At 36.9% G+C, this 72,089-nt stretch overlaps 3 protein-coding genes across 3 annotated transcripts; 1 reads left to right on the top strand and 2 right to left on the bottom strand.

Annotated features, from left to right (window-relative positions):
• Positions 1 to 37,308: 37,308 nt before the first annotated feature.
• LOC121383167 (U6 snRNA-associated Sm-like protein LSm2) lies at positions 37,309 to 44,175 on the bottom strand. Its single transcript, XM_041512998.1, has 4 exons — positions 44,110 to 44,175; positions 40,957 to 41,024; positions 40,272 to 40,362; positions 37,309 to 37,886 (listed from the first exon to the last, which is right to left on the bottom strand). Exons 1-4 carry the CDS (start codon positions 44,110 to 44,112, stop codon positions 37,758 to 37,760), a joined length of 291 nt encoding a protein of 96 aa, XP_041368932.1. The 5' UTR covers positions 44,113 to 44,175; the 3' UTR covers positions 37,309 to 37,757.
• Positions 44,176 to 45,904: 1,729 nt separating this feature from the next.
• Positions 45,905 to 55,189, top strand: LOC121382600 (proteasome subunit beta type-1-B-like). The gene is made up of 6 exons (XM_041512117.1): positions 45,905 to 46,126; positions 49,990 to 50,097; positions 51,264 to 51,345; positions 51,781 to 51,910; positions 52,804 to 52,910; positions 54,813 to 55,189. Exons 1-6 carry the CDS (start codon positions 46,038 to 46,040, stop codon positions 54,996 to 54,998), a joined length of 702 nt encoding a protein of 233 aa, XP_041368051.1. The 5' UTR covers positions 45,905 to 46,037; the 3' UTR covers positions 54,999 to 55,189.
• A 2,392-nt stretch (positions 55,190 to 57,581) lies between these two features.
• On the bottom strand, positions 57,582 to 71,566 carry LOC121382601 (endothelial differentiation-related factor 1-like). The gene is made up of 5 exons (XM_041512118.1): positions 71,399 to 71,566; positions 62,780 to 62,831; positions 59,899 to 60,059; positions 59,020 to 59,113; positions 57,582 to 57,945 (listed from the first exon to the last, which is right to left on the bottom strand). Exons 1-5 carry the CDS (start codon positions 71,474 to 71,476, stop codon positions 57,893 to 57,895), a joined length of 438 nt encoding a protein of 145 aa, XP_041368052.1. The 5' UTR covers positions 71,477 to 71,566; the 3' UTR covers positions 57,582 to 57,892.
• Positions 71,567 to 72,089: the final 523 nt, after the last annotated feature.

The raw sequence follows: 72,089 nt of genomic DNA, 5'->3' as shown, positions 1-72,089 counted from the left end.
CATTGGGCTATGTCCCGCCCCTCGCTCGTTAGATACATTTTAAAATAACTCGTTGTGAGATAAATGGTATCTAACGGCCACTCGTGTATTATTCTCTGTTTAATAAATCTGGTCTCATTATACAGAGGACAGGTTATTTAGTGCAGTTCATCATCAATCTTAGGGTTATTTATATTTTTACAGAACAAGCAACGATGTCTTTCATTTCTGGAAGTCATAGGTCGTGTGTGTCTACCAGTTTCAATGTGTAACTGATAAGTGCTGGGCCCAATTTCACTAAACATCGTAAGCCTAGTTTTGCACGTAAACGTAAATCTACGACTAAACCACAATTCTTGTTACTATTATAGTTCAACAAAAATAGCTAGAAATACACAATTTTCATTTTCTTTTGTCCTTAAAATACTCCAGCTTCCGTAATGATGTAATGTTTTGTGTGAAATAGACGCCAAACACGTGTAAACGTACGATCGTATAACTGCTAGCAGCAGACGTAAACTTATCTTATCATTCCAACTTATCTTCGTGCTTATATCCAAGATTTAAGCCCGCTGTCCTGGGCACACCTCAGCTATCTGGGCCGTCTGTCCAGCACAGTGGGTTAGTTGTCAGTGGTTAGTAGTTAGTGAAAAAGAAGAGTGTGTAGTGGTCTTACACCTACCAATTGAGTCGTTAAAACTCGCTTGGGTGGGAGCCGGTGCCGGGCTGCGAACCCAGTACCTACCAGCCTTATGTCTGATAGTGTAACCACGACACCACCGAGGCCGGTTTTAATATATACATAACTGTCAGGTTCGCCGGGATAGATTCTACAAACTTCGACAAATTTAATTTTAAAACCTAATCAGTGTTTGTTTTCCATAACAATGGATTGTATATGTCATAATCAGCCCTCACACCGTTAGATTCAAACTGATACATTTTCCATTATAATCGATGGTAGGAACACCATCACCTGGTAAATTTAAATATTAATTTCGGTGTCAGTTATTTGTCAGCGTATCTGCTACAGTTCTTACAAGAAGAATATCCCGCTGTGTACTATAAAGCAATCCAATAACAAAACAGCCAAGACAACACGAGATATTAAGCTTCTGACTTATTGATTTTCAAATCTGTCGTCATAATACATAATGTCAAACATGACAATAATCGTACAGCTCCACATCTCCGGGTTAAAAAGACTAAACATTTACAATTATTATTGTGACATCTTGACGAGAAGGTCAAACTGAGATGCTGACAACAGTTCCACATCTCCGGGTTAAAAAGACTAAACATTTACAATTATTATTGTGACATCTTGGTGAGAAGGTCAAACTGAGATCCTGACAACAGTTCCACATCTCCGGGTTATAAAGACTAAACATTTACAGTTATTATTGTGACATCTTGGCGAGAAGGTCAAACTGAGATCCTGACAACAGTTCCACATCTCCGGGTTATAAAGACTAACCATTTACAGCTATTATTGTGACATCTTGGTGAGAAGGTCAAACTGAGATCCTGACAACAGTTCCACATCTCCGGGTTATAAAGACTAAACATTTACAGTTATTATTGTGACATCTTGGCGAGAAGGTCAAACTGAGATCTTGACAACAGTTCCACATCTCCGGGTTATAAAGACTAAACATTTACAGTCATTATTGTGACATCTTGGCGAGAAGGTTAAACTGAGATCCTGACAACAGTTCCACATATCCGGGTTAAAAAGACTAAACAGTTAGAGTTATTATTGTGACATCTTGGCGAGAAAGTCAAACAGATGCTGACAACAACTTCACATCTCCGGGTTAAAAAGACTAAACATTTACAGTTATTATTGTGACATCTTGGCGAGGAGAAGGTCAAACTGAGATCCTGACAACAGTTCCATATCTCCGGGTTAAAATGACTAAACAGTTAGAGTTATTATGTGACATCTTGGCATAAGCGTACGAGACAGGGATGGGGCGTAATTAACGGCGCAAAACCTCAAATTCGGGCAAAAATTATACAGATATTTGGCCAAAATGTGCTAACCTGAGACCTTTTTTACTATATATTTCCATCATTCTACCCTCAAAATGAGTTGTAATCCATGTAAAAATGCGTAGTGATTCGTATACAACCCTAAATAACTGTTTGGCAGTAATGCTAATATAAATGATGCTATCCTGATTCGGGCATTTTAATTTGATTCGGGCAAAAATCAGCCTGCCCCCGTACAAAAAAAATGGGAACCCGTACACTTCAGCATCTTGGCAAGAAGGTCAAAATGAAATGTGACAACAGCTCCACATTTTCGGGTTACAAAGACTAAATATTTAGTTATTGTTGTGACATCTTGGCAAGAAGGTCAAACTGAGATGCTGACAACAGTTTGGTTTATGTGAACAGTTATCGTGTCATATTCAATATATACTACTCAAAAGAATTTAAGGGTCAGACGATATTTTCGACATTATTTTCTGAATGTCAATTATATTAGCTAGACCATAATGTCACGCATGGTATTGTTCCATTTTGACGAAAGTGGGTCTATGCAACCCATAAATGAATTAAAATCCACTGTCATTGACACTGTCGACTAGTTCTAATGGCGAAAACATGCTTACATTTGCACGTAAATTAGGGCGAAAACGAAAGGTCTGCTAAGTGCCCATAACTTGCTTTTTCACAAAGCGCTTCATTTGCACGCTTTGCATGTGTATTCCATGTTCCCAATGCTGAATTTCCGTATAATTGGAGCTCGCGTTCGTGTACGGTGCACACTCCAAATTCGACAATGGTACGACTTCAACTGACTATCGAAGATCGAGGAAGGGCTATTGCTTGGCTTCAGGATGGCAGTACGCAAAGAAATGTTGCTCTGAGACTTGGTGTCAGTCAGAGTGTCGTTGGCCGACTGTGGCAACGGTACCAAGCAACGAATTCTGTTCGAAATCGTCCACGTTCGGGAAGACCCCGAAGCACTACAAATAGATAGGACCGCTACATCACCAATATGGCTCTACGTCAACGCACAACCACTGCACGCCGATTACGTGACAATCTGCGGACTGCGGCTGGAACTCGAGTGTCTGATCAAACCATACGCAATCGTCTGAGAGCCAATAATCTACGCTGCCGTCGCCAGGCTGTTCGACCACCACTCCTACCACGTCACAGAACGGCCAGACGTCACTGGTGCACGCTTCATCTGCGGTGGCAACGTGTTCAGTGGGGTCGAGTGATGTTCACTGATGAGTCCAGGTTTAGTCTCCAGTTCAACGACGGTCGGGTTCGTGTCTACAGATGTCCTGGGGAGCGCTTCGCTGACGTTAACGTTAGACAACGTCACCGGTTCGATGGTGGCAGCGTCATGGTGTGGGGCGGCATCTCTATCCACCACAGGACCCCCCTCTATGTGGTGGATGACAATCTGAATGGAATCCGCTATCTCAATGAGATTATCCGGCCGTTGGTTCTCCCAGGCCTTCAGCAGATGGGCGGCGGGGCAGTTCTGCAGGATGACAATGCCAGACCCCACCGCGCCAGGGTGGTAACGGACTTTCTCAGACAACAAGGTATCGCCAGGATGGATTGGCCAGCATATTCGCCTGACTTGGCCCCAATAGAGCATGCCTGGGACGAATTAGGCAGAAGAGTTCGGGATAACCATGCCCCTCCGTCCAACCTTCATGATCTGGGTCAACTTCTTATGGCAGAGTGGCAGGCCATTCCCCAAGAGTTCTTCAGACGTCTGATCAACAGCATGAGGCAACGATGTGTCGAGTGTATTCGCGCCAGGGGTGGATTCACACACTATTAAACGAATGTTCTAATGTGTAAAATCCATGTTTGACAACCTTCAACTTTGACAGCATGTCATGTGACTTTCTTGTATACAGTGACGTTTATTTGTGGTTTTTTGTAAATATGGAACAATAAATAAAAAAATTGGTGTAGTTTACATGATCAATCTAATACACTCTGAAACTTATTTGGTTATAAATTTTTGACCCTTAAATTCTTTTGAGTAGTATATATATATATAGATAGCTAGATAAACAGACATATATGTACCACTGTCAATGTACAATGTCCTGAGACACGTTACTTACTCTTTTAAGATCTTCGTGTATGGACCCCTAAGCACCATTTAACGACCTGACAGTCACACATTTCATTTTGTATTGAATTTGATGTCATTGCAACATGTTTTCGACAGGAGAGCATTTTTAGCAACTGAAAATACGTATTAAACACATGTTCTTGTTTAAAATATCAGTATCTGTATATACAATGTGTTTCTTGTTATCCCAATGGTTGTAGTAGCCCGAGCGATGTTTTATTTTCAAATAATTTTGTACGGTCGAAAAAATTGTATTAGGAAGTAAAATGAAATCTGGGTTAGCTACTGCAAACATTAGGACGACTGGAAATAAATTCGATATACAGAAAGTGTTATTGTAAACAATAAACTGTGTTTCAAGATGTAATTTTGGTTGTTAAAAAGGATTTCTGTTTTGGAAATATGTTACAATGATTGCAAACTCAGGAGCCGTATTTGGTACTTCGATGTGTTGTGAAATGGCTCCAGATAATTAGTCTAACTTTCAAAAACAACAAAACAACATAATGGACCAACAAAGATTATTTATTTGTTAGGTCTTCTTCTCAAACTTTTGACATGTATCTTTTCTGACAAGTTACAAGGTACGAAATGACTTGGGTACGAAAACACGTTTTACAAAGGTACGAAATGGCCAGGGTACGAAATGACCAAGGTACGAAATGACTTTTTGCAATGGTACGAAATGACCAAAGTACGAAACGACCAAATTAAGTACAAAATGACTATGGTACGAAGTGACCATGGTACGAGGTGACTAGCAATCATAGATAGATAGAGAGATAGATAAATAGACAGATATATAGATAGATAGACAGATAGATAGCTAGCTAGATATGGATGGATGGATGGATATGGATGGATGGATGGAGGGGTAGTTAGATAGATGGCACCATTTAACGACGTGGCAGTCACACACTTCATCTTGTATTGACAAATGATGCCTCAATTAAATCCAGCGTCTGATTTTATTTTGTAAGTCACGAGGGGACTACCTCAGGAATTTGATGTCATTGCAATATGTTCTCGACAAGGAGAGCATTTTTAGCAGCTGAAAGTACATGTTAAACTCATTTTCTTGTTTAATATGTCAGTGTCTGTATATACAATATGTTTCTTGTTATCCCAATGTTTGTAGGTAGCCCAGATGATATTTTACTTCCAAATCATTTTGTACGGTCAAAACGAATATATATTAGCAAGTAAAATGAAACCTGAGCTACTACAAACAATCGGACGACCAGAAACACATTCGATATACAGAAACTGTTATTGTAAACAATAAACTGTGTTCAAGGTGTAATTATTATTTTTTTTTTGGGGGGGGGGGGATATGTTACAATGGTTGCAAATTCGGGATAGTCGATTTATGTACCTACGCAAATAGGCTTAACAAGTAAAAGGAAAATCTACAAAATTGAAACAACTTATATCTCGTGTCTGAAGTAAATAAAGGTTAAAAGGCACGAGGTTTTTTTTGTGGGGGGTTTGTGTGTGGGGGTTTTCTTGTGATTTTTTGTGTGGTTTATTATTATTATTATTTTTTTTTTTTATTTTTTTTTTTTAGGCACTAGTATTATAATGATCGTCACTACAACGAGACAATGTAATGCAGCGCAGATATGCCAACTAAGATCATTTTCACCGTGAAGGCAGAAAGCTGTATTGATTTACATCAATTACAAACCGTTGATTTATCATTAACTTCTACCGATGGTCCTCTTTGTAAACATGACGAGTACCTTTAATTCTCCCTACGTTGGCTTATAGTTAATTTCCATACAACAGCATTGTGCTGTCACTTTGTAACATGCGTTGCTAGGCAACCAGCGCATCATGCAAATAATGTTTCTGATGTCTCCGATTACGTCATCATTCTTTGAAACCCATCTCCGTGAAGCTAAATTAAGTTCTCTTATTGTATTTGTCAAGTTTTATTGAATTTTCTTCGTTTTCTGAATTTCAGAGATAAAAGATATGTAATGACTTTGGACAGAGACTGTTTACAATAATGACAAAATTAGGTAGTCGAGAACTAGAAACAAATTGCTTTGCTTCTCGCGACGTATTTGGAAAATGTTGAGTGACGTCTGCAACAGGCATGCAAACAAAATGTCCTCAAGGATTACACCCCACCCCCCACCCCCATTTTAAGGACACATATATATATATATATAGAGAGAGAGAGAGAGAGAGAGAGAGAGAGAGAGGGTGAGCGAGAGAGAGAGAGAGAGAGAGAGAGAGAGAGAGAGAGAGAGAGAGAGAGAGAGAGAGATCATGTTCAAAAATATGCACAGTTTCTAAAGAAATCTATGATGGCTTTAAGCCTTCATCTACGTAGCAAGTTTCCAAATTATTGTTTTCTTCTTTCTCGTATTTGTATTATGAGGGTTTTCTTAAACTAACTATAGAGAATTATGGATAAACACTTTTATCCTACAAAGGTATTGTTATAAAATTATGGGGGGTTGGGGTCGGGGAGAGAGGGTCACCAGTAAATGAAATTATTTGGCTGTGATTTTTATGGGCAATACATGTAGTTGAAGGTAAAAATGGAAGCTACCAATGTGCATTTTTTATGGAGTCCCTTTAAGAAACAAAAAACCGGCCTCGGTGGTGTCGTGGTTAAGCCATCGGGCATAAGGCTGGTAGGTACTGGGTTTGCAGCCAGGTACCAGCTCCCACCCAGAGGGACTTTTAACGACTCAATGTGTAAGTGTAAGACCACTACATCTTCGATATAATAATACACCAATGGAAGAAAGGACATGTTTCAGCTGTCTTAACCACATTGAAAACGAGTGTCACGTACTGCTTAACTACCCATTATATGCTGACATAATGTTTGAGCTACTCACACAATGTAGAACTTTACTTTTTAATTATGATGACTGCACTGACATGCAGAAATTGTGTTTTATCTTGTCCTGTCCCGATATTTGTATCTTAGCTGCTATTCTATGAAATAATTTGTGTATAATATTTTAACTGTATATATTTTATTGTTTTATTTGTGCCGCCATTGTTTTAATTGTACTATATTGGGTTGTTTACTTTATTTGCCTTTTAGATATTTTTAGCGAATAATCTCTCATGGCTCAGTATAGAGTGGCTCATTACAATTTTACAATTTGTATTGCTTGTATTTATATGCTAAACTTTATTCTGTTGTAATGAGGTGAGACTTTAATAATATATATATCTATAGCTGAGGTGTCTGCCCAGGACAGCGTGCTTGAACCTTAATTGGATATAAGCACGAAAATAAGTTGAAATAAAAAAGAAGAAACGAACTTTTTTTTTCTTCATTTTATGTGATACAGTTTAAAGACATATTGTCACAGACCACTGACCTATTTAATGGTCTAACAAAGTATTACCTGAACAAAAATAATTTGATTTGTCCCTAAATGTACTTTATTCAACGATCTTCATAACCACCATACTCCATTTATTAATGACATTTTGTAAAAATAATTGAATTATGGCAATGGTCCATAATTAAAAAACTAAAACTGCCGAGAGGGATGACATGGATTTCACACCATCATGGTTCAGTTAAGGTGATGCGATAGCTATATTTGGTTTCCAACAATTAATGTAATTTTTATTTATTATCCATTTTTAGAGAAATAAGGTCCTTAAAGCCGTGACAGTATGCTTTTAACGTAGCTTGTTAGCAGTAGTAAATAAGGACCATTGTAGAAAACAAAAACGTAAATAATAAGGAAAATACCGATTCCGATGAAGTATAAATATACTGAACCATTTAGAAACAATCACGTGAGGTCACCACTTCAAATCATAAACATCCTTCTCTCCCCCATGTAAAAACTATGAGATCGTCTAAGGTATATATAGAGAATAAAGGGGCGGGACGTAGCCCAGTGATAAAAAAAATATATATATAAAAAATATAAAAAAAATTTTATTTAACGACGCACTCAACACATTTCATGTACGGTTATATGGCGTCAGACATATGGTTAAGGACCACACAGATTTTCAGAGGAAACCCGCTGTTGCCACTACATTGGCCACTCTTTCCGATTAGCAGCAAGGGATCTTTTATTTGCGCTTCCCACAGGCAGGATAGCACAAACCATGGCCTTTATTGAACCAATTATGGATCACTTGTCGGTGCAAGTGGTTTACACCTACACATTGAGCCTTGCGGAGCACTCACTCAGGGTTTGGAGTCGGTATCTGGATTAAAAATCCCATGCCTCGACTGGGATCCGAACCCAGTACCTACCAGCCTGTAGACCGATGGCCTAACCACGACGCCACCGAGGCCGGTCCCAGTGATAAAGCGCTCGCTTGATGCGCGGTCGGTTTAGGATCGAGCCCCGTCGGTGGGCCCATCGGGCTATTTCTTGTTCCAGCCAGTACATTACGACTTGTATATCAAAGGCCGTTGTATGTGCTATTCTGTCAATGGGATAGTGCATATAAAAGATCCCTTGCTACTAATGGAAAAATGTGGCGAGTTTCCTCTCTAAGACTATATGTCAAAATTATCAAATGTTTGACATCCAATAGACGATGATTAATAAATCAATGTGCTCCAGTGGTGTCGTTAAACAAAACAATATTTATATAGAGAATAACTGGTTACTGTTTTAAGATATCGACTGCATCCTGGCAACTCCAGCGAGCCTCTGCCTAGTGGCACTCTCCAATTCAATATGAACAGGATAAAGCCGTTATCTTAAGACTGTAATCAGTTATTTATTTATCCTGCAATACACATAAAACGAAAAACTAATGAAACAAACTTTTTTTTATTTTACAACTTTACCGTTTTCCGGAGTAGTATGTCCACTGGTTTTGAACGCCTTATCGCCTACTATATCTGTATACTAAAACAAAATACATGCAGTGTTACGCTGTATAGATCTCCTGGCGCAGGGAACGTTATGCATTAGGCCACAACGCATAGAGCTACCGCGAGCTCTATGCGTCGAAGGCACACATCAACTTTAAAATGGGTCTTTCACCTTGACGCATAGAGCTCCCCACTTCTGATAATGACTCACTGTAATCAGTACAACACTTAACATCATCATAATACGCGGTGTCTAAATAATCATCATGGCTATTCTTGCATTGTGTGCAGAAGTATCTCAACGATATAAAATTCTTGATGAATAGCTTCTTCCAGAAGCCTCTTGATCAATGTCAGGTGGGAAGGAAGGAAATGTTTTATTTAACGACGCACTCAACACATTTTATTTACAGTTGTATGGCGTCGGACATATGGTTAAGGACCACACAGATATTGAGAGAGGAAACCCGCTCTCGCTACTTCATGGGCTACTCTTTTTCGATTAGCAGCAAGGGATATTTATATGCATCATCCCACAGACAGGATAACACATACCATGGCCTTTGATATACCAGTCGTGTTGCACTGGCTGGAGCGAGAAATAACCCAATGGGCCCACTGACGGTGATCGATCCCAGACCGACCACGCATCGAGCGAGCGCTTTACCACTCGGCTACGTCCCGCCCCGTGTCACGTGGGACCAACTAGGTAAAACGAAAGGTCGTTTCGCTACGAAGTCCAGTATAGGTGGCGCTACGACCAAAGTGTACACTGCATGATCAATATCTTACAGTACGTAACATTTAGACTTCGTTGAGAATCTACTACGTATGGAAACATAGATAATTCAAATATCTATGATACTCTACGAATTCTAATAGCTTTTTAAAAATATTGATCATGCGGAGTACCATTTTGTCGAAGCGCCTGAACGTATTTTGGTTTTCCATAGTTTGCCCCTAGTGAATGTGTTCCATTATTATATCACACAGTAGACCCCTGCATTTGTAAGAGCTGTAATTCACCATGCCAGTAATCTCATATGCATTTGTCATCTCACAGAGAAAATCCTTTTTAATCGGGACACAAATCTCTCGGGCCATAATTTAATCGAGATGTTAAGCCAAAGGTAACATTTAACCTACATTGATGAAAGGCAAATGATCGCAGACGAAAGTTTTAGAACATAGCTGCTGCTGCTGTTGCTGCTGCTGATGATGATGATGATGACGTTGATGACGTCCACAACGATGGTGATTTGTTGTTTTTGATGATGTTGATTGAGGAATAAAGGAGTTAAAGTAAAAAAAAAACCTAGTAGTTTATGTGTAGTAGTTGATATTTGATAACAGGGGAGCTGAATGCGGGACGGTCGGGCATATTGACGCATTAAGCTACTCGGAAGCTCTATGGGATAGGAGCTCTATGCGGTTTTTTAACGACGCATAGAGCTCCCCAGAGAGCATTAGGAGCTCTATGTGGCGTTACAATGCAGTTCTTCAATGAAAACAATTTAATTCCTATTTTTAAATTAAAAATTGTCTTCATAATGATTTCTAAAAATGAAAACAATTAACTGGAAATAAAAGAATTAGTAACTTTGAACAATAATTGTATTATTAGAGTATTCCTTTGATGATCATAACTAGTGCAAAAGTAGAATGACTGAAAATTAAAAAAAAAATTAAATTATCTGGTCATCATATCTTGACAATACATATGGTGATTGCAGGATACACTATATAAATATCTTCATTAAAAAATTGTATGAAAATCAGTTCTACAAAACAGTTTTACAAATCAGTTTTATAAATCAGTTTCAGGGTCGTGTAATTGGCGTAAAAGTGATGTTCAAGCAAAGCTAACTTAATTAATATGTATAATATCAGACGTAATTTTGTATACCCCAGAGGCGGATTTAAGGGGGCCAGGGACCCGCCCCCACCCCTAAATTTTGCGACAGATATACTTTTCTTATATATTAATTTTAATTTTTTTACGATTCCCTCCCAACCTCCCCAAAAGTTCCATTAGCATTCCGCCTCGTGTCATTGGACCCGCCACTGTACCCCTCCCCCAAAAAACCCCCAAACAATAATAATAATAATAAAATAAATAAATAAATAACAGCAACAACAAAAACAAACAAACTTAACGCGATTTACAATAAAATTATACTGACATGTCAACTGTTACACAAAAAACAAAATCTAAGAAAAAGATGCTGAAGAAATCGATGTTATAATGTGTTTTGACCACATGTGACCTTGCAAAGATACTGATCGATTAATGAGATGCTCGCACAAAAACAGAAACTCTTAGTGTCAGGTGAGGGGGTGTACGTTCGGCTCAGGTGATTGTTAATTAATCAAACTTTTGATCAGTAATCAGAACGTTCCCGTCTTCTGAGACTTGTCTACCTTTTCGAGCAGAATATTACTTTTATCATTAGCATGGGCGGATGTTATTTACGACAGTGGCCAACTCATTTGTCCCTTGCCTTATACGCCCGCGTAATACGAAAGGAAAACATAATAACAGAAAGGAGAATTTCCCCAAAGGCTATCTAGAAAATGTATCAATAATTATACGTTGTTGGGGTCGGTAATTTTTATTAGAAGATAATGATGTATTTTTGAAATGCTGTTGCGTGGTATTATCTTTTCTCGCTTTGCTTTGAAGTGCTCTTATTATTTCACAATACAGATGTTCTTAAAAAAAAGATGGCGGTAACTTCCGGAGAAAGCTTTCATCGGCACTTCGTCACCTCGGAAACCATTTACGGAATGATCCAAACGCACAGAAAAAAATCCCTAAACAAAAATGCCCCCCCCAAAAACCCCAAACCAAACCAAACAAACAAACAAACAAACAAAAACAAAAAAACAATACAAAAAACAAAGCAAAAAAAGCAAAACAACAACAACAATAAAACCACCCACATCCAAACAAAAAACAAAGAAACCCACACACAAAAACACAATCTCTGCTAAATTAACTATATTCCCAGCATCTTAGTCTTAAGATAAAGGGAGGAGGGCAGCTGCCCCCATAAATACAATACAAAAACATACCTTTTAGTTTAGAAGTGCTATTTTCGTCTAACTGACGCATCAAAAGACAGTGAATTCAAAAAAAAGTAGGGGAACCTGAAATATTAATGTTAATACCAACTATTAGATCAAACATACGTTTTGACCACAGACATCCTAGTAAAGAACGTTCTGGGGCCTAATTCACAAAGGTCTCTTAGGCTCTGCTAAACAACACAGCATCCCCTTTGCGAGTCATTTAGCATTGCACTGCGAGATCGCAAAATTGCGAGAGTTTAGTGAATTCGGTGCCAGGTCTGTTTATCAACACACCGAAACACATTCCATAGTTTGCACGTGCGTGGGGTGTCATTCTCGATTTTGATTTTTTTTTAGGAAGGTCGATTAATCACTGTGGAACATTATTTTTGTCAATCTTTTTCATTCTGTTGATCATACAGTTGTTATTGTTTTGTTTTTAGTAAATGTTATTGTTTGATTTGCGATGCCGCGTGTGCAAGGCGATGAGCGTCTACGGGCTATTGGCATGCTGCAAACGGGCAAAAGTCAGCGTGAAGTGGCTAACACCTTCAATGTTTCGAAATCAGTGATTAGCAGACTATGGAACAGGTACCAACAAACGCAAACTGTTGACGATCGACCCCGTTCAGGTCGTCCCAGGACAACGACAGGAGTACAGGATCAATTCATCCAAAACCAGGCTCTAAGAAATCGAGCTCAAACGGCAAATCAAATTGTTGCAAACCTTCATCAGGCTACAGGGCTCCGTATTCATAAACGTACTTAAGTCAATGTATGATACTTATTTATGTACTTTAAGTATGTATTTAGGTATCATATATTGACTTAAGTACGTTTATGAATACGGAGCCTGAGACCTAATTCACAAAGGTCTCTTAGGCTCTGCTAGACAACACAGCGTCCTCTTTGCAAGTCTTTTAGCATTGTACTCCGAGATCGCAAAGTTGCGAGAGTTTTGTGAATTAGGCCCCTGGTGTCCAAGTCACGGGTCAGACGATTAGAAATCGTCTTCATGCAGGATATCTTCATGCTCGAAGACCCCGGGTCGTGCCTATCTTAACAAATCGTCACATTGCCCACAGAGTCTGGCGTGAAAGGAAATGGGTCAGAACTGGAGTATTCGTCACTGGTCACGTGTCAGGTTTTCAGATGAGTCCCTATTCACTTTGGACTTCCTTGACAGGCGTGGTCGGGTCTGGCGACGACGAAATGAACGGCACGTCAACGTCACAATGCGATTTCATGACAGATTTGGCGGTTGGTCGGTTATAGTGTAGGGTGGTAACACTATGACTGACAGAACCCACCTCCATATTGTGCAAGGAAGGGTTACTGGGCAGTACTACCGGGACAACATACTGACACCCTTTGTCGTCCCATTTGCTAGGCGTGTCGGTTGATGTTTTGTTTTCAGGACGGCAATGTCCGTCCTCACCGTGCACGAATCGTCAATGCTCACTTCCAGCAGCACAATATGTATCGAATGCCATGGCCAGCGATGAGCTCAGACCTTTTCCCCATTGAACACGTCTGTGATACGATAGGGACACGTGTGCGTCAACGTCAAAGACCGCCGACCACGTTAGCTGAACTTGGTCAGGCGCTGCAAGAGAAGTGGAACAGACTCCTTCAAATGGCCATTGGGAGACTCGTACGCAGTATGCCTCGTAGACTGACTGAATGTCTGACACATCGTGGCGGTATCACCCACTACTGATAAAAAACCGTCAACTTTCAAATTTCACTTTTGACCCCAATCGTCCTTCAAGATCTTTGGTGGTCATAAAACCTACTGTAATACTGGACTACCGGTTGTAATGTTTGCCCAATTAATTGACTATTATCATATAATCATACAGCTAATATACCGTACAATTTTGGCAATGGTAAATTCTTATTAGTTCCCCTACGTTTTTTGAAGAGTATCTATCTCTCTATCTCTCTATCTATCTATATCTATATATATATATATATATATATATATATATATATATATATATATATATATATATATATATGTGTGTATGTATGTGTATATACATACATACATACATACATACATACACACAAACACACACGTGTTTAAATATCAGTTATAAAGATCATAATAATATAAATATAATACATGTACATACATATTTATTTTTTTAAGTTGTTTTAAAAATGTTTTAATATTATTGTTCGGCCTTGATGATGTGTACAATACTGTCTTTTAAAATACTGGGAAAAGACAATGCCAGACCACGAGACGATATTACATGTCCATTTGTGCATGTGCAATAGTTGTAACAATGAGGAACATTATGAATGTAAAATATTGAAATCCTTAACTTTAATACAAGAAAAGAATGGTCTGTCTTCTGATAACTCTTCATATTGCTTTAACAGCAAATGTTAGTGTTTACCATTATATATATAATATTTATGATATATCTAGAGATCTAGAGATGGGTTGGAGCCGGAAGTCAGCGGGGTAGGAGGGTGGTGTGTCAAGGAAATAGTTTTCATCCCCTCTCCTCTGGAAAATGCTATACGGGAAAATTTATTTTTCAATTTAAAAGTAGGCCTACCCTTGTTTGTGTAGCTGGAGAATATTACAGTTCCCCGATTCGTTTTACTTCCCACCGACCCACCATCATTTTCGGCTTGATTATGACCTTAATACTAGGAAATTGTGCGGAGAGTCTGGACTGGCGAGCGAACGTTTTAGTGGGTTCGGGTAATGCTCCTGGAGAAAAAAGATATTTAAAAAAAAAATATTGGAACGGTGGGGGGGGGGGGGGGTGGAGAGGGTCCACCCCTAACCACCCATACACCAGCTCCCTGCACATGCGCCTGAGTTCTGGGGTGAAAAGCTGCGAACCCAGCAAGGCCAAAGCTTAGACTTAAACCACTAGTTAAGTTAAGTCTAGGTTTTGGCCTTGCGTCCTCTGCGTCACCAAGATGTGTTGTCGTTAAAGAGGCACTTCGTTCGTTTATTGCGCTTTGGTCGTTGTACTCCTTGCATCGCTTCCCTGGCCGTGTCCCAAGGTTGTAGCACACCGTCAATATACCAATTACGTCTTTGTGACAATCGAGAACAACAAGTTGTCCGTATGGTGCCGCGAACCGTTCTCCGCGGACCGGCTGTGACGTCATATCAAAGAAAGACCACTGGCAAATTGGTTAGAGGCATGTGTTGACATTTTGGAAATCAATGTGATACAAGATAAAAAGTGCTGTATCAAGAGCAGCCTGCTGATAATTATAGCAGTTAATCAATCCGTTGTGTCTGTCAGTTGGAAATAGAAGGTAGGAGGGGGTAGGTGGTTCTTTATTCCCTAACAAACAGACACGTAGGATTTCCAAGAGGTGATATGCCTTTAATAGCACAAACTAGTCCTTTCATTTGTAGTCCTTCTTCTTTTTTTAAATGTTTAAAGATGATTTCTCCTATATGCCTACTTCCCCATCGCACTTCTCACGATAAGGCCCAGACATATGAGAATGACAGTTACAACAGTCTTTTTTAAATCAAACAAAACTAATTTTTAAAAAGACTATAAAACCCCTCGAAACAAATATACAAAAAATAAAAAATAATAATTTAAAAAAAACCCACAACACATTATAAAAGAAAAATAGCTAATACAAACAAACAACATAAAAATACAAAAATATTGAATTTTGTTACGTATAGATGTATCGCCCATAAGATCTCAGGACAGGCAAAAATATATAACTTAATTCCATTCCACAATCCTATATAACATTCAACATGTATTGAATAACAGAATATGTTTAAATCAGTTCTCATAGATTTACTTGTATTGCAGGAAAGAAATGTTTTATTTAATGACGCACTCAACACATTTTATTGACGGTTATATGGCGTCAGACATATGGATAAAGACCACAGAGATATTGAGAGAGAAAACCCGCTGTCGCCACTTCATGGGCTACTCTTTTCGAATAGCAGCAAGGGATATTTTATATGCACCATCCCACGGACAGGATAGTACATACCACGGCCTTTGTTACACCAGTTGTGGAGCATTGGCTGGGACGAGAAATAGCTCAATGGGTCCACCGACCTAGACCGCATCAAGCGAACGCTTTTACCACTGGGTTACGTGTATTGAATGCAAGCGTACAAGACAGCGCTGAAGCAAATCCTCAAATTCTGGCAAAATCTATAGAGATATTCCGAACAAAATAGCTGGCCTGAAACCCTTTCACCATGTATTTTCTTAATCACTATGTACTTTCATAATTCTAACCACCGGAGCGGGATTTAGCTCAGTCGATTGAGTGCTCGTTTGAGGTGCTTGCGTTGCAGGATCGAACTACCCTGGTGCATCAATTCAAATGATTTGGGGTATTATTTTCCTTCCAACTAGAGCACCACAACTGGTCAAAGGTCGTGGTACATGCAAAAAGAAAGAAAGAAATGTTTTATTTAACGACGCACTCAACACATTTTATTTACGGTTATATGGCGTCGGACATATGGTTAAGGACCACACAGATTTTGAGAGGAAACCCGCTGTCGCCACTACATGGGCTACTCGTCCGATTAGCAGCAAGGGATCTTTTATTTGCGCTTCCCACAGGCAGGATAGCACAAACCATGGCGTTTGTTGAACCAGTTATGGATCACTGGTCGGTGCAAGTGGTTTACACCTACCCATTGAGCCTTGCGGAGCACTCACTCAGGGTTTGAAGTCGGTATCTGGATTCAAAATCCCATGCCTCGACTGGGATCCGAACCCAGTACCTACCAGCCTGTAGACCGATGGCCTACCACGACGCCACCGAGGCCGGTGTGGTACATGCATGTGCTTTCCTGTCTGTGAGAAAGTGCATATAAAAGATCCCTTGATGCATTAGGGAAAATGTAGCGGGTTTCCTCTGATGACTACGTGTCAGAATTACCAAATGTTTGACATCCAATAGCCGATTATTAATTAATCAATGTGCTCTAGTTGTGTTGTTAAACAAAACCAAACTTCAACTTTAATTCTAACCACAGTATTATTTGCAATCCATGTAAAAGTGCGCAGTTATTCATTTGCAACCCTTTATAGCTGTTTGGCAGTAATGCTAATATGAATAAATGTTGTTTACCAGATTCTCGGATTGCAGTCTAATTTGGGCAAACATCAACCAACCCACCTACAAAAATGGGAGCCAGCACGCCTATGTCAATGCTCGTTAAAAATGCATTCATGCATCTATCCATTCGTGCATTCGTTGACTGAGGTATCATAGGTCGTAGAATTGATTTCCCTTGAGTAAACTAACTTGTATATTAAAGGATTTGGTAGGTGCTGTCTTGTTTTGGACTCTGTTGGTACTGCTAAATAAACGATGTCGTTAACATAGGCCTACATTATTTTCCTTTCATTCATTAATTATTAATTCACCATATTGCACTTATTGTCTAAATCGTTCCAGCCAGTGCGCCACGACTGGTATATCAAAGGTGCTATATTGTCTGTGCATATAAAAGATCCTTTGCTACTAATAGAAAACTGTAGCGGGTTTCCTCTTTAAGACTATATGTCAAATAACCAAATGTTTGACATCCAATAGCCTATGATTGATAAATCAATGTGCTCTAGTGGTGTTGTTAAACAAAATAAATTTCTTTCTTTTTTTTCATTCATTCATCCATTTGTTAATTCGTTGACTGAGGTACCATAGGTCGTAGAACTGATTTCCCTTAAGTAAACCAAGTGAGCCATGTCCTGTTTCAATGAGTGTTCCGTGACTGGTATATTAAAGTATTTGGTAGGTGCTGTCTTGTCTTGGACTCTGTTTATACTGCTAAATAAACGATGTCGTTAACATACATTATTTCCCTTTCATTCATTAATTATTAATTCACCCTATTGCACCCTATTGCACTCATCAGCTGAAGTACTTCAGTAATTTTGGAGCGGTGCATTTGAAAAACACAAACAACACACCACGCAATCTAAATTAGTACGGTTTTTTAGGGGAGGGGTTTATCCATATACGGCCACGATGCTCTAAAACGGCGAGTCTTGGCACCAAATTGTGTGAAATAATATAAACCTTCACGCCTCCGGCCATAATTCATAAATAACAGTAGTCGACTTTCAGGGTCTGCCAACCTACTTTCAGCCATGGTAGTAATTGTCAATACCAGGGGGGGAATACCTCGAGGAAACCGACGAACACACACAGTTCAACAGAGGCGGGATTTAGCTCAGTCGGTTGAGTGCTCACGTGAGTTGCTTGCGTCGCATGGTCGAAGCACCTTGGTGGATCCATTCATCTGATTGCGGGGTTTTTTCTTGTTATAACCTGTGCACCACAACTGGTCAAATGTCGTGGTATGTCCTTTTCTGTGTGTGGGAAAGTGCGTATAAAAGATCCCTTGCTGCATTAGGAAAAATGTAGCAGGTTTCCTCTGAGGACTACGTATCAGAATTACCAAATGTTTGACATCCAATAGCCGATGATTAATGAATGATGTGCTCTAGTGATGTCGTTTAACAAAACAAACTTTAACTCTAGTTCAGCAGTTTCATCATCTGACGTCTGCTTCCAACGTAAATCTTTACAAATTGAGAATCCATTTTTAGATAGAGCAGCACAGAAAATTATTAAAGTGCACCCATCTACTAAATGTTCATGTACGTCCACCCTGGCATGAGCTACGTGGTAATCCTTCCCAGAATAGAATTTTTTTTTGAAGTGGTCACATTATGTCTTTGTTACCCATTTGAAAATGTGAATTCATACAATTGGCCCCTCCTGTTGTTGGCATCTTTACAAAACTAGGGACGGGATATAGCCCCCAGTGGTAGGCTAAAGCGCTATTTCTCGTTCCACCCAGTGCTCCACAACTGGTGTAACAAAGGCTGTGGTATGTACTATCCTATCTGTGGGATGGTGCATATAAAAGATCCCTTGCTGCAAATTGAAAAGAGTAGCCCATGAAGTGGCGACAACTTGTTTCCTTATTCTATATATGTGTGGTACTTAACCATATGTCTGACGCCATATAACCGAAAATAAAATGTGTTGAATGCATCGTTAAATAAACCGTTTCCTTCCTTCCTTCCTTTAGAGAACTATAAAACCAAACGTGGGTCTAAATATAATCCATTGTATTCAGGCCCATAAGAACGATATCTGGAGGGGGGGGGGGGGGGCACAAGCAAACATTTTATTTTTAGTTATATAGAGTAGGTAAAAAAAATCTGTATACCCCCCCACCCCCCCCCCCCCCCATACCCCCCCCCAACCCCCCCCCCCCCCCCCCCCCCCCCCCCCCCCCCATCCCGATTCATATGGACCTGTATAGGGTCGAGACCGGTTACTCTGCGCTCTCGACGATCCTGAATATATAAATATTAACACAACACTAAAAGTTTCCCCTGGGCAGGATTCCTAACATATGTTAGAACCAAAAAACACATATCATTAATCTGAGAAATGGGGTGGGGTGATGGTGGAGGGCATCTAATACGAAACCCTTCTAATAAGTAAACTGATACAACAGAGAAGCCTATATACTATCTACTGAGAAGGCGGAGGTCTTATTCGGGTGTGAAGAACACGTAGAAATAACGAAGTATGTTGGCGTGCTTCCTATTCAACTGCTGGATTGATGCCTGTTGCTTGTTGAGGATGAAAAAGCCACTAGAGAGTTTGTAATTACAACATGTCATTATCTAGCACAACAACCTGTACTCAGATTCCTCTTCCAACATCGATTTTTTTTTTCTTTCATGTTTTTGGTTTCCTGGGAAATATATAATAGTATCATCTGTCTTACGCGGTGTAATATACGACACACGAAACTGAGCATGGCAGAGCAAAACACGTGTACGTTTTATATTTAATTTTCAGTGCGATGTTATGTAGAACATATTTCCCTGAAGATGGTGGAGCAAAATGCTTAAATATTTAACATCCAACATACAATGCGGGATATTTATTTTTAGTACTGAACATGATAGAGCAAAACACGTTTAATATCGACATTTAGAGCGGAGGGCACCGTCATAATTATATGACATATGAAACTGAACTTGGCTAAACAAAATATATTGTTTTACATTCAACATTCAGAGCATGGTGTGTGTTAAGCCTATTACATAAAATCTGTAACACGTCGCAGATCAGGGAGTTAAAATGTATGGGGATGTGACATCAGCGTATGTTTTTTGCCCACTGGACTGAATTAGCCAGCTTTTGCACGGTGCTAGATTAAAAGAATCCATCATATGTGTCCATGTTGGACCACCCGATGGTACATAATTTGTTGTCAGGGACGAGGCTTGCCGAGTCACATGGATACATAATGGAGGATTATTTTCCTCCCATCCAGTAGATGAAAAACAAGCATTTTGAGAAAACCTGAAAAACCTTAAAAAAATATAAAAAGATTTTAAATTTTTTTATTTTTTTTTATCTTACAATGAAATAATCATAACCATTGAAAAGATCGTACCCAAAAATAGTTTATACTAAAAGTATAAACCGAAAATTACAGTATAATTTCATTATGACAGTATTTCTTGCGTTATTTTGCCATTTACGTCACGTTACCCAATGTTAATATCAGCTCAAACAACAGAAGTCACGTGGTCATGCAAGACTGTCTTGCATGGCTAGGGATGGGAGAAAAATCTGTCTAGCACCCCGGTGCTAGATTAATAGTTTCTGGCACGAGTCCTTTTGTAGATGGGGGTTTTTCTGACTCGAGTTTCAAGAAAATCGGGTTGGAATTGCCTCACAACGGTGATAGATTCTATTAATCTGCGACGGTCAACAGATTTTCTGGGAACCAGGCTTTAGTAGAAGATCGTCCGGTTAAAATGTGAAGTACAGCAAGGTCAATTCTCCGTATTATCCTTAAACGGGTAAAGTATAACACAATGATAATCAACTGGTCTGACTGAACCAAAAGCCGTGCCACAACAATGTCAATGAAACCACAGTTTGCACCTTGATGTATTGTGTCTTATTAAGTATGTAATCATAGAAAAATATGTGTTGTTAAAAAGGTCTATTTGTAAATTGTTGTACACATGAAAACAAAAACTGAAGTAAATATGTAACACTGAGAATGCTGTTTCTAGTCGTTTAAATTCTAGAAAGATCCTTTAGATCAAACTATGCATGACGTGTTAGATATGTAACCAAAAGTCAAATTGTAAACGTTTCGCCTATTTTGTGCTACATTATTTTAATTATTATTTAATATCTCTTAAATCCAATTAATCATGGATATAAAATAATTATGTATAATCATGGCTCAATTTAGTCAATTTTGTGGGCAAAGGGTAGAGACACAAGTCAAAATGTATAATCTTCGTTCTTATCCATCTCACTAGTATACCTAAAAAAGAAACTTAACGACGATTTCTTTCCATTTTGGGCACAAATCGGCAATGGAAACAGATGTAGCTCATGTGTATTATTCATTGGGTCCCTTAAATATCATTCTTACACACCTGTTGGTGAGAACACCATTCGTTATTTTTGGTTACACATGGTTGTTTACACACGTACGTGTGTTACCAATTTCAAGACACACGACTGGCTTCTCCTATGTGATGACCGGGTCACCAATGCCATACATCCAATGTAACACTTCACGATGGAAATCGATTAGACTGCGACGTATAGATAGCCCGACATGCATGTGTCTGTGACGCGTAAGTCAGGTACAAGTCCATCGGCTGAGAATAACTTTTAGTCGAAAACGATGTTACAATTTGCTTAAAACATGCTTTTGAGAATATGTAAGAAATAGAATAATACATTCGTGTCCGTTAGATACCATTTATCTCACAACTCGTTGTTTAAAAACGTATCAAACTCGCTTTCGCTCATTAGATACATTTTAAAACAACTCGTTGTGAGATAATGGTATCCAACGACCACTCATGTATTATTCTCTATGTATTTCACCAGTGCCCCAACTTTATGTATAAGAACGTACATTTCTGTGCCGGTAGGTTGCGCCATGGTGGAGTCAACGGTAAAACTTAATCCTCTTCCACCGTGTTGATTACAGTATTTCATCCCCTTCTGTTATTTACCCATCAAAGTTAGAAATCAAAGTGGCCCAAAAACACTTGATTTTGTCTTGGGATTCTCACCATAAAATAGCCTTCCAAGTAGACTGCAATTGAGACAACTGGTCAAGGAGTGCTGTCATGGCAACATATCCACGATCATACTAGTGGCTTAATAAAATGCGTACAAACAAAACAACAATTATTTTGTGATATTTGTGTCATACTCAAACCATACAGTATTTTACAAGTGACTGGGGGCGGGACGTAGCCCAGTGGTAAACCGCACGCTTGATGCGCGGTCGGTTTGGGATCGATCCCCATCGAGGGCTTATTGGGCTATTTCTCGTTCCAGCCAGTGCACCACGACTTGTATATCAAAGGCCGTGGTATGTGCTGTCCTGTCTGCGGGATGGTGTATATAAAATATCCCTTATTGCATTAGAAAAAAATGAAGCGGGTTTCTTCTGATGACTAAGTGTCAGAATTACCAAATGTTTGATATCCAATAATCGATGATTAAATTAATCAATGTCCTCCAGTGATGTCGTTAAACAAACAAACTTTACAAGTGACTGGTGCAATGTCTCGGGTTTTGTGAAAGGAAACGAAGGGAGTATTGGTTTAACGACACCCACTTTAGGACATTTTAAACTACGACAATTCGGTTGTTTCGACACTCAGTCGGGCGAAAGCTGCAAGGAATCTTTTATATGCAATTGTCCAACGACACGACCAATGTACCCGTCGTGGGCTCTTAAGGTACACGCCACCATTAATTACTCCACGCAGTTCAATACAGTTTATATGTCAGAATATATTCTGTGAAAAATACAAAACTGTCGAGAGAATCAATGTGACTACTAATTTTAGGGAGTGCTCTCAATTGACAAGTACTGTGTAGAAAATCAACATAGGTCGACCACCATTTTTTTCAATTAACGGCCTCCATGCCCGACAACCGCCTTGTGTTGCTATTATACAAGTGACACAATACTACTTATACAGTTGTTATCAGTTAGTACTACATATAACAAGTAATTTCAAACCAATGGGTTGTTTAAATACTGCAGAGGTCAACCAACGTGTAATCATCAAAGAAAGATTTCAAAAAGTAAATCAGAATTTTGTAGTTTTTTTTTTTATGAGGAACTATTTCCTAAAACGGGCTATATAAGCTGCTAGAACGGAAGAACCGGCTGAGGTCGGTACTTGTACTCAGGACAGGCGTGCGCTACAACAGCTTGCTCTGAATGTGCACGTTAAACAATTTTCCAATTTGGGGGGGTCAACACTCGGGGTTTCGATCTCCGAAACCCTTCCCTACACAAATACCTGGATTAAAAAAGTATGCTTTGTTTAACGACACCACTAGAGCACATTAATTAATAAATCATCGGCTATTGGATGTCAAACATTTGGTAACTCTGACAGAAGATTGTTTTGTTTAACGACACCACAAGAGCACATTGATTAATTAATCATCGGCTATTGGTAATTCTCACTCGTAGTCAACAGAGGAAACCTGCTTCATTTTCCTAATGCAGCAAGGGATCTTTTATATGCTCTTTCCCAGAAAGGAAAGCACATACCACGGTATTTGACCAGTTGTAGTGCACTTAATTCTGACAGTCTTAGCGAGGAAATCCGATACATTTTTAGATTAATAGCAAGGGATCTTTTATATGCACTTCCCTACAGACAGGAAAGCACATATCAAGGCACTAGACCAGTTGTGGTGCACTGGTTGGAACGAGAGAAAAAACAATCAGTCGAATGGATTCATCGAGGTGGTTCGATCCTACGACGCAAGCAGCTCAGGTGAGCACTCAACCAACTGAGCTAAATCCTGCCCAAAGTACCTGGATTACGTTTAGTGCTTATATTCAACCGAGTTCAGAGTACGTTGTATACGTTGTAATTCACGCATCTGCATGTGCAGATAGAAAGTGTTGATACAGTTAATGAAAGAGGAAACCCGACGGGTTGGCAATAAGGGAATCGTTTAGGCCATTTATCCACTGTACACTAGAAGATGAAACAAATATAGAACTACAACTTTTTTTAAATCGTTTGTGACACTCAGAGTTTTGTTTGTTTGCTTCTTGTTGGAAGGTTTGGAGGGGGTTTGGGGGGGGGGGGGGTTATTGGGGTTTTTTTAGTGGTTTTTTGTTTGTTTGTTTGTTGTTTTTTTGGGGAGAGGGTTCTTGTTGTGGGTGCTTTTTTTTGCAAGTATTTTAAGTATGCCGTTCCTATTTGCATAACCTACTAGACTTCGCCAATGACCTACCCAACCCCACCCAATCCCCGTGCTTATATGAATATACTATATAATATCACATGGGCATAATTATTAATACATTCGTCGTGTTTGACCGGCCTCGGTGGCGTCGTGGTTAGGCCATCGGTTTACAGGCTGGTAGGGACTGGGTTCGGATCCCAGTCGAGGCATGGGATTTTTAATCCAGATACCGACTTTAAAACCTGAGTTAGTGCTCCGCAAGGCTCAATGGGTAGGTGTAAACCACTTGCACCGACCAATGATCCATAACTGGTTCAACAAAGGCCATGGTTTGTGCTATCCTGCCTGTGAAAAGCGCAAATAAAATATCTCTTGCTGCCTGTCGTAAAAGTGTAGCCTATGTGGCGACAGCGGGTTTCTCTAAAAAAGGGTTAGAATGACCATATGTCTGACGTCCAATAGCCGATGATAAGATAAAAAAAATCAATGTGCTCTAGTGGCGTCGTTAAATAAAACAAAGTTTACTTTTCGTCGTGTTTGTTTTAAGGTCGATGCACCAAATGTTTGTAAATCAACTCTATGCATCGCCGTAAGGTGATCCGAGTGTAAATAGACTTCTTTTCTGTTCTGTCCTGTTCTAATGAGATTGAAATATAAGCATTTATACAGAAATAGACGAAGACGCGTGTAACCACAAGTGAAATTCCATCGTGTAGTTCCTATGGACGCAGTGTTGTTAAACTAGGCTTTGGTAGCCAGTGCCGACTACATATTGGCTTGACAAATGCTAACTATCTTGGAGAACATTTTGTTCTTCACTAATCAAACTGCAGCTCTGTGGTCTTGGGGGAGCCATTACCGCCCGAAATAATAACGGGAGCTGTATCATTTCATATTCAGACAGTAAACATTGGGAATGCAATGCCTTTTAGACTACATTAAATATTTATAGCATAGTCAAAGCTTCTGAAGCTGTTAGACACTAAGAGGTATCACCTATTATAAGCTTCTTCGGTAGCTCGGGTCCAGATAAACAATATCAAATTTGCGTCCATTAAGTCGCTGCTTGTAAAATCTCAATAAACGGACAACCTAACGACAGTGACTGGACACTGTGGCATCATCATGTTGGCTTCGTAGACATTAGGGGTGGGACGTATCCCAGTGGTAAAGTAGCTCGCTTTGGTATCGATCCCCGTCGGCGGGCCCATTGGGTTTTTTCTCGTTCCAGCCAGTGCACCACGACTGGTATATTAAAGGCTGTGGTATGCGCTATCATGTTTGTGGGAAGTGCATATAAAAGATCCCTTGCTGCATTAGAAAAAAACATGTTGCGGGTTTCTTCTGTTGACTACGAGTCAGAATTACCAAATGATTGACATAAAATAGCCGGTGATTAATTAATCAATGTGCTCCAGTGGTGTCGTTAAAGAAAACAAACTTTCGTAGACAGTAAATGTACTATAGGTTATCATAATTTTTACATGTAATATTTGACGGATTTTAATAACTTTAGTTTTTTCTTTTTGAGCTAGAACTTTGTATTTTGTCAACATTTGTGAAATACGAAAATATACCGACATAATATATAGATATTGTCTGCACAATATGGAACCCGTCAAAAACGAATAACAGTTCATCTCATCACTGGCACACATACACATACACTCACATATACGTGTACACGTACGTACGCACATACACACCTATACACACACGTACACACACACATACACACGTACACACAAAAGATTAAAGGGACATTCCTGAGTTTTATGCAGTTTTTAAGATGTTATCGACTAACAGAGACTTTTTAACGATTGTAATTACGTATCAAATATATTTTTCTGCATAAAATATTAGTAGCTGTATATTAAACGTGTTTCTGATCGTTCTAATATTTGTACTAGGTTAAATTTCATCTTATTTCGTGCGTACAAAATTATTTGAAGATAAAATCCAGTTTGGGCTTCTCACAAATATTAAGACGACCAGGAACACATTGAATATACAGACACTGATACTCTAAACCGGAAAATATATTTAATATGCAAGTTTAATCGTAGAAATATTTTATTAGTCGGAATCATCATACAATGCAGAAAACTCAGGAATGTCACTTTAAAGTTTATTTAGAACCAAGACTGGATTTATACAGCTTCAACTCCTCTCTTGATCTGGGAACGAGATGTTGTTAAGTGGTTGTTTTCCGTTGAAACCAATGAAATGGTATAAAAAGAAAATAATTTTTAAAATTGAGTATAATTTTTAAAATTGTCATGTTTGTTATCAAAGTACTAGTAATTTAAACGGTGTAAGATAAAAGGTGCGGTACAGTTATAAAGATAAGACAAAGAAGAAGAAGAAGACAGAAAGAGGGACCAAGAGGTAGACCGAGCTAGAGGACGAGTGTGATAAACAGTTGTTTTAGAATTTGTCCTTAACAATCCATTTACAATTACTGGAGAGGGGCGTAGCCTAGTGGTAAAAGACTGAGCTTAGTGCCACCCGGAAAGAACAATATGTAGACCTGATTTTCTGTATTCCTCATCATATATGCTAACTAAAACGTTTTGGTAAACGGGCTTCTGATAGTGGGTGTGGCAAATAAAGGGTTCAAAGTTAACAGAAAAATAGCAAATTGCGTGGTGGCAGCAGATTTGCTCTCACACTATCTGTATGGTTCTTAACTATATGTCAGGTTTGCTCTCACACTATCTGTATGGTTCTTAACTATATGTCAGGTTTGCTCTCACACTATCTGTATGGTTCTTAACTGTATGTCAGGTTTGCTCTCACACTATCTGTATGGTTGTTAACTATATGTCAGGTTTGCTACCACACTATCTGTATGGTTCTTAACTATATGTCAGGTTTGCTCCCACACTATCTGTATGGTTCTTAACTATATGTCAGGTTTGCTCTCACACTATCTGTATGGTTCTTAACTATATGTCAGGTTTGCTCTCACACTATCTGTATGGTTCTTAACTATATGTCCGATGCCAGTTAACTGTAAGAGCGGGACATAGCCCACTGATAAAGTTTAATGCGCGGTCGATCTGGGATCGATCCCCGTCGGTGGGCCCATTGTGCTATTTTTTGTTCTAGCCAGTACACCACGACTGGTATATCAAAAACAAAAAAACAAACAAAAAACAAAAAAACGACTGGTATATCAAAGGCCGTGGTATGTGCTATCCTGTCTGTGGGATGGTGCATATAAAAGATCCCTTGCTACTAATGGAAAAATGTAGAGGGTTTCCTCTCTATGACTGTTTCAAAATGACCATATGTCTGACATTCAGTAGGCGATGATTAATAAATCAGTGTGCTCTAGTGGTGTCATTAAATAAAACAAACTTCTTCCAACTAACCGTAAATAAAATGTGTTTATTGCGTCGTTAAATAAAGCATTCCTTCCTTGACAATTAAATTCTTAACAATCTAAAAGACAAATGATAAATTATTAAAATTAAGTTAATTAGATTTTTTTTTTTCAGTTTAGTATTCCATATATATTTGTATTTAAACGTGGGGTGTGTGAGAGGGCATCCAGAGCTTGTTTCTTACACTTTTCAAGTACACCTATCGTCACCGTTTTGAAAGAAAAAAGACCGCCCAATGACTCGGGTTTAGATTTGTTAAGGGAGTGGCAGTCTTCCTACAAAGTATGAAATTTTTTTTTTCCTTAACGACTCCACTAGAGCACATTGATTTATTAATCATCGACTATTGGATGTCAAACATTTGGTAATTCTGATATAGTCTCAGAGAGAAAACCCGCTACAGTTTGTTTCCATTAGTAGCAAGAGATCTTTTATATGCACCATCCCAGACAGGATAGCACACACCATGGCCTTTGATATACCAGCAGTGGTGCACTGTCCGGGACGAGAAATAGCTCAATGGTCCCACTGACGGGGATCGATCCTAGTCCGACCGCGCATTAGGCGAGCGCTTCACCACTGGGCTATATCCCGCCCCCTTCAAAGCACGAAGGATGAATTCTGGGAAGTGGCAGACCTATGGTCTGGGAAGTGGCAGACCTATGGTCTGGGAAGTGGCAGACCTATGGTCTGTGATGTGGCAGACCTATGGTCTGGGAAGTGGCAGACCCATTGTGCTAGACTGTTTCCTGCAGAGGTACGATTTGAAACACAATTATCAAATTAAATTGCTCTCATCATAGTATTAATATTACCTCAAAAACAAGAACAGCAAAGCGTACTTAGACTTTCGAGTAATAACAAAACATAAATTTATTGCCAAAGACACGGAATACACATAAAGTACATGGTCTAAAAGCAAAGATGTGACAATAAATTGTTAATATAAAGGAGAAAAATATAATGCAATATGTATAAGATAGGGAAAAGATAAATCGGACCACACAAATGCTGGACAATTGTTGGTTTGTTTTGGGATTTTGTTGTTGTTGGGGGGGTTGGAGGGGGGAGGGGGGGGGTGTTGTTGTTGTTGTTTTTGTCTGCTAGAAGTAGCTAGCGTTGATTTGTCTAAGCAAACACCATATTTTCCACAGCATTTTATAAAACATTTCAATAACCTCACGCCTTGTAAAGTACACATAATTACTGAATGACAATGTTTTCCCTGAAGGATAAAATGTTTAACAACACATCAGCGTATTTTAAACTAGCATGGAGGACAATCCAATATACTTCGTGTGAGCGCTCTGCCACACACTTGAATTTCGGCCACAATCCATGTAGTTATTGCCAACTATAGACTTTTAGGCATTAAAAATGTTTAAGAGTTTAAATGACCTTGAATATAAAGTGTCAGGTTCATATTCTAAAGGGATGTGCAACTGAAATAATACAATTTACTAAATACTTATTCCAAGGTAATTAAAGAATCGTGAACCGCATGTTACATATTGACACCATCATGTAGTTACATCTGCATGCGTGCTACTATCACTTGATGGAAATGATTTAACGACGCACTTAACACATTTTATGTACGGTTATATGGCGTCGGACATATGGTTAAGGACCACACAGATACTGAGAGAGGAAACCCGCTGTCGCCACTCCATGGGCTACTCTTTCCGATTAGCAGCAAGGGATCTTTTATATAAACCATCCCACAGACAGGATAGCACATACCACGGCCTTTGATATACCAGTCGTGGTGCACTGGCTTCACCACTGGGCTACGTCCCGTCCTACACTATCACTTGATAAACATGCGCTGGCCTCGGTGGTGTCGTGGTTAAGCCATCGGACATGAGGCTGGTAGGTACAGGGTTCGCAGCACCCAGAGCGAGTTTTAACGATTCAATATGTAGGTGGTATGAGATCACTACACTCTCTTTTCTCTCACTAACCACTAACAACTAACAAACCCACTGTCCTGGACAGACAGCCCAGATAGCTGAGGTTTGTGCCTAGAACAGCGTGCTTGAATTTTAATTGGATATAAGCACGGAAATAAGATGAAATGAAACGATAAACATGCATACCAAGCATAAAAACGTTAAAAGATTCAAAGTAAGACAATCAGAGAAACAAAAATTAACCGTTTAATCAGATTTTAACTAAATTTATAACAAAAATATTGTATCAGAATGCTGCCATTTTATTAACTCGAATACTGTGTACTTGTCATGTGTTGCATGCAAACCAATGAACTCTTCTTATACATACAGTTCATTTTTAAATTTCAACAACCACACTCATGTCAGACAGCACTACGTCACCATCAAAGAACAGTAAAAACAACCCAAAATCACTAGCAGAATGACATTTAATTTCTCATATACGTTTTCCTGTCATGGTACAAAACAAGGATTGTATGAGTAAACCGTAACAATACTGTGAGACAATGTACATTTCAAAAGAATATAATGATAAAACAAATTTAATGCGGGAACTAAAACGATTTACTGAAACATGCATGTGAAAAGTTTGCCTCCCATGTGTAGCATTAAGTCGCCATGTTAAGATTCGAAATTATTGTAGAATTATGGCATGTCAAAAGTTGTTAAATTACCATTTATCGCTTTAATAATGCATGGTTTTTACAAGCAATATAAAAAGCTTAGCACAACTGGGCATATTATACCATGTTTCTGTTAAATAGGGGGAATAACAGGACTTTAAACACAAATGAGAACCAAAGTAATATCTATATCTATTCTTTTCACTTCGTAAAGGCATGACAAAAATGAGCTAACAAATGCTGCCTTTGTGAACAAAAAAAGAAGTGATAATTTGTGTAACTGATAATAGGCCTCCTGATGGCAGATATTATCTGTTCATGAAACAATACAAATTTATTAAAACTACTATTGTGTTTGTATTTTTGTAACTGTATATTTTAGCAATATACGATTAGGTGGCAAGATTGCAGCTTAATATGGCCAAAGTCTGTGAATTGAAACTCAAATTCATCATGAGACAAGTTACTTACATGATGAATTTGAGATTATAACTAGTTTTACATCTTAGCACAAATTACATTTTGAAAACAAATTTAATTGTACGTGTAGAAAGAACCGGGCACAAGTTTGACCAACATGACTGGTGTGTGAACCCTGTTATGTTCATAACATAATAAACAGAAATATAAATGTTTAACGACACCCCAGCACAAAAATAGCATCGGTTATGGGGACACAATGTCATCCATGTACTCATAAGCAAAACCCCAAATTCGGTCAAATATTATACAGATATTCGGGAAAAATGTGTTAACACGAGCTCTTTTTACCATGTATTTCCATCATTCTACACTCAAATTTAGTTGTAATCCATGTAAAAATGCGTAGCGATTCGTTTGCAACCTAATATAGCTGTTTGGTAGTAATGCTAATATGAATAAATGTTGAAATCCAGATTCGGGCATTTCCGTTTACTAGTAATTCTGGCAAAATCCTGCCTGTCCCCCTCCGAAAATGGGAGTCTGTACGCCTCTGCATGTACTAGTATCAATCATTTCAATCCGAGTGAAATCAATGCAAAAGCCAATCCACTTTGGCCGGTAACTGTTAGTACATCTGATATGAGTCAATACCAGTCTGTGTCCAAGTGATATTTTGCTGATAACAAGCATTCCTAATATATGTCAAGCTTGTTAAGCTATTGTTTGATTTCTGCCAGCAGTGTTTTGATTGGTATGTTCGAATGTGTTTATTAAGACGTAAGCTGTTGTTGTATTAATTTATTTCTGTACTTATATCCACTTAAGGTTCAAGAAGGTGTTCTGGGCATACAACTCAGCTCTCCGACCAGGACAGGGGTTAAGTGAGACGTTGGTTGCTGTGCATCGACCATCCAAAAATATGTCAAGAATAGTACAGAATGCATACAAGAAGTTCTGGTGATTCTTGATTTTGTAATTTTAATTGTAGAATGTTAAGTTGTGTAACTGACACTTATATGGTTGAAATAACGTGCCCTACTAACACTGGCTTATAACTGACACACTTACAGAACAATGGTTGAAATAATGCCCTACCAACACTGGCTTATAACGGACACTTACAGAACAATAGTTGAAATAATGTGCCCTGCTAACACTGGCTTATAACTGACATATACAGAACAATAGTTGAAATAATGTTCCCTGCCAACACTGGCTTATAACGGACACTTACAGAACAATAGTTGAAATAATGTTCCCTGCCAACACTGGCTTATAACGGACACTTACAGAACAATAGTTGAAATAATGCCCTACCAACACTGGCTTATAACGGACACTTACAGAACAATAGTTGAAATAATCCCCTACCAACACTGGCTTATAACTGACACATACAGAACAATGGTTGAAATAATGCCCTACCAACACTGGCTTATAACTGACACATACAGAACAATGGTTGAAATAATGCCCTACCAACACTGGCTTATAACGGACACTTACAGAACAATAGTTGAAATAATGTGCCCTGCCAACACTGGCTTATAACTGACACATACAGAACAATAGTTGAAATAATGTTCCTGCCAACACTGGCTTATAACGGACACTTACAGAACAATAGTTGAAATAATGCCCTACCAACACTGGCTTATAACGGACACTTACAGAACAATAGTTGAAATAATGCCCTACCAACACTGGCTTATAACTGACACATACAGAACAATGGTTGAAATAATGCCCTACCAGCACTGGCTTATAACGGACACTTACAGAACAATAGTTGAAATAATGTGCCCTGCCAACACTGGCTTATAACCGACACTTACAGAACAATGGTTTAAATAGTGTACCCTGCTAACACTGGCTTATAACTGACACCCTTACAGAACAATGGTTGAACTGTGCCCTGCTAACACTGGCTTATAACGGACACTTACAGAACAATAGTTGAAATAGTGTACCCTGCTAACACTGGCTTATAACTGACACATACAGAACAATGGTTGAACTAATGTGCCCTGCTAACACTGGCTTATAACTGACACTTACAGAACAATAGTTGAAATAATGTACCCTGCTAACACTGGCTTATAACTGACACACTTACAGAACAATAGTTGAAATAGTGTACCCTGCTAACACTGGCTTATAACCGACACTTACAGAACAATGGTTGAACTAATGTGCCCTGCTAACACTGGCTTATAACTGACACAGAAAAATAGTTGAAATAATGTACCCTGCTAACACTGGCTTATAACCGATACACTTACAGAACAATAGTTGAAATAATGTACCATGCTAACATTGGCTTATAACTGACACACTTACAGAACAATGGTTGAACTAATGTGCCCTGCTAACACTGGCTTATAACTGACACTTACAGAACAATGGTTGAACTAATGTGCCCTGCTAACACTGGCGTATAACGGACACTTACAGAACAATAGTTGAAATAATGTACCCTGCTAACATTGGCTTATAACTGACACACTTACAGAACAATGGTTGAACTAATGTGCCCTGCTAACACTGGCGTATAACTGACACTTACAGAACAATGGTTGAACTAATGTGCCCTGCTAACACTGGCTTATAACGGACACTTACAGAACAATAGTTGAAATAATGCCCTACCAACACTGGCTTATAACGGACACTTACAGAACAATAGTTGAAATAATGCCCTACCAACACTGGCTTATAACTGACACACTTACAGAACAATGGTTGAAATAATGCCCTACCAACACTGGCTTATAACGGACACTTACAGAACAATAGTTGAAATAATGTGCCCTGCCAACACTGGCTTATAACTGACACCCTTACAGAACAATGGTTTAAATAGTGTACCCTGCTAACACTGGCTTAGAACTGACACTTACAGAACAATGGTTGAACTGTGCCCTGCTAACACTGGCTTATAACTGACACTTACAGAACAATGGTTGAACTAATATGCCCTGCTAACACTGGCTTATAACTGACACTTACAGAACAATGGTTGAACTGTGCCCTGCTAACACTGGCTTATAACGGACACTTACAGAACAATGGTTGAAATAATGCCCTACCAACACTGGCTTATAACGGACACTTACAGAATAATAGTTGAAATAATGTGCCCTGCCAACACTGGCTTATAACTGACACCCTTACAGAACAATGGTTTAAATAGTGTACCCTGCTAACACTGGCTTAGAACTGACACTTACAGAACAATGGTTGAACTGTGCCCTGCTAACACTGGCTTATAACTGACACTTACAGAACAATGGTTGAACTAATATGCCCTGCTAACACTGGCTTATAACTGACACTTACAGAACAATGGTTGAACTGTGCCCTGCTAACACTGGCTTATAACGGACACTTACAGAACAATGGTTCAAATAATGTACCCTGCTAACACTGGCTTATAACTGACACACTTACAGAACAATAGTTGAAATAATGTGCCCTGCCAACACTGGCTTATAACTGACACTTACAGAACAATGGTTGAACTGTGCCCTGCTAACACTGGCTTATAACGGACACTTACAGAACAATGGTTCAAATAATGTACCCTGCTAACACTGGCTTATAACTGACACACTTACAGAACAATAGTTGAAATAATGTGCCCTGCCAACACTGGCTTATAACTGACACTTACAGAACAATGGTTGAACTGTGCCCTACCAACACTGGCTTATAACGGACACTTACAGAACAATAGTTGAAATAATGTGCCCTGCCAACACTGGCTTATAACCGACACCCTTACAGAACAATGGTTGAACTAATGTGCCCTGCTAACACTGGCTTATAACTGACACTTACAGAACAATAGTTGAAATAATGTAACCTGCTAACACTGGCTTATAACTGACACTTACAGAACAATAGTTGAAATAATGTGCCCTGCTAACACTGGCGTATAACAGACACTTACAGAACAATGGTTGAACTAATGTGCCCTGCTAACACTGGCTTATAACTGACACAGAACAATGGTTGAAATAATGTGCCCTGCTAACACTGGCTTATAACGGACACATACAGAACAATGGTTGAAATAGTGTACCCTGCTAACACTGGCTTATAACTGACACTTACAGAACAATGGTTGAAATAGTGTACCCTGCTAACACTGGCTTATAACTGACACTTACAGAACAATGGTTGAAATAGTGTACCCTGCTAACACTGGCTTATAACTGACACTTACAGAACAATGGTTGAAATAGTGTACCCTGCTAACACTGGCTTATAACTGACACTTACAGAACAATGGTTGAAATAGTGTACCCTGCTAACACTGGCTTATAACCGACACTTACAGAACAATGGTTGAAATAGTGTACCCTGCTAACACTGGCTTATAACCGACACTTACAGAACAATGGTTGAAATAGTGTACCCTGCTAATACTGGCTTATAACCGACACTTACAGAACAATGGTTGAAATAATGTGCCCTGCTAACACTGGCTTATAACCGACACATACAGAACAATGGTTGAAATAATGTGCCCTGCTAACACTGGCTTATAACCGACACATACAGAACAATGGTTGAAATAATGTGCCCTGCTAACACTGGCTTATAACTGACACTTACAGAACAATGGTTGAAATAGTGTACCCTGCTAACACTGGCTTATAACTGACACTTACAGAACAATGGTTGAAATAATGTACCCTGCTAACACTGGCTTATAACTGACACTTACAGAACAATGGTTGAAATAGTGTACCCTGCTAAGACTGGCTTATAACTGACACTTACAGAACAATGGTTGAAATAGTGTACCCTGCTAACACTGGCTTATAACTGACACTTACAGAACAATGGTTGAAATAGTGTACCCTGCTAACACTGGCTTATAACTGACACTTACAGAACAATGGTTGAAATAATGTGCCCTGCTAACACTGGCTTATAACGGACACTTACAGAACAATGGTTGAAATAATGTGCCCTGCTAACACTGGCTTATAACTAACACCCTTACAGAATAATGGTTGAAATAGTATACCCTGCTAACACTGGTTTATAACTGACACATTTACAGAACAATGATTGAAATAATGTGCCTGCTAACACTGGCTTATAACTGACACACTTACAGAACAATGGTTTACAACTGACATGCTTACAAAACAATGGTTGAAATAATATACCCTGCTAACAGTAACACTGGCTTGTAATTGACACTTTGAAGGCAGGGAATGAGTAAGATTCAATTTCAATCAGTAGACCGTAATTATCCTTGACACCTTGTACAAACATAATCAATGTTACAAACACAATGTTTAAGGCAAAAACACACAATTCAAGAGAAAAAAACAACTAAAGATTTTTTAAATTTATTTATTCATTTTGTTGTAAGTAAACAAAAGCAAATAAAACAGACACTGACACAAACAAGCTATGTCAGTCCTATTTACCAACATAACTATTACATTATTGTAAGACATGTTAGATAAGTACATTTCATAACAAGCATTCAGCAATACAGCTGATCAGAAATCAGAATCATTTTTGGCAAATCTTCCTTATCCACACACAACCCTAACAATTTTTTTTTTTTTAAAGGATAGTTACATTCAATACCTTTTAAAACATTTTGCTCTATAAAACCAACATAATGTTTATATTTCGTAATCCAATATCGCTACATTATGATTTAGAAAAATTAATACATTTTGGATATTCTGTGTAAAATTTTCTTCACAAGGAGGCTTTTGTTGGTGCTTTTGGAGGAAATTTAGCACAGAAGTCAGAATGTGGCATTATGGGACTAAACGTCTGTTTTATTCCAAAGATATTCAGTTCAGGTCTCACTACACAGATCACTTCCAGGTGAGAGTTCATTCATCACGGTCCACTATAGTTCCTAATTGTGGCACATGTTATGGTTCACATATTCACTTCTAGGAAATGGTGAAGAATTAAAACAATATGTATGTTTAATGGTAAGCCTTCTGGCAGTATTTTGCCCATGTTATTTTGTAATATTGTGCATCGACCTTTTGGGACATGGGTATATAGCGCAAGTGACAGCCGGAGTGAATCGGTTAATGAACCACCTGTTCGGACCGGTACTACAGCCAGATGCGGTCATATAGCAAAAAACTGAGACGGAAATGTTCACAATTTTGGAGTGAATATAAATGCTTATATAATGTATGTTCGCAATGGTGTATGTTGTTAGTGCCAATGAGAACCCGTTCTATGGGCAATCTTCCATTGAAGTTGGGCAGTTTAATATGGGTTTCAATGGCAGATGACATCTGTGTAGTGAGACCTCGGGGAGGGAATAAGGAAATCTTTCCTGTAAACTTGACAGTTAATTTAGTTTTGGTTTTCTCCATCTCATTTTCAAAATGCACTGTACAAATCATATTAATCAGTCATTTACGTTTCGTGACTTCTCCTTTGAAGTTTTTTTGTTTCATGTAAAATTACTTACTATCATAACTATACTCGAGTAGTTATGGAGTGACTTAAATAATAATAATAATGATCAAGGCTCTGCCTGTTGTCCATTAGTCTTTAGTAATAGATATTGATTAAAGCAAGTGTTTTTAGGTTTTTAAAAAGCTGAAGAAAAACAAAATATGAGATACACGAGAGAATAATTTTTCAATGAAAATTATTTTATTTTTAATCGGTTACAGGTGAGACATAAATATACCCCCTTTCAGCAAATATTTTTAGTGTTTTTGTCACCTATTCCAGTTGCCGTAAGCTTGACATAAAAAGAAAAGGAAAACTGTTTTGGAAATAATAAATCTTTTTTATTTTTATATGTATATTGTGGAAACCGTGGTCAAAATTTAAACAAAAATTAATGAAGAAAGTTGTCTGCCCACAGTTTGAAAATATAGTCTTAAGACTCATTCACCGTGATGAATAAATATCGTGAATCAATCAGAGAAAAAACCTTTCCATGATGATCAGAAACGTTCATTGAATCACCACCATCCAGTGAAAACGTTTGAGTCTTTTACCCAGTACCTGATAAGGCAGGGCTATGAATGAGAGTATAAATTCCAACAGCATGCCAGCACGGGGTCACCGCTGTTTGTTCTGAGCTGCTTCTTTTCGTGCTGCGTCCTGCAGCAGCTGAGTGTCACACTCATCAGTGGGAAGTTGAACGTAGCGAACCACAGAGCCACGTATGAAACACGTCTTCACAGACAACTGAAAAAAAAAAAATTAGAGCTAGTCTTTAACTCAGTGACCACAAGAGCCATGTATAAAACATCTCTTCACAGACAACTGCAATAGAAAATCAGAGCTAGTCTATAACTCCGTGACCACAAGAGACATGTACAAAACACATCTTCATAGACAATTGCAAAGGAAAATCTATAGATCGACTACAGTCCGAACCAAAATGTTAACAACTACCAAAAATTGCTCTCCTACCTTTATTTTTCGTTAAGATTTTACTCACATTTTGTCCAGACAGAAATCTAGGAAAAACCATTGCAATGACACAGATTCCACATACTAGATGTTAACCATGTCACCAATATCGACTTCACTGAGATTGCATAGGGCAAAAAGCATGTAATTTTGTGCCGGCTGCCATTTTGACTTTTTATGGAATATTCTCCAAGAGGGGTGAAAACACTGAAAGGATATGACTCAATCTAGCAACGTCATAACATGTTATGATATAAAAGCAAATGTGATGACGTCATATTAATTTTTTAAATAATTTTTTGGCAACAGTGATAAGAGTGCAGGCTGAAGAATGATAGGTGCTGGATTCATATCCCAGCCATCTGTAATCAAGTACAAAATAGAAATAAATCCTTACACACATAGCTTTCTGTCAGTCATTAAGTGCATATCATGTGGTATTTTGTATGTTGTTTTAAATAGCCTGTAACATATGAACTTGATGACTTTGATGCATTAAATCTGGGTTGGAGCCAGTACTAAAATAAAAATGTCCCACTGCCTCAATAGGGATACGAACATAGTACCTACCAGCCTCATGTCTGATACCGTAATCACTACTCCACAGATGCAGGTTAATATATTAGTATTTTAATGTCATGTCACACATAGACAAACCTTAGAAATAAATGTGTCATATTATAAATGAGAGTAACATGGACATATTTTTCTCACATTAATATATTATGACTGCATTAGTTTTAGGACCTTCAGTATATTTCTCACTTATATTCCCAAATAATTAAAACTTGATCACATAGACATTTAACAGAACACAAAAAGAAAAGTAAAAATAATTTAGCAACAGAAGATATTAAACACAGTTTGTCCCTCTAAGCTAGAGTTCTTAATTAAATTAGAACAAAAGACTAACTGCTTCAAGATATGTAATATAGTTATCTCCCCTTAGCAACAGATTGATTAGATGTTCTATTCCTTGTGGCGTGATAATAAATGACAGCAGAAAACTAGTAACACTGTCTGTTGATATTCTAATTACCATACCGCTATATTTCATAAAGTTGCTGGTGGCAAGACCGACAAACTGTCACACCATTATGATGTATATATAAAACATAATTAGTAAATTGCAAGCACTATATGGTAAAATAACTGTAAATGTACTGTTATTGTTAAAATGTTGCACTGTTACCATGTTACTGAACATATTAACTACAGAAAATTTATTGTTTTCTCTCTTCAGTTACTTAACCTGACCTCTCACGAAGTACACCACACATGGGTCAAAGTTAACATCCTGAACCAGGCACATTGTGGTTGAGATATCTTGTTTAATGGAGTATTTTGAAGTTATGAAATACTGTATTGCCAGTGTATATGCACTACACATGTATGTTTGAAAGGCAGTGGTCAAATCTGGCTCACACTTTCATTCATTTTTCTCATCTATTATTATCTTAATATATATCCAAAAAAAAACTTTCCAATTTCTCCCACGATTTCAATCTGTTTCGACCCTGTCTGTCAATTTCCTCTGACTGTCTTCTGAGCTGTTCACACCATTGCCTACCCTTCTCAACTTCCTCCACAGGTGCAGTCTCTGAACATTTCCATGCACCCACCTGACATCCTCATCCTCTGCTGCTAATAAAACTTGTCTGACCCATGGCACTATCTAACGACCACCCGCCAGTAGTAGGGGAGCATAGTAGGTGGTAACAAACTTGTGCCTCTTAACAATGACAGAAGTAACTACTGAACACTCTCTGAAGTGGTCAGACAAAACCCACAGGCAAAAGCTGATGGGATATGGCAGGTGTGTAGCACGTATAGTCACAAGAGACAAGCACCCATTATGGTTGGAGAAACAAGGATTGGGATGTGGAGGTGGACAGCGAGAGAAGTTGAAGAATAGGAGGAGCTGCCAGAAAGAAAATAAGATGGCAGTCAAAAGGAGAAAAAGGAAAGGGGCTGTGGGATAAAAAAAAAAAAAAAAAAATTGTTCAAAATGGCCTGTATTATTATTATATATATTGTAATATTCTGTTAGACATTCTTAAGTAACAGATGAACACCAATTTGACCATTTACATATTGCACCCCTACCCAATATTTACTAACATGAAGCATGTTTTGTCCGTGCTGTTCAATACATACCATGTGTGGATATTTGTCAGGATCTGTGACGTTAATATCCGTCAGCTTGATGTTGAGGAACTGATCAACAGAATGCAGAGTGCCACAAATACTGGAAAAAAACAGATGAAAAAAGTTTGTTTTGTTTAACGACACCACTGGAGCATATTGATCAATTTATCATCAGCTATTGGATGTCAAATATTTGCAGCAAATAATCTTTTATATTATGCATTTTCCCACAGACAGGAAAGCACATACCACAGGAATGAGAAAAAAAAACCCAGTCAGTTGAATGGATCCACTGAGGTGGTTCGATCCTGCGACACGAGCACTCAACAGACCGAGCTAAATCCTGCCCCACATATACTGAAATGGAATGGTATATAGTATATAAAAAGAAGAAGGTAAATCTAGCAGTACAATAAAAATTGAAAAATGGCTAAACATATTTCCGCATGCACTGTAGCTTCAAGTTCACTGCAATGAATTTTAAGTAGAACACTTTTCATTTAACAGGAATGAATAAATAAAAAATAATTAAAAATTTAAAATTGTTATATCTGTAGTAAATGGAGCTACAAGTATACATAAACATGAAAACTTAATGTATAGCTCCCTCTCACCACAAGAAAAAACCTACATGTACAGTTCACTTTTTGATACCGTCATCTGGTGACATTACAGAAAAAGGTTTTACACTTACCTCAGGTCATTCTTGAGTTCCACAACTACATCCTTTCCAACTAAAGACTTAAAGAAGGAATAGAAAAGCTGAAAAAAGAAAAGAAAAAACCCACTGAGTGCAAATAAACCTTTCAGTGTGACTTCAATCTATCAGTACACTAGACATGGACAAAATAATTTTTAACCAGACGTTGTGTATAGGACAGAGAAACAATCAATCAATCAATCAATCAATCCATATTACATGCAGGAGAGCAAAAAAATGTGTACAGCGTTTCTGCCAGAGAGTAAAATGGGCATGGCGCCATACCCAAATATTTTTGCAGATTTTTTTTTTTTTTTAAGTTGACCTTTTAACAATATTAATGACCCTCGTCATTACTGTACATATGATTTTCTTAACCATAACCCTAAACCTAACCCATTTTCTTTTTCGGTGAGGCACCCTATACCCCATATTGACTTCAGCACACACATTGTAAATATTCAACTTCATAGTGCCATACCCAAAATTTATTTCTGTTAAAACACTGGTACAGGAGGCATTTATTTCAATCAAAACCACATTTTAACACTTTTCTATTTTGGATGATTTGGACATAGGATTTCAAATTTCATGGGAAACACTTTTTCGGTTCCTTGACTTCTGATCATGGGAAATGGAAACTGTTTTAGGTTCTGTTGAATAGTCACACTCGATATAATAATCATGGGAAATGAAATTTTGGTTCCGTGATTTTACGGACACGCTACTAACACGATACCGGGAACGATTGTTTCCGTTATATCCGAAGGTCTGCTACTGATCTGTACAAACCTCAAAGTTTATGTTAAGAGGAGATCAATTCACCACTTGCTGAAAATATTCCAGGCATTGAAAGCAAAATAATGGTTGCCTTTTTTGGCAAACATTGTTAACAGAAATAAACAGTAATATATCTTACACTTAGGATGGGGAAATACATGTAAGTCTATTTCTGAAATTAATAAAATGGATTTAGTCATGCTGTTAAATGACTGACCATTACCGTACATGAAATTTTTAAACATTTAAAACTTTAATTTTGGGGGGAGAAAATAAAGAGTATGTTTATTATAATTGTTAGAGTTTTAGCATCTTTTCTGAACATTAATTAAATCATGTACCACTTTTATATTTAATAAATATTTCATTACCAACATATTAATAACTTTAATAGAGAACCATAACTGAACACAATAAACTTATTCATTTCAACTTATTTTCGTGCTTATATCCAATTAAGGTTCAAGCACGCTGTCCTTGGCACACACCGCAGCTATCTGAGCTGTCTGTCCAGGACAGTTAGTTAGCTGTTAGTAAAAGAGAAGAGGGTGTAGTGGTCCTACATCTACCTATTGAGTTATTAAAACTCGCTCTGGGTGGGAGCTGGTACTGGGCTGCGAACCCAGTACCTACCAGCCTTATGTCCGATGGCTTAACTAAGACACCACCGCGACCGGTACTTATTAATTAGTACATGTACCTACAAGATCACAGAAGTACAAGGGGAGTAACTCCATACTGTAGATTAACTGGTCAAATGGATCCCTGATCTTACAAACATTTTCTAGGGCAATAAACTTTAATAATAAAGGGAAGAAATGGTATATGCACTGTATTAATAACCTCTGTACATGAAAGCAGACATAAAAGTGACTATTGACATTTTGTTAGAAAATAACTAGGTTTCTGTAATTTTTGAAGTTCAATAGATAATATTAATTTAGATAAATTTGGAAAAATTGGTCGGATATAAGCTGAGCCGACTTATAATCTCTGACGCACCTAAGAACAAACCGCAAAGTTCACGTGTAACCGTAACCAAAAAGAAATAAAGTTTAAACAAATATAATTTACTTAAATAGTTGGTCCTTTGCTGTATCAGGGTTCACAGACTTAAAGACCAAACAAATTCAAAGACTTTTCCCTGCCATTTTCAAAGACATTCAAAGACTTTTACACGACCATCAAACTTGAAAGAATAGAATGCAATAAAAATACCAAATCAGTTTGTTTAGGTTGCTGTCCACTGCAATAAATTTAGCTTTTTTGCATGCATCACGACAGATTAAACCTTGTAAGTGGAAAATATCAAATGCATGCAGCTGTAAAAGATATCATCATTGATTTGGCTATGATTTGTGAGAATTTAAAGACTTTTATGACAATTCAAAGACTTTCAAAGACCTACAAATAATGTTTTCAAATTCAAAGACTTTCAAGGAAGTTAAAGACCGCTACAAACCTAGTGTATATAACATACTATTTGTTATTAATATTTACTGCCGAATTCATTTGGTTAAAGTGGCATTCTCATTATGCGATTAGTTGCACTGATTTGTCGTAATGACTCGAATCGTGTGTGTGGGAAGACATTACATCACAAGATTTCATGACGTCAAACAAAGCTCGTCAGTTTAAAAATATTTTGCGTGAAATGTAAGTGCATACAATTTTCCAGTAAAATAAAGAAAAGATGAATGTAGACATTTAACTGATGGCATTATGTAACAAAACAATTATTGACCACATCCGGACAATAACAGGTTTCATGGACCCATGAAATCCAGACATTTTGACATGTTTATAAGCAAATGAAAACACCTGGAAGTGACAAAACTAAACGGTTGTACTTTAATGTGCTTTGATTGGCTGAGAGTTTACGTTCTGTCATGAGAAATACTGTTCAATGTGACATCACTGGTTCGCGTGTGCTCTCATGCTTTAGAACATATGTGACATGCGCAACTATTGATTATTCTACGATAAATTGTGACGTCTTCAGACTTAGCGGAAACCTGCTACATGTTTTCATTAGTGGCAAGGGATCATTTATATGCAATTTCCGACAGACAGGACAGCACATACATTTGATATACACTTGTGGGGCATTGGTTGGGACGGGGAAAAAACCCAAGTAGAGAATGAGTCCACAGAGAGGATTCGATCCTTCAACCAACCAAAACACCTCAGCCAAGCTCAGGCGTGCGATGTAGTGCCTTTAAAAACATGCGGAGAATGCTTTAGGTATACGACTAATTCGTTTTGCTTATTTCTAATATGCGTTACCATTAAATGTTTTCAAAACATAACATATATCTCAAGGAATAATAACTAATATGCATTTTATAAAATGAAATTAGTATGTACCATGTTGAAACGTCCCGCTAGTGGATCGTTGTCAACTAGTAATGAATTTGTGCTACGCCGTATAAACAAATGGTTGTAAAACAGTCCAAATTACTAAACACCGAAAAGAACTGAAACATTCACTAAAAACAATACAACTCGCCCCAAAATTGACTCACTCGTACCAATTCACCATTGATTGATGAATTCGCCCTATTAGTTTATTAGTTCGCCTCAGTCCATGTAGTCAACCCATGGGCTCACATTTTTGTAGGTGTGTGTGTGTGTGTGTGTGTGTGTGTGTGTGTGTCAGGCTGATTTTTGCGAAAATTCCCCAATCTGGATTAACGTTTATTCATAGGTACTACCCCTTTCCCCGCCCGACTTAAGTGCCCTAGGTTTTTTTTTTTTAGTTGTTGTTTTTATTTGTTTGTTGTTGTTTGTTTTTGTTTAGGGTGGGGGGGGTTTGGGGGGTGGGGGTTTTTTTAGGGGGGTTGGGGGGTTTGTTTTGTTTATTATTTGGGCGGGGGGTGTATGTCATCGTTTATTCACAATATAGGCATAGGCCCTACAACAATAAATTGCCTTGAAAATACGTCTCTCAACATCTTTATTTCAACATTTTCCGGGGAGCATGTCTTCGAATTTCCATACAGTTCTCACTCTCGTCAATAGCTCGGCTCATTTGCCTTTGGCAAATTCAAACTCTCCACTTTTTTATTATGCCAATACAAAATGCTGGATCTGCCCCTGACGCCCTCAAAAGAAATAAATTGAAATATACTATGCCGCTCTGCGTGAGGTTTTAGACGTTCCATTATTTGTGGAAGTTCTATTTTAAATGTTTTTGGCAGCTGTAGGTTACATACCAAACCTAAAATATACGGGTTTGTTTTTTCCCAACTCTATATAAATAAAGTTGTTGTTGTTGTTTTTAATCTGGCTTTCCCCCCCACCCCCCACCCCCCAAATTACTAGAAACTTTGCCCTCTCCGCTAGAGATTGTCCCCCACCAAATCCAGATTCGGACACTTGATTAATTCGGGCAAAAATCGGCCTGCTCACCCCCCCCCCCACCCCACAAAAATGGGAGCCCGCTCCAAATCTCGTTCCTACCGGCCTGCATACTGGCGTGCGCTATTTAAAAGTGGCATGCTTCCTAAAGACAGGCGTGCGCTACAACAGCTTGTTCTGAACGTGCACGTAAAGCCCTATGATCTGACCTGACCTAAAGACAGTGTTAGAACCATATTAGCCCGTGTGCACTGCCATACGGACATTTCTAAGAATGGTTATGATAGCTCTCTCTCTCGTGTGTGTGTGTGTGTGTGTGTGTGTGTGTGTGTGTGTGTGTGTGTGTGTGTGTGTGTGTGTGTGTGTGTGTGTGTGTGTGTGTGTGCGCGCGGGTACAGTTCCTATTAAAATAAAAATAGAAAATAACAAGAATTTTGTGGGAATTAAACGTCTCGTCTGTGATAAACTTCAGTCTTGTATTCAGAGTTGTGAAATTCAAGTAAAACCTTAACTCTTATTTACAACACTGTTAGACATAAGCTTTTTTTATTTTATTATGGCAAATAGTTAACTTGACATTAAAATTTTAGTTGACAGTAAATACTTTAAAAAAAAATACACGCTTGCATCAGTTATAATTTAATAGTACATTTCGATCATTGTTGGCATAACTCGGTATTTAGTAGAACCATAAATACAAATAAAATTCATAATAAATAAGTGTAATAGCAGTATACTATGTTCGCATTAATATTATTTCTAATTAAATGTTGAGAACCAAACATATTTTACAAGTTTGTTTATTGTGTCTTTTAACAATCTCACGCGATATTAAATACGAGAATTCGTCTGCAAAGAATCAACTTCCGGCGTGAGAAAGCAAATGTGTTTTTACTTTTAATCTAATTTCTGAGACTAAAAAACATAGTTTAATCATGTTAAGAGGCCAGAACGTTGTTGACAATTACTATATGCAAAAGGGACCAAAGGAGACTCAGTTTAATCCATATGCACATAATGGAGGGTGAGTTGTTTATGTATTTTTGTTTATTTTAAAGTGGCAGTGGAGATACTCCGAGTCAAATGTCATGGATGGGTGGAATGCAATTCAAAATGAACAATAAATTGGCCGAGTTAAAAGTGTACTAGGTGTCGATAAACATATATTAGGCCACCTTTGGGTATTGGATTTAACCCTTCCTGTCCAACAAATTAAAAAAATATGTTATGGTTATATTATATATAGTGACCAGTCGAAGTAGGGCGATCTCGCCACCGGTCGATCTCACACGGGCGAGATCGCCGTAAATTCCATATACTGCTGGGCGAAATCGCCGTACTATATATACCTAACTAAAGAGGAATTTTATTATTTAAAATGTTTATATTACTATCATTTACTGCATGAAATGATACGAACAATGTTCAAATCAAATGTGATGTGTCCTTTTTTTCTGTCTTTGCCTGTTAAAGTGTTTCTTGTGAGTATAGTTTTCTCGCAGTGACCACTATGCATACCGTTTTAAAGACGATTAACACTAATAATAGTGAACTCTAATCAACATATAGACATAAACTGTTATAATGAATTATAATTTCCCTGTAATGAAACTGAAATCGTGAAATGCTAATAAGCAATATATCTTTATATCTGTCCTTGTAACTTATCTCGTTAGTTTTCTGTTACTGGTAATTTAATGTGATCAGTTCTATAAAACTGTAGATGTAAAGAACATATCGAAAAAACAAAACATACACAAGCTTTTAGTTTGACATTTTATTAATTTGTAATATATAAGTGTACTATGAAATGGAACACACAAACATGTCGGCGACCACGCCCAACTTTTTGAGAAACCAATATCAAACCCAAAACATGCACTGAATAATAATAAACTTAAAGCACTGTCAGTCGGGCCAACTTTGTTGTAAATAGTATGGAAGACAGAAAACAGACAGATTGTGTTTCAGTTTGAATTTTATTAATTTGTTACATTAATATGTTCTCAAACAATAAGTAAGTGTACAATGAAATGGTACACAAAACGTAGGCGATCTCGCGCCCAACCTTGCTGATATGGAGTAAACTGAACAAAAGCAATGACAGAAAAAACAAAAGCTTGGGAATAAAGAACAGTATCAAACCCAAAACATTAATTAAATATTATTATAATAACCAATTTATTGTAATAAACAGTGACATTCCCGTCTGCTTATATGTATATAGAGTACAGCGATTTCGCCCAGCAATATATGGAATTTACGGCTATCTCACCCGGGCGAGATCGACCGGTGGCGAAATCGCCGGACTCCGACCAGTCATAGCGTCCCCGCATCAAATAACGTCCCCGCGTACGAAGGAGGCTGTGCATTAAATAAACAAATAAACAGGGTAGTTGGAAACATCAAAGAATTAGCTTTATTGGGCATTAAATCCTCTAGCCCGAGTACTTTGACTGTAAGAGAGCTAGACAGACATTTGGACATAAACACGCTCTCAGTACAGTCAGAGACCAAGCTATGTATTTTTTTGGCAATTGCCGACAACCAAAAAGTTGTTAAAGATTTCCGCTCTAATACCACAACGATCCTATGTTTGACGTCAAATACATTTACATCGACCATTTTTGAGTTACTTGATTAAAAAAAATTCAGATACTAATCACTAATACACACACTACAGAAAGAAACCCGACAGCACCCACATTCAGCTAAGCGTCGGCAAACTCTAGACAGCAGAATTCTAAGTTCGCCAACCTATATCGTGACGTTGCGTCACATGATCGCCCACTCAGCCATTCCCTTTTCTAGGGGCCATCTCAAAACGACAAGTGCCCGACAATCACACAAAAAAGTTTGTTTTGTGTAACGACACCACTAGAGCACATTGATTCATTAATCATCGGCTATTGGATGTCAAATATTTGGTAATTTTATCATAATGCCGCATAATGGCGAAAGAGTTGTCGGTGTCGGGCACAGAAAAAAAATTGTTGAAAGAAAAATATTGATGTATAGGCCTAATGGCATTCAGGGATTGAATAGGGTTGACATTGAATTTGATTCCACTTCTCTCAGATAATTAGTATGTATGCGGTGTGTAGTCGGTGTTACGGGGATGTTTTGGTAGGAACTGGGGACGTTTTCACTCAGGGACGATATGACTGGTAACCGGTTAGATTGAGGTTGACTACAGTCACTCTTCACACCCATGTTTTGGCTTCATACATAATAAATATAACATATGTTGCCGTAATTTCACTTTAAATCCATATTTCGTAAAATATACAACATTTTTTAATCACAAGATTTTCTTCAGACATATTCAGGTGGACTAGTAATGTTCAAACAAAACAAATTCAATAGCAATTTTGCTTTGGAATTTGTTCAGCGTTCTGAAAATGGAAACGTTATGTACTTGGTTTACAGTTATTGTAAGGAGATGCAAAGTGACATCATTGGAATAATGACGTCATTAAAATTCAAAATTAGCTATATTATTACAATGCTTCACCACATTAAAATAAAAACTAAACAATTACTAATCTTAAATCTATATAAGTAGCAAAATGACTGAAATGTGGGTGTTTTAATGAGAAAATATATTAACAATGTAACTGGTTATATCCTCAGAAATGCTTTGCATATATGCTGAAGATATGCATAATTGTAAAACTTATTTCCCAAGAAAGGATTCTATATAGATGATGAAATTTGGCACACACAAACTACATCACACTAGCTATAAAATGAGCTCAGTTTCAGGATTTTTTAAGTCGTTGAAAATGTTCCCAATCTGACATCTTTTTGATTTTGGAAGGGTGTTATTCCATAACTAAACAGCACATAGATGTAAAATTTTACAATTATGCAGTGATTGGGGTGGACTTCATAGACAAAAAAGATTATTTGTGTGCAGTGAATGTAAGACATTGTTTTAGAGTCTGGAAAATGGGTGCTCGTGAAATAAACTTGCATTTTTGAGAGAATTTTTTTTTTTATCCAGTCATTCAGTATGATGACCAGTCTGCTATAAATCAGTTCTTTATAACCTCCTTAGTGCCCATGCAAAATGTCAGGGCTCTAAGTCCTTTATGTCCTAAGATAATAGGTCTTGAAATATAGCAGGTAAATTATGGCGGCCATTTTTCAGCTAAATTTAACTCTTACCATAGTTAGGAAAATGTCCATTACTTAAAAACTATTTGAAATACAGAACTCAAACTTGAGATTTGTTCATGTGGATAACTGAGGCATGTTTGGTACAAATTTCAATTGGATCTGAGACCGAAGTGTGTGGGCGATTTGTTGATTTAACATGGAATGACTCATTAAATAAACACAATAGACCTAGTTTATTCATCCACTGTGTTCAGTTTAGAAGGGTAAACTTTCATGTTAAAAGACTTGTTGGACTTGCTCAGGTCTATTAATAGATATGGGAAATCCTTTTTCATGAATGCATTTTAGCAACAGTTCTATAAACACGTGCATACTGCATCACTACTGGCATGATATGGTCAAAAACAAATTTAAATATGCATTTTAAAACATACTTCATCGCACTGCTTCAACACAGAAATACTTCATTTTGTCCTCTAATATTAAGTTTGTGACTGTCAGAGCTTGACAAATGACAAATTTGTACTGGACAACATCCGTGACTGGCCACTTATTTACAGGCTTGAACTTATTGAATAAATACATGTGAGTGTATGTAATGATAAATGTATATATTCAAGTATGAGTATCATCTCTGCCATTGTTATCACAAACTGTTATATATTCAAGATTACCAAACATAACATTCCCACTTTAAATGGACAAAATCGTTTTGACTAAATATGTACAAGAGTAAAATACAATTTTTTTTTAAATATTTTACAGAACTGTTCTGGCTATAGCAGGAGAAGATTTTGCTGTGATTGCTTCAGACACCAGGCTCAGTGATGGTTTCTCCATTTATTCTAGAGATGTTCCCAAGGTTTACCAGTTGTAAGAACTGTTTTCCCCTAGATTCAACTTTCTGTTCTCACCATCGATGTCCACTTTTTCTGATGTCTTCTCCCCATAGATCGGTCATCAGAGTTTTTCATTAGCAGACAGTAAATGTTTGGGTTTAAAAGGATACACCTCACCAGAGTTTCTGCCAGAGGGTAAAATGGGTATGTGCATGGTGCCATACCCAAATTTGTTTGCATATTTTACGTTTTTTAAACCTTTTGACAAAATTAATGACTCTTATCATTATTGTATGATTTTCTGGACCCTAACCATAAGCCTAACCCATTTTCTTTATGTGGAAGGCCCCCCATACCCCCTATCGACTGCAGTTGCATTCAGCACACACATTGTAAATATTCAATTTCATAGCGCCATACCCAAAAATGTCTTTCTGGCAGAAACACTGCATTCTGTAAAATATAGCCGCCTACTTTCCAAGGGTTGAATTAATAGTTCGAGGTTCAGGGGATCCCCAGCAAGTCATTTTAGACTCCAGTTAGGAGCCTAGATGATTAACACCATTGTTTTAGTACCAATTCAAATATCGTTTCATTGGTTACCAGGCTACTGATCGTTTCAACTCCTGCTTTCAAAGATAATGGAACAGCCTGGTCCATTTATGGAAGGTTAACATGTTTCCTTATTAGCATTGCTAAGAGTTGCTTACTACTTCTTAAGGTCTCTTAAGAACATGTTGCTTTGTTATGCTAAGAATACACTGCACGATTACTATGGGTTGTCAGAACTAATTGGTTATTGGTTGTCGGTTATGACCTGTCGTGGCCCTATCATAACGACAGGTGTCAGTTGTCAGTCATAGTTTCATTGCTGGTGTCTTCAATGTCACTTGCAATAAATCAGAACAAAAAGTGCGAAAAACAATTTAAAATTTGAATCTTACATGTGTGTAATTGTTATGCAATGAGCAATTGTTGTGTCTTCACAGAATCGTAACCGTCAAACAATAAAGTTGCAGTGTTGTTACACTGTTAGATGTTCTAAACAATATACCACATTGTAATAAAAAATAACTGAATTAATTGTACATTTATATATTATATCTGTATGTTATCCAGTTATAATTAATGTCATAAAGCTGAAACATATACATGTAGACATCTCTCGATCATTCATTGTTTTAACTATTTTAATTTTAGAACAGACAAAACTGTATTGGGAGCATGTGGTTTCCATGGTGACGTCCTGACACTAACAAAGATCTTGCAAGCTAGACTGAAGGTTAGTTTGTATATATAGAATTTATTCTTAATGTAGTTACGTTTTCATTTTTCTTTGGAGCAATTTACTCCTATTGGTGAAGGAGTAAATATTTGGTAAAATTACAAATTTGGTATTTGCATATAATTTTGGCATTCATAGAATAAATACTTGTGTTGTAACAAATTATTAGCATAATGTCATAGTGAAGTAATATTGCATTAGTTTTTAACTAGTTTAAGACAAAACAAAAATGTTTATTTTTAGAAAGGTCGGGTGGTCTTAGAAATAAATATTTATTAATTCAGCACATGAATTAAACCAGATAAAAGCAAGTTCTTTTTAGTACTTTTAACTTAATACATGTACAACTTTTAACTTTTCACACTATTGACAGATTAATGTTTTTACATATTAGTCCTGCAGGTTTTGATAGCACATTTCATATCTTTTCAGATTTATGGTCATGAGCACAACCGGAAAATGACAATATCTGCTATTGCTGCAATGCTGTCAACTATGTTGTACTATAGGAGATTTTTTCCATATTATGTGTACAATATCCTAGCAGGAGTTGACCAGGATGGTAATCATATGTTGTAATTATCACAGCAAATTTGCGAAACCAAACCATACAGCAATGAATAAATTAAGGGATATTTAGGTTGTAATTGACCAATTTGAATGTTAATGCTGGTATTACTGTTAAAAATCGAATTTTATGTTCACAGGATACTACCATTTCTAATTTTATATTTGTGTATATTTATAATCCCCCACTCACCCTGTCTAAGATACTCTAGCAGGCCAGAATAACACCTTTAAACCAACATTCTTTGTTTGCCTTCCAGCCCAATTATTCAAATATTAGTTAACCAGTGGCTGGGATTGGGGGGTGGGACATAGCCCAGTGGTAAAGTGCTCGCTTGATGCACGGTCTTTGTGGGATCGATCCCCGTTGGTGGGCCCATTGGGCTGTTTCTGGTTTCAGCCAATGCACCACGACTGGTATATGAAAGGCCGTAGTATGTGCTATCCTGTCTGGGATGGTGCATATAAAAGATCCCTTGCTGCTAATCGAAAAGAGTAGCCCATGAAGTGGTGACAGCGGGTTTCTTTTCTCAATATCTGTGTGGTCCTTAACCATATGTCCGATGCCATATAACCGTAAATAAAATGTGTTAAGTGTGTCATTAAATAAAACATTTCCTACCAGTGGTTGGGAGAAAATTGCAAACCCAATTTGAAATCTGTGCAAATGGTGATTAAAGAAACCTGTTGAAAATTAATTTGTAAATAGCTAAATTTAGTAAGGTAATCATTAACAGTAAGATAATAAATAATCATTGTGAAGCTAATGCTTCATTTTCTTGGAAATATTTAAAATATAGACATTATACTAACCCATGTTTTAATAAATAGGCTCTAATGATTGTTTAGTAATGTTCATAATTCATTCCAATACTTTTGACCTTCTAGGTAAAGGTTGTGTCTACAGTTTTGACCCTGTTGGGTCCTACGAGAGAGAAGCTTACAGGGCGGGTGGCACAGCCAGTGCAATGCTGCAGCCTCTGCTTGATAACCAGGTAATACTTACACTAGACAGGTTACCTACAAATCTGCCATTATGTATTAAAACAATCAGATTGGGTGTTATATGATTATTTCTTGCATGTATACCAGATAGATGTATCCTCCCGTTTCTAGCAGGAAAGATGGGCCTGTCTTTTCCTGGGAATTTATAACGGACACATGCAGAATGATGTCATTTAGCCAAAATGCCACTAGTATATCGTCAGTATAAGTGAAAATGAAAAAAACCCCATTGTTGGACAGAGAACATTTACGCATTGCGATTCGCTATGTAAGTTTCAGAGATAAAGATCGCTACACAATTTTAAAATAGTAAACAGTAATGAAAATCAATTTTTAATTCACTAGAAATATTGCTAATTAAATTTTTTTAAACAAGATGTTCCCTGTTGGTTCTTGGAAGGAAGGAATTGCACATCTATGACCCATTGCAATACATTTTCCTACGTCCTGCCATATGCATTGGAAGATTCAACAAACAAATCGAATCCTGTATTGATTTTGTTTTCAGTTACGTCACTGATCCAGTGGTTTTACATATTTTTAATGTAACACACATGTTGTTAGGTACATAGGAAAACCGTTGTGTCTGTTGAAGACGGGGAAATCCCATGCCTCAAGATCCAACTTTTTTTGTCTAAAATGTGCTTTGCTTATTTCACACTGTTGCGTTTGTCCTATGCGGAACATAGCCCAGTTGTAAAGCACTTGCTTGATGCACAGGTCTGAGATCGATTCCCATCAGTGGGCCCATTGGGCTATTTCTCGTTCCAGCCGGGTGCTCTTCGACTGTTATTTTCTCGTTACAGCCAGTGCACTTTGACTGTTATATTCTGTCTGTGGGATGGTGCATATAAAACATCCCTTGCTACTAATGGAAAAAATGTAGTGGGTTTCCTCTCTAAGAGTCAGACTATGTGTCAAAATTACCAAATTTTTGACAATCAATAGCCGATGATTAATAAATTAGTGTGATCTAGTTAAACAAAACAAACTTTAAACTCCTGATGCGCTTTCCTGTCTGTAGGATGGTGCATGTAAAAGATCCCATGCTACTAATTGAAAAATGTAGCAGGTTTCCTCTCTAAGACTATACCCGGTATGTCAGAATTACCAAATGTTTTGACATCCAACAGCTGATTATTCAGTGTGCTCTGGTGATGTTGTTAAACAAATCAAACTAACTCTCAGGTTATGATTTCTTCATCCATCAGGCTTTTTTTAACAACTTCTCTTTGTAGTATATACCAGAATAGGGTTGAAACTATAATTGCAGCAGTGTCAGTTAAAACTAATTTTTATTGGTCCTCATAATATTCAGCTAGTCCTAAAATTATAAGATTAATTTTTTTTATGATCTAATACATATTTAAAGTGAAACTCAGCTAATGACCATCACAATTTTAAGACCACTTCATTACTAATATCAATATTTTACAGATGCAACAGCATCAACCTTTCTAGGTTTTTTTTTGCATAGCACTGTGAAATCGCAAAGTTACAAGACTTTAGTGACTATGAATATTTTATTATTATTATATAGTAAAATTATTGAGCACCTGGACAAACTGCCTAGACTTGGTGAATTTTTTTTAATATATCCAAAACTATGTTACTTTGATGTTTGTTCGACTTCTTTTTTAAAAAGTTTTATAGAAGCTACTTTAACTAGCAGTTTTTGTGTTGGAAATATCCACGTTTTTGTAATTCGTGGTTGCCTAACAGAAAACCTTTGTAAAATTCATAATTGCTATTATCCAAGAACATGAGGTTGCCTAGACGACTGCCGATTTTTAACCCTGACAGAATAACAGATACCAAACTGAGTGTATAATCAACACTTGCCATGATAATTACTCTAAATCAATACATGTCTAATTATTATATTTATACAGATTGGCTTCAAGAACATGCAAGGTGTGAAGAAAGTTCCACATGGTCAGGAGAAAACCGTCAGTCTAGTAAAAGACGTGTTCATTTCTGCTGCCGAGAGAGACATATATACAGGAGATTCAATCATAATCAGTGTTGTCAATAAAGATGGAGTTAAAACAGAGACATTTCAACTACGTAAAGACTGATATTATTGGGTGCAGTTTACACTGTGCATATGGACTTGGAGTAACACGTTTCACCCATATTGTTAGTTACAAAGACATGCATCACCTGTTTTGACTGATTAAAAAATAGATCACGTTACTGTATTGTTTTGAATTATATGCCAGTCACTTTCAGCTAGTACCATATAATAAAAACAATTCCACAAGTAAAATGTGTATGCTGGTTTTGTCATGATCTAGTTTAGTATCTGGTACCATTATTAGTCCCCAACCAGAGGGGACTATAGGTTTCTGTGTGTCCCACATATAATTTTCCAGATGTTTTTTTCATAATGCCATGAGATATTGAGATAAAATTTTGTGCATAGCTCTATCACATTTTGTTTCAGATAAAGTTTGACTTTAAGAGATAAGAAAATTTGGTTTCCGTATATATATTTTGGTGTCTAGCTTTATAAATCAAATATAACTTTCCTGGCGATTTACTTATTTTTCACATAGTTATGGCCCTTGAATTTAGGAGATATACAAATTTGCCTTGCAGGGGACATATTGCTTTAGCACTACTCTCAGAATGCTTGTTATATTGGTACAAGAGATCTTTGATGTGATTCAATTATCTCAACTAATGGGATGTTCAACTGATGTTATTTCATCTGTTTATTAAAAAAATAGACAAACATTTTAATTATTTTTCACAAAATTACATTTATATCGAGATATCTAATCATCACATATGATACAGAATACTACATGAGTGGCCATTAGATACAATTTATCTTGCAAGTTGTTTTAAAATGAGCAGAAGTAAATTAAATATGTTTTTAAACAAATATAAGGATAAATGGTATTGAATTATTTTAGTTCTTACATGTATTAAAAAAACCGGTTTAAAATAAATTTATTTAGTTGACTTATGTGTAACAAAGAAATCTGTATCAAGTTGTTATACATCAAAGCAGTCAGTAAATTTTGATTGTGCTTATTAAATGGATGGTATGGATTTGGTTTCTGGTTCATTACCTAGAAGCAGCCAATTGTATGTGTAAATGGTATCAGTGTTTTTACCATTTACTATCGACATTGAATGATATTCTCATCAACGGGTGTGAGAGAAATTGTGAATAGTACATGAGTGGTCATTGGATACCATTTATCTTACGAGTAACAGTTGTATCTTAACAAGCAAAAGAAAGTTGGATAGGTTTTTTAACAAGTTGTAAGATAAATGGTATCTAACGGACACAACTGTATTCTTTTTCTTCCATCCCTAGCCATGCAAGACAGGCATAGTCCATGACGTCAGCCCATGTGGAATAAATTGGTCTTGCATGACCATGTGACTTTTATTGTTTGAACCGATATTAACATTGGGTGACGTCACGTAAACTGCAAAATAACGCAAAAAATGCTTTTTATATTTCATAAAAACTAGGAAACCTGCTGTTACAATGAAATTATACTATCATTTTCGGTTTATACTTTTAGTATAAACCATTTTTGGGTACAATCTTTTTAATGGTTATGATTATTTTATTGTAAGATAAGAAATGTAGGTTTTTCACATTTTCCCAAAATGCTTGTTTTTCATCTGCTGGATGGAAGAAAAATAATCCTCTATTATGTATTCATGTGGGACAGGGCTATTCCACCCTTGGGTACATAATGATGTCCGGGACTCTGCAACCCTTGTTCCCGACAACAAATTATGTATCCTCGGGGTGAATAGCCCCATCCTATATGGACACATATGAAGGATTCTTTTATTCTTGCATATCCTCAACAACAACAAAATAAACAAAAAAAAGTTTTAAAATAAATTTAAACTTCTTTTCCCAACTACCCCTGGTAAAACCTATTTATGACCCTTTCACTTGTTGTTAACTTGTGCATCACAGACAAATCAATTTCAGATTGACTTATACTCGCTGAGCAATTGATTTCAATCCTGCTTTTTCTTCTTCATTAGATGCTATGGCATAGGCGACCTGGTCATCTGATCACCTAGGAGGAACCAGTCAGGTCTTCAAATTGTTATCACACGTGTATGTTATTAAACATTTAAATCTATGAATATGGATGTTCTCAAATGATTTTTTCCAATTTATTTTCACATAATATATTTGGTATGGATTTTTACTGCTATTTTTGGGCATGCCAAAATGTCTTCTTTTTTTTTGCAAGAGGGAGGAGTGTCGAGTCATAAACATCTATTTTCTCAGATTTTTCTAATGAAAAACTTATGAATGATGTTTAGTACTTGCCTCCTCTTGGTTAGTTTGTTTATACAGTCTTAGAGCAAAAACCTACATTTTTCCATTAGTAGCAAGGGATCTTATATATGACCGACAGGACAGCACATGCCACAGCCTTTGATATACCAGTTGTGGTGTGCCTCCTCTTGCACCACTGGCAGGGCTAGCTCTGGGCATGCAAAACATTTCGCCAAATTATGTCCAAAAATGCAAATCTCAGTTATTTTCCAGTTTTCCAATTTATCAATTATTGCATTTTTTCAAATTAAAATTTGCACAGAGCTAGCCCTGACTGGTATAGAAGTATACTATGCCATTGAAGGATAATGCGAATAAAAAAAAAAACTTGTTAGATACAAAGTTTATTAAGACAACTGTTAAGAAAAGTGTCTCTGTCAAGGCAGGAGTCCACAAACGGTTTTCCATTAATAAAATAAATGTACAGATCAGGAAATCATCTCGGAAGCTGCTTCTGTGAACGCTTTCACAAAGCGAATTTCATAGCAACCAGAAATGTTGACATTCACTCAAAGTAGAGTCAAAATAGTCAGTTTATCAGTGATACACTGTTAACAGCTTGTCTGCTCATTACCTCCAAAACAATTTCCCATTAGACGGAAAAATGTGCAGTTGGTTTTAAGATGCATGGTTTCTGACATGCTACTTCTTCTGCTGAAATGGCTGGCCTTTGTCTTTGCCACGAAGTTTGACACCTGAAAGAAGAAATTCAATAGTATTTAATTATTCATTTTTAACCACCACCATTCAAATATCCTGTAAACTTGCATATAGCTAGTTACAGTATATATACATATAAGCCTGTGACAAATCAACCATTACCAAGATGCAAGTCAAAAAAAAGAAGTTTGTTTTGTTTGACGACACTACTGGAGCATGTTGATTAATTAATCATCGGCTATTGGATGTTAAACATATAGTTATTCTGACTCGTCGTCATCAGGGGAAACTTGCTACATTTTTCCTAATGCAGCAAGGGATCTTTTACATGCACTTTCCCACAGACAGGAAAGCACATACCACAGCCTTTGTCCAGTTGTTGTGCACTGGTTGGAACGAGAAATAACCCAATCAGTTGAATGGGTTCACCGAGGTGGTTCGATCCTGTGACGCAAACGAGATGCAAGTGAGTGCATAACTCAAAAGATATCATCCTGAGCTGTTAGAATTTGCTGCATTTATGTTTTAACTGAAAATAATATTCACATATTAAAAAAAAGAAGATAAATGTGGGTTTTTAAAAACGGCACTTGCTTACTGCATTTACAAATTAATAAAATGGTTATCATTTCAACACTAATGTAGGTCCTTTGTGAAATGAATCTCAAGATACATAAAATTATTCCTGCAGACATAAACTTGATAAGAAGCTTGCTAAATGTTGTATAATAATAAAGCAGATGTCACTATTATCAGTATGAAAACTATCAATGTACACTATTCAAAGGGGGAGAGGGTGGTGGTACGTAGCCCAGTGGTCAAGTGATCGCTTGATGTGCGGTCGGTTTGGGATCGATCTTCGTCGGTGGGCCCACTGGGCTATTTCTCGCTTCAGCCAGTGCACCATGACTGGTACATCAAAGGCCGTGGTATGTGCTATCCTGTCTATGGGATGGTGCATATAAAAGATCCCTTGCTGCTACTCGAAAAGAGTAGCCCATGAAGTTGTAACAGTGGGTTTCATCTCTCAATATATATGTGGTCCTTAACCATATGTCCGACGCCATATAACCGTAAATAAAAAATGTGTTGATGAATACTCTACATACCAAGTGTTCTCTCTAGCTTTCCCATAACCTGGTTGTTGGGAAGTGCCTTTCCAGCCTCATATTCATTTATTACTTGCTGCTTTTCATTTATTTTCTGAAATAAACAAAAAAATATTTACTTTTTTTCCTGTTTTTTAAAAGGTAATAAAAATTATCATAAAAAATTTATAAATCCAAAGATCACCTGGTTTGGTAAAAATAGCCAATTATTTTGGTAATTATTATTATTATTTTACTACTATTTTACAAATCATCCATAGAAAAGCTATATAATATATAATTTTATTATGTGCATATATTTGCTGTTGTGATCTAACTGTCAAAGGCATAGCTGTTTTTATTTATAAAGTGAATGAATGTTCAATTGTTGGAACTTCATTTATTACTTATTTATATTTTATTTTGATAAACATACTACAAAATATTAAATTTTCTCATTAAGTACCTTTGGGGCAAGATAATTTAAGGCTGCAATATCATTATTTACTATTATATCAATTACAAACACCATAAACCATACCATTAGATTGTAAATTAACTCAAAGTAAAATTTTATACCATACTTAAAGAATGAGCACTAAAACAAATGTAAATCTAAGTTGTGAAAACCCCATGCACCTAATGTAGGTTGCTATTAGTAAGAACGGCTTATTCTTAAACAAAAGCTAAAAATAGTAAATGATCTAGACATTGCAAAAGAGTGTTGTTCTTGTCTTTCATAATGGTGTATGGTGCAGTGTTTCTGGGAATGCCAGTGCCTCGTGTTTAAATTACAAAGTATTGTGTTTAAATTACAAAGTGCTAAATTTGACAGGAAAACCATGAACAAACTGATGTAATTTTTTCTCAACAACAACATAGATCTGAATATTTACTAACTGTTGCGAGCTCCTTTTGCGTAAGGTTTTTCTTTTGTCGATAAAGTTGTATTAATTTGGCCACATCGAGGCTTATGCTATCATGGTGCAGCTCCTCAGTTTCACGATCCAAAACGGCCGTGTTTTTATTTGAACTATGCTGCTTATTCCCACCGCCACCAACTGTGTGAAAGAATGACAAAATTAAAATCAATAAAACCAATAAAGAAAAGTTTTGTTGCTCAGTCAACAATTTCCTACTGAAGCATAGCGGCTACTTTCGTCACCAGATTAAGATTCAATATTTGGTAACAGTTCAAGTTGGAAACAATCAACAGCTCCTACCAATGGGGCTAATAACAATGTTTGCAGCATTTCAGTAAGTCTAGCAATACAATACATGTACGTTCTTTACTTCCATAACAGGGCCCATATTTTTAAAGCCATCTTAGTGCTACGAAATCATAAAACCATCGTAGGATGTGACGTCACGATAGCATACACCATAGTGACATCATAGTTTACGATTTCGTAGGCTAAGATTGCTTTAAAAATATGGGAACAGACTGACACTCCACCATGCTGGTGCAGGCCTCTGAAAATTGCGAGAGCGATAGTTTGATCGTGTGTTGCTCGCATAAGTATAGTTTTACATAACCCATTTTTCATTCGCGCATTGAATTTATGACATCATTTACATGATCATGACAGGTTACGTAAAAACGAAATGGGTTACCTGAATTTGTTTTCGCTTAATCCATAAATGGTACGCATAAAAAAATAATTTCACAGGCTTGTGGTGCAACTGTGTGTCATCCTCATGATTTTCAAAAGAACATCAAAAACATACCAAACATCGACTCCCCATCCCCACCCCTATCCACACCTTCTCACAGTGGACTATGAATTGGTGACATCTACAAGTGTTAAGCCATTGTACCAAGTTGCTTTCCGAGAAGTTGGAGAACCTTGATATATTGTATATAAATAGACTAGTTAAAATGTTATAAAAATTGCAACAATCCCCTGTCCTTACTATGCTTAGTATATTATTAACAACATGATTCAACGTTAACAAGACTGTCCTGCGTTTGTTGCCGTTGTAAGGCGTTTCCGACAAATGGAGCATTTTAACAAAAACTGTATATTAAATACATTTGTGTTGGTTTAGAATATCAGTGTCTGTATAGCAGTTTCTGGTCGTCTGAATGTTTGTAGTAATTCAGACTGGATTTACCTCACAATAATTTCATATGAATGAAAAAATATATATTACAAACTTTGAAAGTAAGATGAACTTTGAGCCCCTACAAACAATAGGCTTATTGGAAAAGTAATGCATATACAGATAGATATTCTAAACCAGAGACTGATATTTCAAACAGGAAAATATGTTTAATATACCACTTTAGTCAATAATAAGGTTCCATTGCTTGGAAATACCATTTAATGAATGCTGGGCCAAAGTCCCACAAATATCAATAGAATAAGATTGCAAACAAACTATGAACTGGAACCAAAATAGATCCGGGAGGTCATTATCACAAAAGTTGTGTAATTTCAAATAATCAAATTAAAAATGATAATTTCTAATGAATCGGCAGTTTATCACATTTTTATGTAATTATGGACCAGGCTCTCGGTAATAAAGTAACTATAGTTGTTTTATGATCATTATTTATTCTGACCCCAATTTAATATGCTTACTGATTCATACATACCAAAAAGTACATGAACCAGATAAAAAGATATGAAATGGGAAAAAAGTCATTAAACATTTTCTCCATTGTTCAGTCGATAATGTTATGAAGTATATCCTGTAGCTAAATACTCCTGACTCCCATTTCAACTGAACCACATAAATTGTTGAGGCTTTTTTTCAAAACTTGTGCAATGGAAAATAAATTGGTATGGTCAACACGATGACTGACTGACTGACTGACTGACTGTACTTAGCTATAATTTTCACACCTACCCTCCTGATTTGTGACAAAAGTTACTGGAAGCCATTTTTAGAATAACAACATTATAGCAATTTTTATCTTGCATTTATTAGCAAACGGTGTGCTTCGGAGTAAGTTCAGCATATCTGAAGCGTATGTTTATTATGTGTCAACACCGCAATCAACTTTTACACCAATTAAAAAACTTAAACTATATAAAAATTAAAATACCTACATAATATGAAAACTTGTGTCTGTGTGTGCAAAATTTTAAGACAGACGTCAACCATACCGAATTTATGATGTAGGATGATTTACATTTCGGAATGTCAACACCACAACCATTGAAATTTGATCTTCGTTCAAAATGGCAATTAAAAAAACACCAAAGAAATGCTAAATTGTTAACTTGCTCAACACATCACAAAATGGAGATGATTCATCTTGAAAGTGTTCTATTGTTCTTGATTTGCATAGTACATGTTTAATTTCCAGTCATGATTATCCAGTTTCTGAGTTGACCGCATGCACAGGAAATACACTGGAGGAAAATGAGATTTCGTTAAAAAATAATAATTAAAAAAACATCACTGCTTGGGCTGGTATTAGTCATACCAACAATAGGTCCTTGCAAATACACATGTACTGGTAGAATATGTTGAACATTTTAAGTTTTGCATGACTTTAAAATTCCACAAATGTATGAGTTGAAATTACAAAACTTTGGGATAATGACCCATGGATCACATTTAACTTAAGTTATTAACTTCTGAAAACATTTCCTGTTCCAAAAATTCATAACTGGGACATTTTCCCATATCTGCTCAACACCACAGGTCAAAGAAACTATTATACTGTCTCCAAGAAGAGAAAATATCAGCCACTCTTAAATCTTTTTTGAAGAATTTGTATTGGAGGCTAAGAGAATAAAATTTCAGACCGACACCCGAAATATCTCACATTTTTTGCCCGTGTCAATTTCGAGGCCCTGTCTCTTTGCTGCGCTGATTGCCTGCAAAATAATTTTTAAAAGTTAATTACTATATTACAAAAGCTATGTAGCAAATTATATACATGTAATGATGTTGATGATTCAATAAAGATGACAAGTGAAAAAAAGCCCAGAGCTTTGGCACGTTATTATTAATCACTAATACAAAGACCATAGGAAGAAACCCAACAGCATCCCCTTTCATAAATGTTTCGGTTATATGTATATGCAAGTGTTGTCTGGTTTCTTCCTGTAGTGTGTCTATTAGTGATTAATATGTGAAGTATCTGTTGTCAGCAAACTTGAAATTGATTAAATTCATTAATGCCAAGATATTTAATGTAAAACATAGGATTATTAATATGTCAGCAGGAATTTTTGTCTATTCGCTGGTAGGTAAAAATCCTGGGTTTTTTTTTATAGAGTCATCTCTGATGTCAAAGAGCAATTATAACCATCCCCCGGCCTCGGTGGTGTCATGGTTAAGCCATTGACATAAGGCTGGTAAGTACAGGGTTTGCAGCCCGGTACTGAGCGAGTTTTAACGACTCAGTGGGTAGGTGTAAGACCACTACACCCTCTTCTCTCTCACTAACCACTAACAATTAACAACTAACCCACTGTCCTGGACAGATAGCCCAGATAGCTGAGGTGTGTGCCCAGGACAGTATGCTTGAACCTTAATTGGATATAAGCAAGAAAATAAGTCGAAATAAAATAATCGTCCATTTAGTTCTTAAATGGAAGAACACTTGAGCTAGGTGATGGAGAGTCTGGGTGATGGACCTGTGTTATTTCGCCCAAAATCCTGTTCATACGGAGTCATTTTGCCCTAAAAGTAAGTCAAGTCATCCCCCAAAATTAATTATATTTATTATAGTTTGTAAGTCTTTTTTTCTGTTCATAATATAAGACAAAAATGTATGACTGTAGTACTATAAATATTTTCTACTCTCAATATACAATCAGGAAATTAATTTGAGCAAGATATTAATGTGAAAAATGTGTCCAATGTATCGGCACGATAATTAGTTGACGCATTACAGTTTTAGCCTATGTCACAACCTAGAGAAATAGAAACCAAAAAGGTGTAATGAACAATATAATATGAACGTAAAAGAAATGTATTCTGTACAAGCGTAACAAATTGTCCATGTTGGTGGTGTCGTTCATACTAGGTTGATGTAGTATGTTATTGTACATACTTTCTGTGGTGTTCTGCATTAGAGACTAACACAAATGGCTAGCTTCCATTGGTTTGATTGCCAAAACAGGCCTGCGCAAATTAAAAATTTGCATAACCTGAAAAGGGGTTATGCCAAAAGATTTTGCATAACCTATTTTAGTTTGCATAACCTGGTGGGTTTTTTTTGAGAAACGAGAGTGGCAATGGTTAGTAAAAAGTATATGTATACAACTGTTTAAGAGTTTTAAAAATAATAATGATTAGGACTCTTGTAATAAATTACCAAAATATAGTGAATGTCAGGCTTGACCTATTATATAAAACACATCATCATGTGTGCATAACTACATGTATGTGTGAATAAATAAGAATTCACTGCAAGGCAATCTCTTACCATTAATTTTATAATAATTATCAGGGTTGGAAAAATGTTTCAATTTAGTGTTAGTCCACTGGGCTACCAGGTACCTAAATTGTGGTAGCCCAGAATCATATTCTGGTAGCCCCCAAATATTCTTATACGGTATTTTCTATGCTTCATATTTCAGATTCTGATAATTATTTTCAAGAATAATAAAACTACAAATAAACATTTATCATTTGTCTCATTTATTAATAAAGAACATATATAATACAAGCATGTCACTTGTACAGGTAGGGTATTTTCATTCTGTCTGTGCTTTCTGACTGTATATTGACGAACACAACTTCCTCCTCAATGGAACCCTCTTTCCTTAATCCTTTTTGTTTATATCCATTTATAAGTTAGACATCATCCCTTCCAGGGCCCCGTTTTACGAAGCAATCTTAGCGCTACTATCGCCTTAAGTGCCTAAGTTAGCGACCATAACTTTTTCCTACAATCAACAGTCCGTTTTACTAAACGACCTTAGCTTACAATCACCTTAAGTTACTATTAATATTTACAATAGGTCTGCACCTATTGTAAGCTCTACGGTCGCGATCTTAAATTAACACTGAGGAAGGAAAAAAGACGAATGGAACGTGTTTTTTTGCGACACAAGCATAAAGTTCGACACAATCAATGACAAGGAACTGATACCTCGGCATGCTATGTGTTTCAAGCGGATTTGGAATGGACGGCCTCTTTCGCCATTAACATTAAGGTCGACAACAGTCACTCTTCGCACCCTTGTTTTGGCTTCATACACACTAAATATAACATATCTTACCGTAATTTCACTTCTAAAAAACATGTGCATTACTAATGTTCAAACAAAACAATTTCAATAGAAATTTTGCACTGGATTTTCGCAGTGTTATTTATTGTGTATGAAAAAGGAAACAGAGTTTATTGTTAAGTTATAAGAAGATGGAAATTTAAATTCAAAATTAGCTATATTATTACAATGCTACGCCACATTAAAATAAAAACTAGTCTACTAACTTTGACCCCTATCAAAATAATTCCGAGAGCAGACAACGCAGTTTACTTTCGGTATGTTTTTATTTTTCATAATTTTAAACAAAATATTAAGTTTAAGTTTTAAAATGATGAAATATATAAAAAGTATGTGAAGTGTGAAGAATGACTGTCGTCGATCTATAAATAAAAACTACAAGTTATTTATTTCTGAGCCGACTGTTTTCTAAATTGGACACAAAAATAGTTATAAAAAATTATTATTTCCAAAACGCTTTTACTTTTCTTCTTACGTCAAGCAAAACTGAAATTATTTACAAAAAAAACATTTTTGTAGGAGCATGGGATTGTAATATTTTAACCTTAATTAAGATTGCTATTGTAGTAAGTTTGGGTCTACAATCGCACTAAGGTTGCTTTGTCAATCGGTTGTAAATGTTAAGGTCGGTAGCGTAACATCAACCTTAAATCACTAAGTTCGATAGTAGCAAAGATCGCTTTGTAAAACGGGGCCCTGGGCCGTATCCTGATAAAAATCCTAGGGGTGGGGGGTGGGGAGGTGGGGGGGCACACTACATTTTATAAACAATGAATGTTACACTATACAAATTAAAACCCCAAGATGTGTATGCTATTTTCTGGAGTAAAAAAAAAAGGTGAGATTCTCAAGGGGGCAACTGTTCCCCACCCCCAGGAGGGCACGCCCTGCCTTCGATAAAGTACCATATTTGACCGGGAATAAGCCCAGGGGCCCAAGACAACTTGTGAGCTTAGCATGGGGCGGGCTTATTCCCAGACATGAGGCCAGTTGGGGTTTTGTTTTGGGGTTTTTACAGTGCTCTACCAAGCAAGTTCAAATTTACTCTTCCCTGGCCAGTAAAGTATAATATTTTAGTCGCCAGCCACTTATACTTAGCAGCCAGCTAATATATACTTATCATTAAATCGATTCATCTGCCATTTTACAGCACATTACTAATGCCGTAATTGTTATTAGGACCGCATTCGAATGAACTCTTTAAAGGTAGGGTCAACTTATACAAGAGCCTTATGTGTTGGAAAGATGCATACCCGGACCACCAACACATACTGACACTTTAGCAAATAAAAAACGTGTAATTTTAGAGTTAATAAAAAACAATGATTATTCCTGCTAACTGGGGGCAGCCATTTTGTTTCGTTTTTGTGACGTCCGGTGGGATAGCTTGGGGCGAAGTGACGTCAGCTCCTGACCATCTCCTGTATGTACAGTGTAAACAAAAGCAGTAATTTTCGACAAGGCACTTCTCTTTAATCAACCTGACTTGTAAAACAGCATAAATGACGTAATAAACTATTTAACTAAATATATTTCAAGTTGCATTAACGGAACAAAATGGGTTTATAGTAATTTTCTCTGTTAAATAATCCAAAGAAAAAATGTACACTATTAGGCCTATTGATATGCTACGTTGGAGCAAAAACGACAACCCACGATACCCAAGTGATACTTTTCTTTTCTTTGGGACTACGTAATTGGTCAGTTCTGTGGTTTTAGATGGAAAAGTCTACTTAATCAGTAGTTTTACAGAACTATTTACAGTAATAAAGTGTCTAGACAGCGTCAATTAATTGGCTCGTCTGGTTACCAATCAAATACACACCTGCCAATCAGGAATCACAGGTAGAAGCAACTAACAGCATAGACCAATTAACTAAGAAAACACTCCGTGTATCATTTCAGTATGTAGGTTAATGCATGGGCAAAACATTGTTAATTGTTTCGACTTGTTGTGTAGCCACTTTGACAATGGTATTTTATTTTCTATTGAAAAATAATATATATAGTGCTGGATATACTTATTGCTGGCTTACTGGGATGTGTATTATTACAGAACATTGCAATGTATGACTATTTATCATCCCACAAAAACCAGGTAGATTGTGTTTCTCTAGTTCTAAGGCTCATTCCTGACGTTACTCATTAAGTATTACGTAACCACCAGCTCGCCAGAGGGCGTACTCACTGAGATGGTACAAAATGGCTGCACCCGTTATATATAATAGCCGTCACATTTAACCGTTTTATTAATTAACTATACGATTATATGTGTTGATATTAAGCAATAATGTGCATTATATATCGTTGAATATGCATACCAGGCCACATGCCTTAATTGTCCTCTCCTTTAAGGGGTAATTCCTAGTTGTTAAATAGTAATTACAAGTTACTGTTTGTGTTCGGTTCCACTAAAACAGTGAAGGACTATTAACTATCATTATCAAATTCCGTACCCAATAACTTTACTAAACAAAATTAAGCGAATTACTATTTTAATGGCACTGCCAAGGTATGCATTTAAATTGCAGTACTCATTAAAAGTTAAATAAAAGCATTGTGATAATAATTACCAGGCTTCAACGTGTTACTAGTAGTTACCAATCGGCTACCTTACTTTTGGTTTAATTCACATTTATTTTCGTCACATACTGCCTTGTAAATATGTAAATACTGTTTTGTCATGTCGAGTCATGAAAATATAAACATGTTTTTATCCTCCACTGGTGAACATGACTTCCGACGTGATTAAAACAACATTCACGACTGGAGACATCGTTATCGTGGAGGGACCTGTTATTACGATAAGCACGACACGATTGGAGCGCAGCGTAATGCATATATATGTCGACATTTAAAATAATTAACATTTGAGTTTGAAACAGACAAGTAAAGACAAACAGTGACTCAACAATCTTATTTTAATACATAAATAAAACCTGGCTCTAAATGGGACAGGACCGACTTGGTCCAAAACTGAACTGGGGCCGAACTATTTCCAAACGCTTGAAATTCAAGTTAAGGGAGATAACATCATAACGAAGTATTACCTCTCTTAACGTCACCGTTATTCGTAGTCCGATTAACTTGTCTCAAACTTTTAGTTTTCCAACAAACTACCGATAGAAAACACGTTTATGGAAGATAAATTGCTACTGGTCCACGGTGTTTTCCGATGTCCAGTTTTGTTTACAGATTAAAGTAAAATTATTGGACAGTCGCCAACTGGCGAATGTGATTTTATTTTTTAGACGCCAGGAAATGTTTTTAGTCGCCATGGCGAGTATTTTACTCGCATTGTAGAGCACTGTTTTAAAATAATAATCATAAATAAAATAAATAATAACTAAATGAACCAGGAAGAAAACAACAAACAAAAAGTTCAGTAACACATCTATTAATTAGGGATCCATTTGTTATTAATAAATAATAGTTATTTCTTTAATTAATTGTTTTGTTTCTAGTATCTAATTATAAGAAACACACCTATGTTACAATAACTTACCAGTGCTGTTTATTTACATCCAAAATTTAATGCTGAAAAGACTTAAACAACAGTAATTAACAACAAACTCAATAGCGTATACACGTTTGTGACAGGGACAGCCAGCTTACTATACACTCTTCTGCTAGTTGTCAATCTAGGCCATTGCAACTGTTCTTAGCCAATCAGAATAAGGTAGTTGCCTAATTAGCATTAACAACAGTGTGGTTTTAAAAATAGACATTGGTTTTAGTTCAGACTTGGGCTTGGGTACTTCAAAGAAATACTGTAGACATGAAATTGAAAACAACGTTACACACTGTTACCGTTAGACTGCTAAATCTCATTGTGTTTAATTGTCTGCAGGAGGTATGACGTTTTAAATGAACTTTGAGCAAACTTGCATTTTCGTGTTATTCAGTCAATTACTGTGATACGGTGGCGAATTTGGGGTGGGCTTATTTACGAACAAGGGCCTAATTTCTTAAATGCTATCAAAATGGAGGACGGCTTATTCAAAGACATGGGCTAATTTATTAATATTAGTCTTTTATGTGTATATAATGTCATGACATTCAGTCCTGAGTGGGACACTCGATGCCATCCTCCTCATCTGAGGAACAGTGGATACTGATACTGTCACTGTCATTATCATTGACACTGTCATTGTCATCACTGTCACTATCCAATTCGGAATTACAGTTAATAATAGGGTCACTGTGACTCTGGTTTACCCTGGTTACTGATCCAGTTCGAGATTGTAATGACCATCACAATATCGCCATGTTTGATTGGTTAAATTCGGCTATACACGCCTTCTAACAACCAATGGGAATGCACCTACTTTGCAAGATATTTATACAAACTTGACTGGTTACGTTACGCGCTATGAAACAGCACTGCGTTGGGAACAAGTCTAATGTCTGTACTCGCGATAAAAATATGCTGGTACGTTGCCGGGACTAATCAATGTATCATTCAGTAAATTTTACATGAATGGTAAATCGGTTAGGCCAAATAAAATGGCATAACCGATGCACGAATGAAACGGTCGTTCGTGTAATTTATGCAGGCCTGCAAAACAAATGCCAACTGCTGTTGTTTAATTGATGTGAGCTAAAACAAATGTAAATTCTGTGAAAACAACTCATTTTTTGTTTTGTAGTGTTATCTTTAAAAGTTGCATTTGACACACCAACATTATAAAAACACAGATTTATTAGTGTGTACTAGCTCAAGTAACCTCTAGCCCTCCCCTTTGTTTATAAGGTTGGAGAGTAATTTATTGTAGTTGTTAACAATGTGGTTCGGACTTTAAGGTCGATGACAGTCACTCTTTACACCCTTGTTTTTGCTTTGTACACAATAAATATAACATACCTTATCATAATTTTACTTGAAATCCTTATTTCATAAAAGGTACAATTTCTTAATCACAAGAATTTCTTCAAACACACTAGTAATGTTCAAACAAATAATAATGTTCAATAGGAATTTGGAATTGGATTTTTTCCAGTGTTTTTAAAATGGCAACATCATGTACCCACTTTATGGTTATTGTAAGGAGATGCAAAATGACATCATTGGAATACTGACATCATTCAAATTTAGAATTTGCTATGACTGTCGTCCACATTATAGTCCGTCCCACAGTGAACGTCTTATCATGTCATAGAATTGACTACAAGTTATTTATTTCTCAGCTGGTTGTTTTCTAAATTGGAACCAAAAATAGTATTTTTTTGTTATTTTCAAAACACTTTTATTGTTCTTCCTACATCAAACAAAACTTAAAGCCGCACACCCTAGTTCCATCCAGCGAAAATAAATTATAATTTGGTTAATCTACAAACCTGTAACACACTTAGATCACGTTTTTATCAAATGGAGTGAAAAAGCAGGTTTTATATCGATAAATACCATGGGAATCCCCATGTCCCAATTGCTTGAAATAATTTTGAAAGTTAGTATTCTGATGTCACCGGTAGATGTCGCTCGAAGCACAACAATGCCTACGTCACGACAAATTTCACAGACTTGGGGTGTGTTCGTTTCACCTCTCCTGGACATGTTCCAACTGTTCTGTCCTGGTTGTATCCCCTCTCCAGATATCGTAAGACTTAGCAAAATTATTGGTTTTAAGGGTTTGTAACGTTTTGTATTGAGACACTTACTTGTCTGAACTTTATTGTTACTGAAAATGTTCACGAACTGTGAAGAAAAATCTCACAAATGACCAACAACAAATCGGATGTTGATTGCGCGAACCGTGCACGAGAAAACAAACCGAACCAAAATGATAACGGTCACGTGATATACTAACGTCTGTGACATTGAAATGGAAATATCCCCTCTAAAAATAGATTGGACCTCGCTTGCTTAACGTTTTTTTCTCGACAACACGTCTTGTGAAAAAATTCTAAAAATGTATTTCGTGGTTTTACAAACATCAGGATTACCAAAAAGCACTTCAGGTGAATGGAAATGTGTATTCTAAATAATAAAATGTAAGTAAGTGCAATTTTATTTGTGAAAAATGGGGTTTAATAGCGAAAAACAACGCTGTAATGGTTAACAAATAAAGGTAACAAGGGTGTGTCCCTTTAAATGATTTACAACAACAACAAAAATTGTTGGAAACTGGGACGGACAACTCTGTTGGCGTGTCCATCATCCATGTTTATAGTAAGATTATAAAACTGCCATTTTATGTAACCTTTTCAGTTTTCAGCTGAGATCCTTTTGGCTGTCTTTTGCCAATATATGTTACTTCTTCCCAATCTGCCTCTGCCATTGTGAATTATTATATATTTATTTTAAAAAACCTAATTGTGCAATTTAAGAGACTGCAATAATGCGTATGTCGTTATTTGCCGGAAAGCTTTCAAGTCGTAAAGTATCTATCGTCTTTGTTTTTTGGTGGGTTTTTTTTTAACAATACTAACCATATTAAAAAGTAATATTTAATCACATTATCAAATATTTTAACATATTTGTTTATTATTTGACTTGAAACGGCAACCTTACATCGTGTTATAGGTTCCAATGCACCAAATCAATTTCTGTTGCCAAAAATGTTAACGTTTAGTAATAAAACTGATACTGGAACAGGCTCTGGCCTGTTCACAGCGTATATTACACACAGGCAGTACACAAATAAAAAGTGTGACACCTCACATTTAATGTGTCTGTAAGGAATTGAAGGTCACATGCGATAGTTATTAAAGGGACACACCCTAGTTACGGCTAGTTGTTAACCATTACGCCGTTGTTTTTGGCTATTAAACCCATTTTTTCACAAATAAAATTGCACTTTACTTACCGTTTATTATTTAGAATATACATTTCCATTCACCTGAAGTGTTTTTTGGTAATCCTGGTGTTTGTAATACCACAAAATGCATTTT

The sequence above is a fragment of the Gigantopelta aegis genome, chromosome 10 (assembly GCF_016097555.1).
Source record: "Gigantopelta aegis isolate Gae_Host chromosome 10, Gae_host_genome, whole genome shotgun sequence".
Taxonomy (NCBI): Eukaryota; Metazoa; Mollusca; class Gastropoda; order Neomphalida; family Peltospiridae; genus Gigantopelta; species Gigantopelta aegis.
Note: the sequence above shows the minus strand (reverse complement) of the source record. Positions and strands in the feature narration are given on the sequence as shown.

Excerpts from the sequence above, each read along its gene's own strand:
- LOC121382601 (XM_041512118.1), bottom strand. The coding sequence starts at position 71,476 with ATGGCAGAGGCAGATTGGGAAGAAGTAACATATATTGGCAAAAGACAG. Across the intron at positions 62,832-71,398 it reads CTCAGCTGAAAACTGAAAAG|GCAATCAGCGCAGCAAAGAG; the intron begins GTTACATAAAAT and ends ATTATTTTGCAG. Across the intron at positions 59,114-59,898 it reads CGCAAAAGGAGCTCGCAACA|AAAATAAATGAAAAGCAGCA; the intron begins GTTAGTAAATAT and ends TGTTTATTTCAG.
- LOC121383167 (XM_041512998.1), bottom strand. Across the intron at positions 40,363-40,956 it reads GAACTCAAGAATGACCTGAG|TATTTGTGGCACTCTGCATT; the intron begins GTAAGTGTAAAA and ends GTTTTTTTCCAG. Across the intron at positions 37,887-40,271 it reads CTGACAAATATCCACACATG|TTGTCTGTGAAGACGTGTTT; the intron begins GTATGTATTGAA and ends TTTTTTTTTCAG.
- LOC121382600 (XM_041512117.1), top strand. The coding sequence starts at position 46,038 with ATGTTAAGAGGCCAGAACGTTGTTGACAATTACTATATGCAAAAGGGA. Across the intron at positions 50,098-51,263 it reads GTTCCCAAGGTTTACCAGTT|AACAGACAAAACTGTATTGG; the intron begins GTAAGAACTGTT and ends TTTTAATTTTAG. Across the intron at positions 51,911-52,803 it reads AGCAGGAGTTGACCAGGATG|GTAAAGGTTGTGTCTACAGT; the intron begins GTAATCATATGT and ends TTGACCTTCTAG.